Here is a 53,354-nt window from a genome sequence, read left to right as displayed (position 1 = left end):
CCACTATGCCATATAATAATGAAGTTTTGTTATCAAAGTTGTCATTACCAAAAAACACATCAAGATAATTTCAGATTCCAAGATGATCATTTGCTCAATCCAAAAACCCTTATTAAATAGCTCATTGAGGCTGGCGCTGTCCTAGGTACTACCCAGGGTACCTGAGTCAGGTGCAGGTTTGGCTCTTTTCCATTTGCTTAGTACAAGATCCTGAATAGAAGAGAAAATTTTAAAAGCCATAAATCCTTTCCCTTAAAGAACTTGCAACCTCATTGGGAAGTCAAGAACTAAAGACATTTAATCAAAGCCACAGTCACTGTGGAGCAGTGAGTGGGCCTGTCTGATGTGATAGGAAGACGTGAAGAGATGGAGGGACCAAGGGGGAGAGAAAAAATGAAGTCCAGTTGGGAATTGAGATCAGAGTAAGCCATGGAGTGCCTTTTACATTTCTTGAGCTAAGATGTGCTGGAAGAGTGTTAAGACCCATTATTCGGAAGATTCTGGGGTGCACGGGTCAGATGAGACCAACTGGACTCAAAGCAGTGTCCCAGGCATATCTGGTCCATCACACCTTAATGGAAGAATGACTACTCAAGTCTGGCCTCCAAAGCCTACGGTTCTCACTTTACTCAACAACATGAAGTTGTTGTTCATGAACATGAAGATTTGGTCCACTTTGGACCTTTTTAAGGTAAAATAATCATGAGTTTCCTATCACCCAGCACCCACATTTTATTCCTTTAAAAAAAAAAAAAAATCTGTATTCTCCCCCTGAGCCAGAGGCACACCCACAGTTTTAATTTGGCTCTAGAACCATGCAGTTGATCCCTTCATGCTTCTCTTCAGCATGGGAATTTCCTCTTGCCCAGTCCAACCGACATTCCTCATGTTGTCTGGGCCTGGCAGCTCAAGCAGGATGCCCTTCTTGGCTTTTTACCCTATATTCCATTTCCTGCCTCTAATCCTGGTTCCAAGAGACTTGAGGCTTGCTGATCTCATCATCCTTGCTGATCTCTTGCACCCAAGCTTGGTCCCCTTCTGCTGCTGCTCCATTCGCTAGACTTGTAGGAGAGGCCAGACCTCCCCAAGGCCCCTGTGAGAAAATGCAGACATGATGCCAACCCACTCTTTGAGGAGTCCCAGTGTCTTTCCCTATAAGTCCACCAGAAAGCCAAATATTGTCTCAACACCTTACGCAAAGTCTTTTGTTAAATTATATTCCTTCAGCCTTTATTTTACAAGAATCTCCATTTGAACAACATTCTGTCTTTTGCACAACTTTAACTGGAGATTTTGCCCAGGGCATTCATACCAGAGGCAGTATAGGAGGTGGTCAAGAATCAGATTCTACAGTTAGTCCAAAAGCTGCGATTTATTTAATTCCTCAAGACCCAAGTTTCCTCACCTGAAATATAAGGTTGATAATGCGCTCACATCATAGACGTGTTTGAGACTTAAAACAGCTAATTCCTTCAATGGGCATATTGTTTAGCCCTTGGCAAACAGTCAACAATGGGTAGCTATGAGGGGCTTCTGGCTGGCTCAGTCCTCGGGCCTCATGGGTTTAAGCCTCACATTGGGTGTAGAGATTGCGATAAAAAAAAATAAAGGATAACTATTGCATTATTAGGACATACACAATATATTATTTTTAGAGTCTAACTCTGGGGAAAAAATGTTTTGTCAGATAACGAGAGGTGTTGAACACAGCATCTGTCCCTTTTTGCCTTTGCAGCCACACTCAGGATTCAAAAGTTTTAATCAGCTCATAAAGTGGCTGGTAGTGTCTACTCCTTCATGTCCAATTCCACAGGTTCTGAACCTTGGCTGCACATTCAAATCACCTACGGCGCTCAGAAAATATAGACCCAAATCTCCCAAGTATCACTATTTTTCTTAAGTTCTCCATTGTTTGTAATGCATCCAATAGTGAAAACAATTGATTTAGGCTCTCTCTGTTCTTTTTTTAATCTTAATTATCCAGATTTACATTGCTCCACTGTATTAACTCTTTTAAATCTTTTCGAAAACAGGAAGGTTATGAAACTCACAAAAGATGGATAGATGGTCAGACGGAGACTGTGAGTACTATATGCACCAGGATTGTCCCAATAAGAACCGAGAGTACAAAATGGGTATGAATGGCATTTCAAAGACTTAAAAACAAATGACTACATTTGAATGAAGGACAGGAATAAATAAAAAACGACAGAAAATGTTCCAGTCTAGTGTGCCTAAGGGGATAGATTGACACGAGCAAGGAAATGGGGGAGGGGTGGTCTGTGCTTTCCAGTGACTCGCAGAGAAACTGACCCAAAAGGCACATCATTTCAGATATTTCAATACCTGGATGAACATGAGAAATCAACGTACAAGTGGAATATACATCCCTCCTCTGTCTCAAATCATTATTTCATTTCCTTTGCTATCTGTGACCCCCACCATACACCCAGGCGAGTATCATTTTACACCTGGATTAAGCTTATGACCGCTGTAATCAGAAGAAGAGATTAGAAAGAACAGGAAGAACTGAAAGGGAAGAAATTGTTCTCTGAAAGTAAACTCAGCTTCTATTTCTACTACTGAGCCAGAAGCCTGAATCTAGCAAAAGACCTTTGTTACAACAGCTTTCCTAACTTTTGTCTTCTTTATCTGGCATGTGGAGATGGTATCATATTGACTGGGTGGAAATAACACTATTTTATCATGGCTATTAAAAATAATGAAATAGGGACAGCTGGGTGGCTCAGTCAGTTAAACGTCTGACTCTTGGTTTCAGCTCAGGTCATGATGTCAGGGTCCTGGGATCGGGCCCTGCATTGGGCTCTCTGCTCAGTGGGGAGTCCGCTTGAGGATTCTCTCTCTCCCTCTGCTCCTTCCCACTGCTCGCTCTCTGCTCAGCGGGGAGCCTGCTTCCTCCTCTCTCTCACCTGCCTCTCTGCCTACTTGTGATCTCACTCTCTGCCAAATAAATAAATAAAATCTTAAAAATAAAATTAAAAAAAAGAAGCACTGATGTCAAGGCCAGAAGTCAGAGGTATTCTGGGAAGGATTTCTAGGTCAGTAAAAGGGCAGGATAAGAGGACAGATGTGGCCCATCCTCCTCAAAGAGTCTAGAATTATGTGATGAAGCAATCTAGAACCTGATAGACCAAGAGGAGAAGGAAAAACATACGGGCAATAATTTGCTTAGATTTGCCCTAAAAGTTTATTTAGCAGATGCCTCTTTCCTGCATTTAGTCTCTCTGTTTTGGACATCTGCTACTGCTTAGTTTGGAAAACTTATCCACCCCAAAACAACTTTATGCTCCATATACGGACGAGATAAATATGAATAAGTAAAAGCCCGAACATTTGGCAGGAAAATGTAGGACTAAGATTGAGGTTATTTATATTTAAATAGTCATTTAAATGGTGAAATTCCTTATTAATGTTTCTTTCACGTTCTTAGTATGTGTGTTTTCTTTTTTTTTTTTAATGAACCACTTTTTCAAGGTGATTTATTTTACTTTATTTATTTATTTATTTTTATAGAGAGGGAGAGAGAGAGAATCTCATGCAGGCTCTGCGCCCAACATAGAACCTGACATGGGGCTCAATCACATGACCCTGAGGTCATGACCTGAGCTGAAATCAAGAGTCAGACACTCAACCGACAGAGCCTCGCAGGTGCCCCAAGGTTTATCTATTTATTTGAGGTAGGGGAGGGGCAGAAGGAGAGGGAGAGAGGGAATCTCAAGCAGACTCCGTGCTGAGCGCAGAGCCTGACACCTCCATCCCACCATCCTGAGATCATGACCTGAGCCAAAATCAAGATTCAGATGCTCAATCAACTTAGACACCCAGGCACCCCGTGTTCTTTCTTTTTATTTATTTTATAGTACATAATCCTTTAGTGTTTTATGTGGGAACTTTAGAAAATACAGAATAATGTAAAGTAGAAAATAAAAGCTATTGTTGTAATCTCACTAGCCAAATGAAACTACTGTGAAAATTTTGGTTATAACTTTCTAGAAATGTTTTCTCCAAATGTCTGTAGGTGTGTATATTCCAAAAAGGGACTTATGCTATAAATGTAGTGTATAAAAATCATGACCATTTTTTATGTCCTTGGATTTGGTTTCCATAAATTCTTTCATAATTATAATAAATATATGAATGCCTTTTAAAGAATTTTTTATTTTTAAGTAATTTCTATGCCCAACACCAATCAATCTCTACTCACAACCCCAAAATCAGGAGTCACATGCCCACTGAGCATGTGAGTCACAACCCACTGAGCCAGCTATGCACCCCAAATATATGAATACCTTTTTTTTTGGTTTCTTTTTTGTTTTTTAAGAAGGCTCGACACCCAGCAAGGAGCCCATGTGGAGCTTGAATGCAGGACCCTGAGACCTGAGCTGAAATCAAGAGTAGGAGGCTTAACTGACTGAGCTGATATAGCTTCCTATTGATACATTTTAACTGTGATGCCTTTCCAAAACATTGAAGTGGCCAAGAGAATTTGTAAGCATGATATTTGTTGTTGTTTTTACTGTCCTGCCCTTTGACTCATAGTACAAAAGGTCCATGAAATAGGTGGGGAGCCATCTGTCAGTAGCTGACCCAGAAGGAGGACCAACGGTCTTTACTTCTAGAATACGTGTTTCTATACTTGAGAGGAGATTCAGCTTCAATCTTAGTCCAGTGAGTGAGGATTTTTTGTGAAATTCCAGCCTTCGTAGGAAGCAAGTTTCTTTTCACTAGTAAAATGAGAAGTGGAATGTATGAGGGCAAGGGGCCGCGCTCCTTTTCCCAGGTTACCTTTCCTCCTTTACAGGGAACTGCTGCCCCCCAGAGGATAAATGCTTAGGGGAAGGTCTCTCTGGGAAACTCAAGGCCACCGGGAGAAAATTCTCTCCTCCTCCTCCTCCTCCTCCTTCTTCTTTTTAAGATTTGTTTATTTGTGAGAGAGAGAGAGAGAGAGAGCACATGCATGTGCTTGCACGAGTGGGGAGAGGGACAGAGGGAGAGACTCTTCAAGTAGACTCCCTGCGGAGCACAGAGCCCCAAGGCAGGGCTGGATCTCAGGACCCATGAGATCCCCACACATGAGATCACCACCCAAGAGATTACGACCCATGAGATCACAACATGAGTGGAAAGCAAGAGCCTGTTGTCCAACCAACTGAGCTACCCAAGTGTCCCACTTTCTTTTCCTAATGAATACATTCCCATCCTTTCTTTTCCTTGCTCTTATGGAGTTGCTGTACAATTTCCATTTGCCTGAGAGATTACTAATTCTCTTTTTTATCTGGCTGTGGGTTTTTTTTTCCCATATGAAAGTTCTTATGTACCCAGGAGGATGTGGGACTCACAAACTTTCTGAAGCTTTGGCAGGGAAAGCTTTCTGTTCCTGAGGAAACTAGTGTGGATCTGCCACAAACACCAGAGAACAAGAACCTCCCAGGGCAGAAGACTTTGAATTATATAGGATAACTTAGCCATGGAGGAAATTAAAAAATAAAGTCCAGTAAAATACCTCAAGTTTAGTGGGGCTCCTAGAGTTGGTTTCAAAAGACCACCAAAGGGATGCTTGGGAGGTTCAGTTGATTAACCATCTGCCTTGGGCTTAGGTCATGATCCCAGGGTTCTGGGTTCAAGTCCTATATCAGGTTCCCTGTTCGGCTGGGATCCTGCTTCTCCCTCTGCCTCTGCCTCTCTCTCTGTCTCTCATGAATAAATAAATAAAATCTTTAATTAAAAAAAAAAAGACCACTAGACTTTATATGAATCTAAAAGAAAGAATCATAAAGTTTCTCCAGAAAAGTGATACAGTAGGCCTGAAGAAAAAAAATCCTCCAGGCTGGGAGGAAAGGCAAATAAATGCTCTGTTGTCACCATGTCTGGGGGCCCAGCAGAAAAATTATAGCATGCAGCTTGTAGAAATGCATCAAGTATACTGAAGTTAGTCTATGGAAGAGAGCAACTTAAAAGGGACTTTTCAGGGCACCTGGGTGGCTCAGTGGGTTAAAACCTCTACCTTCCGTTCAGGTCATGATCCCAGGGTCCTGGGATGGAGCCCCACATCGGGCTCTCTGCTCTGGAGTGAGCCTGCTTCCTCCTCTCTCTCTCTCTCTCTCTCTCTTTCTCTCTCTGCCTGCCTCTCTGCCTACTTGTGATCTCTGTCTGTCAAATAAATAAAAACAAACAAACAAAACAAACAAACAAAAAAACTTTAAAAAAAAAGGGACTTTTTCCTCCTAGGAACTTCCAAGAGGAAAAGTTTAGATTTATATGAGAATTAATACTATGATTAAAATAAAGTTAAAATATACCATTATGATATTAAGATAACTAAAGTATTAATAAAAATTTAAACAGTGTAGCTAGTGTTTCTCTTATAAACATTCTCAAAAATGTTTTTAGATGAGGAAAAGGAAAATTTAGCTCTCATTGAATGTCCTTTCAATTCTAAAATAAAAAATAGAGATAGGCAAATTGACATCTCACCCATAATTTATAGTTATAAAAAGGGAATGAAAAGACAAATGAAGGAGAGCCCTTTCATTTGTTAAATGATTAATTATAAAGAAAGAGTTTCCTATTGAAAAGACTCTAAGAAATTCTTTTAGAGGGCACGTGGATGGCTCAGTGTGTTAAGCCACTGCCTTCACCTCAGGTCATGATCTCAGGGTCCTGGGATCAAGTCCTGCATCAGGCTTTCTGCTCAGCAGGGAGCCTGCTCTCTCTCTCTCTCTGCCTGCCTCTGCCCACTTGTGATCTCTCTCTGTCAAATAAATAAATAAAATCTTAAAAAAAAAAAAAAGAAATTATTTTAGAGGCACCTGTGTGGCACAGTAGGTTAAGCATCAAACTCTTGGTTTCAGCTCAGATTGTCATCTCAGGGTCCTGAGATGGAGCCCCTACTGGGCTCTGTGCTCAGGTGCTCAGAGGGGAGTCTGCTTAAGATTCTTTCTTCCTGGGCGCCTGGGTGGCTCAGTGGGTTAGGCCGCTGCCTTCGGCTCAGGTCATGATCTCAGGGTCCTGGGATCGAGTCCCGCATCGGGCTCTCTGCTCAGCAGGGAGCCTGCTTCCTCCTCTCTCTCTCTGCCCGCCTCTCTGCCTACTTGTAATCTCTGTCTGTCAAATAAATAAATAAAATCTTAAAAAAAAAAAAAAATTCTCTCTTCCTCCCCCTCTAAAATAAATAAATAGATCTTAAAAAAAAAAAAAAAAAGAAATCCTTTAACCATGATTTATAGAGTTTTCATATTACATTTAAAATGTATGAATAAAAAGTAAATATAAGCCAAGTTTATGTGATACTGCTCAAATACTTTGATAAATTATTTTATAGATTCTGGCTATGAAAGATAGCTATATATTTTGTCCCAGTTTTGTCACTCAAGAAATGAAAATTCAAAAACATAACATGTAATTTCATGGGATAAGTTTAGTATTTTACAAAATGTTAAATTAAATGCAAGTTTCAAGATTCTAAACACTTGACATGTAAAGTATTATTGATTTACACTGATGTTTTAAAATCTATAAACATGAATATGGGCATACAACTGGATTTAGTTTTTACTTGAATAACAAGTGTCATTGGAAACTAGTCTCATAAACCTTGGATAACACTGTAACTTAGGAGAACCTGCAGAGTTCTTCCATTTGCCCCACTGAGTAAACTTAGAAAAGTAAAAATTTTTTTAAAAGATTTTATTTGTTTATTTGACAGACAGAGATCACAAGTAGGCAGAGAAGCAGGCAGAGAGAGAGAGGAGGAAGCAGTCTCCCTGCTGAGTGCATAGCCAGATTCGGGGCTCGATCCCAGGACCCTGGGATCATGACCTGAGCCGAAGGCAGAGGCTTTAACCCACTGAGCCACCCAGGTGCCCCTATATTGAACTTTAATACCAACTTAATATTTTTTAATCCACAGTTGTCTTTGGAACCTTGAACTAATAGATTAGTAACTAATACTTAGTTAATAATCAACGTTTACCTAGGGACTTTTAGAACTATTGAAGTTCAGAGTGCCAAGAATAATCTAATACATTACTCTCGTCTCAAGCTAACAAGTTAGCCTCCCACAGTTTCATGATCCTGGCAGAAGACACCTGAGTCCAAGACAACATTGCATATCGCAATCCCAGCGTTTCATGGGGTGACCCAAGGGAGGGGTTCTGCCGAGACCTGCACTACACACATGGTGGATTGCATAGCAGGAGAGGAACCCCGAGTTTTAAGAAGACAGATATTTTATAATGAGCAGTAAGCCTGCCTGACCTTTGGGCTGGAAGGAGACATTATCTTTAGTATAAGGGACAGTAAATAAAATTGTCCTTTACTCAGAAAGGAGACACAATCTCTACTCCCAGGGCTGTTCATTGTACAAACATCCTTGAAAGATAGTGCAGAACAAAGTTAGCCATTGCCTCTGCTCTTAATATGTGCAGAATTGGGGCACCTGCATGGCTGAATGTGTTAAACCCTCTGCCTTTGGCTCAGGTCATGATCCCAGGGTCCTGGGATCGAGCCCTGCATCGGGCTCTCTGCTCAGCAGGGAGTCTGCTTACCTTCCTCTCTCTCTCTGCCTGCCTCTCTGCCTACTTGTTATCTTTGTCTGTCAAATAACTAAGTGGAATCTTAAAAAAAAAAAAAAAGATGTGCAGAATTATGAGAAACCCATGGAGGCTTGTCTCCCAACACAAAGAGAAATAAAAAAATAAAATGTACAGTTCCTACATAGCACTGAAGCTTGTTTTCAGAATGTGTTCTTATTTATGCATGAATACTTTTTCCCTTCAGAATACTCAATTAAGGCAAAATAAATATAAACATCAAATTATGGTAGACTTGGTAAAGCTATATTTTTTTAAAGATTTTATTTATTCATTTGACACAGAGAGATCACAAGTAGGCAGAGAGGCAGGCAGAGAGAGAGGAGGAAGCAGGCTCCCCGCGGAGCAGAGAACCCGATGCGGGACTCGATCCCAGGACCCTGAGATCATGACCTGAGCCGAAGGCAGCGGCTTAACCCACTGAGCCACCCAGGTGCCCTTGGTAAAGCTATTTTAAAACCTAGAGTTTTAAAGCCTTAAGTATTGTCATTTAAATTTAGCTAACTACATAAGTATATATGTATGCATGTGTACATATCAGAGCTAGAGCAAAGTTAACGAATTTTTAAAATTATGTTTAACAAAGGAGAGATGACTTGCAGTTTGGGAAAAGAAAATTGGTCTCTGGATATGTAGTCTGCTGTCAGTGTGAGCAGGTAAAAGTTCTTTGCCTAAACTATGTTCCGACATGGCGGCAAAAATTGTCATGGCTCTGGATGTATACTCTCACTTTTCACAAGTGTGCCAATATTTATCCTGATCCTTGTGATGTTTTTGAGTACTTCATAATTGATCACAAGCATAAAACAGCACGTTTCTTCACTGCTTAAAGGAATTTTTTTCCACTGTTAACCTCTGTATGGCTATTATAAAATACTCTTTTAAAATTTTTGGTCACCTTTTCTATTATTTTTACCAACTGTGCAGTCTCTTCAGGCTACTTTTTCATATATTATCCATTTCTACAATTTGACACCAAATTCAGAAGCTTTGGGCCCCTATAGGCTGTCCCACTCACTGGCCAAGGATCTTGGAAAAACTGGACTCAAGTGGCCAGAAATACTGTTCATAGCAAGGAAGCAAGTAGCAGTGGTTATCTATGGGGAGAGCAGCCAGAGGGGAAAAGGGTATGAGAAAGACTTCCTTTTAACCACTTACCCTTTTCTTTTGCATTTGGTACAGTATGTCATTGCTTATCCAAAAGTGCATATTACAAAATAACCCTCTTCTAAATTACAATTTCACATACCCAATCCTTGAATTGCACTTCTTACGGTTATATCCGCACATGTGCAAATGACCATGGTACAAAGCTGTTCATGGCAATGCTATGTGTAATAGCGAAAGATGGGAAATGTCTAAATGTCTATTAATGGGATCAGTGAAAGGAGCTGTGTAACTGTACAGTAGAATGCAAGGCAGACCTAAGGAAGGATCAAGATTATGTACTCATATGGAAATGGTATCTCAAAATATATTAAGAGGAAAAAAAAGAGAGAGAGAGATTCAGAAAAATAAAGTATCCCTCATTTCTGTAAATTAGACATGATTTCCTTGCTTATGCATTAATATATATATTTAAAGGACACAGAAGGAATTAATATTATTGGTTGATGTTTCAAAACCTCTATTCAAAAAGCAAGCCATAAGTAGGAATCTGAACATACTGTTTCTTTCTTTTCTTTCTTTCTTTTAAGATTTTATTTATTTATTTATTTATTTGTCAGAGAGAGAGAGAGAGAGCACAAGCAGGCAGAGTGGCAGGCAGAGGCAGAGAGAGAAGCAGGCTCCCCACTGAGCAGAGCCTGATGCGGGACTCCATTCCAGGACCCTTGGATCATGACCTGAGCCGAAGGCAGTCGCTTAACCCACTGAGTCACCCACGAGTCCCCATACTGTTTCTTTCTGTTCACAGCAAAACTTTGGTCTTTTTTTCTTTTATCTTTCTTTCCTTTGTTTGTTTGTTTGTTTGTCTTCAGGTCTTAACTTTTTGTCACATGTATTTTTGCAAATGTTCAAAATAGCTAGGTTGTATTCTGAAATTTTTAAAATTTTCATATGTGTGTATGAGAAGGTACATTTGCATTTGTAATGTAAAAAGCGGCATGCTAGAGAATTAAGGGTTTGTCTTAAGGGACTTCCTAAATTATGGCCTGAGGGAGCTATTCATCTGTTTCATCACTTGATCACAACATTTTACTAGTCAAATATTTTGTTCATTATCCAATTTATGAACAAAAATTCAATTCCACTCCCGAGTCTACTACCAAAAGCAGTGGTTCTCAAAGTGTGGTCCTCAGACCAGCAAGTCAGCATTATCTAGGAACCTGCTGGAAATGGAAATATCCAGCAATCTGTGTTTGAGCAAGCCCTGGATAATGCTGAAGGGGAAACATTAAGAATCTGATTAAAAGAATTGTTTTGATGACTAAAGGGAGAGGAGAGAAGGAAAGATAGAACTAAGAGAGAAATTCCCAAGGGGCATTTCAGCCTGTTTGTTAACAGAAAGGTCTTTCTTCAGACTTGTTTCTCGGGAATTCGATCGTATGTACTTTGTTTCTTTTTTTAAACCCAAACTTTATTCTATTTTTTTTTTTTAAGTACTCTCAATGCCCAGTGGGAACTCAAGCTCATAACCCCGAGACCAAGAGTCCCATGTTCTACAGACTGAGCCAGCCAGGCGCCCTTGTACTGTCTCTCGTAAGTACTGACTCACCTTCCCATGCACCAAGGTTGGACCTTAGCCACCTTTTGACCTGAGTGAACTGATTCCAAAGACGACAAAGTAATTAACATAGAACTTCTCTGTTGATAACTTCTTCTTCCAGAAACCACTTCGATCATTTTCTGGACCCGAAATGAGTACGGGCAATCCTTACTTGGCACGGTTCTGATATCTACAAATTTTGGATCTGTTTTCTACAAATTTAGTTAAATGAAGACCAGTACCACAACAATGCAGTGCAAATTTCAGTTACCACAAAGTGCAAATTTCGCAGTCCTGGAAACACTAGGGAAATAACAGATGTACATCCTGATGAGTGGCCAATCAGATCTCTTCCATCAGAGTCATCTTGATGAGTGGCCAATCACATATCTTCCTTCAGAGTCTATTGCTAAGTTGTCAGCCTGTGTCTGTTACGCAGTTCACGCAATCTGCCAGGCATGTAGTTGCTGTAGAGGCTCTTTTTAGCCAACTAACTTGAACAAAGGAAACCTGACAAAGATAGAAGTGTCCACAGTGACCCCCAGCTCCCTGGCAGAATACAAACAGGCCTGTTAGGTGATCCACTGTGAAATATCCATAAATCCTAGCTAACCAATGGGTTACTTCACCTGACCAAAAAAGAATTCCACACATTCCCATACCTCCTCACCCTCCCCGCTTAACTATATCACCCCCATGCCCCCCATGCCTGCCTTATTGCACACGGTCTCTCCTTTGTTCCCAACCCTCCACCATGGCCTTGGATGAATCCTTTCACCACCCCGCTGCTGGCTTCCACCTGATGGTGTCACCCCATATTTGGTGGCCCCCATCGGATCTGGACACATCACAGTGGACATTCCCAGGAATAAACCCACAGAACATTTTACAAAAATGGGTGATGGAAAGAGAATTGTCCCACAAAGATGAAAGTGCAGCAACAAAAGGAAAAGTGATATCATTAGAAAATAAGTTGGATGTCATCAGAAGTTACCGACGGGGAATGTTGATAAAGCTGCTGGACTCTAGACTCCAGGTATATATGCAGCCAGAGGAATTTGTGACAGTGAACTCACTGACATAAACACAGACCTCAATGGGACACAAAGGATGGAGTTGTCCCAGTGGAAGTGACACTTGCAAGCCCTTCACATCAGAGCACCCTCAGAGGTGTTTCAGAACACTGAAAGCAGGAAGGATGGAATCTTAAGCAAACGGAAGTTGTCAAATTATATATCCCCTGAGAGCTGGGATCTGTATGGAGGCCTTGGCATTGACTCTTGGAGAATTAGGGGCTGAACAAATGTTTAGTGAGTTGGAACTACAGTAGTTCAGAGAGACACTATTGCCATGTCTAGTGTAAGTTACTTTTAGCCTCTAGTTTAATTTCTCACTGGCTGTCATTCTTAGCAAGTTATCAGTCTGATAACAATATCTAAATGATTGTCTCTTTTTTTCTGAAAGATATATAAATACCTGTGAATTTTCTTTATTAAGCTAGGAAAGGGTTTGGGGCTCTCCTGCTGTGTTTATGATGGTTAAAAGAAAGAAGTAGAGGAGGGGGTGAGAAGGGGAGACAAAGAGCCAAGACCAGAGGAAGAAGGAGAAGCTCTGTTCTCCCGCCCCCCAGCCCCCTCTGAATTGCTTTCCCTCCAACGATTCTCATTCTTTTCTTAGGGTTCAGGTCTTGTAGATCTTAGTCATTTTAAATGTTCTTATTTAAGGTTCTCATTCAGACAGCCTTTCCGTCATCTGGCGTTCATGGCCACGGAATCCCACGGCTTATTCTAAGGACTGACTCTCATGCAGGATGCCTTGTTTCCATGTGTGTTCATGTTTCGACTATGAACTCATCTGTAGCTGTGCTTGCTTTTTGCTTCGAGAACCCATTGTGCCCCAGGCAAAAAAGAGTTCGGGCAGATCCATTCTTGTTGACTCTGTCAGGAGTCTCGAGATGTCACTGCACTGGGACACATTCTTAGGTCAGGTTCTCACTCTGGAGTTTGGGAGACTTGAATGGTAAAAGAAAACCAAACTCCAAACCTCTCTGAGGAGCCAGACTCTAAGATGTTAACAATGAGAAGAAAGGGGTACATATAGGAACTCTGGGTACTATCTTTGCAACTTCTTTGCAAACCCCAAATTATCCAAAATAAAGAGGTAATGTTTTAAAAATGAAGCCCCCCAGTTCCTAAACCAGTTAGGTAAGCTGTGGAGTCAGCTTGTATGCTTACTGGTCCCATTTTCACCTCCTTCTTCATTGTGGGTCTCTGCTATATCCCTTCTTCCTTGCAAGTTCAGCTATGAATTTAAAAAAGTCTTTGTTATATCTTATCTAACATTTCTGGGAGTTATTGTAGGGAGATTTTGAGATCCTATCAGCTCACTGTGTGTGGAATCTTAACTCCCCATCACTCTTTAATCCACATAAATCAAGCTTCTATCCCCACCACCAAAACTGTTCTGGTCAACCTTACCGTAACACTCACCTTGCTAACCAGTCGTTGATTCTTAATCATGGACTCGATCTTCCATTAACATTTGAACCATTGCACATGGCTTCCTTGAAACCCTATATTCCTTTGATTTGTCACTTAATTCACTGCCTTTCCTCAGACTTCTTTGTGGACTTCGGCTCCTTGGCTGACCCTTCAATGTTGAGGGCCTTTGGACTCAGTCTGTTACCCAGTGTCTTATAATTTGACACCAGTCTCTCACTGATTCTATTCAGTCTAGGGATTTTAAATGTCATATACATGCTAATGACTCTCAACTTGAGATCTTATGACTTGATTTCTTCCATGCCCACCCCAGGGTCCCCAGACTCATGGATGCTATATTACTGCCTAGTCAACATTCTTACTTGAATATCAAACTTATTATTACCCAAACTGAAATCTGGATTAGGTTCTAATGGTAACAGAATAGATTGTCCCCCATATACCTGTGGTAGGCCTGGGCCAGGTCTGTTGATGTGGCAGCAAAGAGAACAGAGCAAAAAAGCCCTGCGGCATAACAAAACCCTCTCTGTGGAGTAGCAGTAGACTTTTCAGTGTGAACTTGGTCCTTTCCCATGTCTAACAGTACGCAAGAGTAAAACCACAGTTCTCTGCATTAAACACCAAATTTCTAGGGTATCTTCATGAGGGCCCTCAATCCAGAAACCTAGTATTTTTGGAGAATCAACCTCTAGCCTAGCCAGCATGGAGGGAAAGTTGCCTAACTCTATGGGAGTAAGGAAGGAATTCCCGAAGAAGTCTTCTTTCTTGTGTCTTCATTTAATGTCACATTTATTCTCATTGCATTGGATGGGAAAGGAAAGAGTCATGAGTATAGAGAATTGTTCTATGCCATTATCTTTCAGACAGCAGTGGGATCCTGGTTCTAATTTTCTTTGAGTTCAGGATCTGAATCTGAGTCAGAGGAGGCTGACACCTGTTGGGAGCTGGGGCCGGCTAGCAGACAGGCAGGAAACCAGAATGTACTTGACTTTGGAGGTTGCATGTGTCAGGGCTTGAATTCAGGTACCCGAAGACCCTCCAGGTAGATCACATGGGAAATAAAAATGGTGCAAGCCTAGGGCTGGGCTCAGGAGGTGGGAGGTCAGCCCCATGTGCATAAGAAGGACCTGAGAAGCCACTGTCCTCTCATCTGTACCCCAGGATCCTGGGAAGGGCCTCTGCATAAGGACAGGACCAGGTTTTCTCCTCTGGTTGGCCTCATGAATAGCAGAGAGTAAATCCTACAAATTGATGAGCATCTGGAGACATTGTTGCCATTTTCCTTCAGGCCCTTGTGCTTGAGACCCTAGCCAGTGGCTGTTGACCATACATGATTCTCCATCCTCACTCCTTCACATGCAAGGGGTTCCCGTTCTTGTAGGAAACTCTGGATTTCCTAGTCCATCTAAGGTTTCATTAAAAGGCCCATGGGCTTTTCTGATTCCTGGGTTTCTTTTTCCTTCTTTACTTCCTGGAGGTTTCTATTAATTTCAGCCTGATGGGTCACTTTGTCCATTTCTACTCCTGAGTTTTCTCTGCACCCCAGGGTTCTAATAGGGTGGGGGCAGGGGGCATGTGCCGAGCGCTGGTCCATGCTGGGCCCTGCTGCAGCTCGGCGATCTGGAGGTGCCCCAGCACAGAAATGTGCTTGTTCCTCTCTGTGCTGGTGCTTTCCAACAGCTTTTGCAAAGGATTTTCAACCCGTGTTGATGGTTTAGTCTCACATCCATGTCCAAAGGAACCTGATGCTTCTAGTTCCTGAGGCTTTCGGCTGTTCTGCACCATAACTGGGTTGCTCTCGGCTTCCTCCACTCCCCGTTTAGGACTAAGCTTTCTCCCATCTGTTAATTTTGTCATCATTTCCCCTTTTGCTTTCCAATTTAAGAAGCTTTGTGGGCTGTTGTCTCTTTTCCAATTTTCTTGAGTGTTTAAGTCTTTTTAACCAGACTTTTTACCCTTATTTTAGTTAACTCTTAGCATCTTCCAACTTGAAACAAAAGTCAAGACTGTAATATACAGAGACAAAATCCCTTCTTGAAGGCAGAGGTAAAGGTGGAGCAAAGGTGGGGCTGTTAATGCCTCTAGGGGTCTAAAGCATCTATCTGGATTCACAAACTGAATTATTCAGAGTTCCCTGGGAAGCTTTGAGACCTCAGTTCATACTTGGTAACCTGGGGGGGATTGCCGAGGGAACTCTCATCTCCTTCCACGCAAGCAAAACATTCTTTTTTTTTTTTTTTTTTTTTAGATTTTTCAAAGATTTTATTTACTTATTTGACAGACAGATCACAAATAGGCAGAGAGGCAGACAGAGAGAGAGGAGGAAGCAGGCTCCCTGCTTAGTTCGGGGCTCGATCCCAGGACCCTGGGATCATGACCTGAGCTGAAGGCAGAGACTTAACCCACTGAGCCACCCAGGTGCCCCCTGAGCAAAACATTCCTGTGTAAGCATTTCAAAATGAATCATTTAATCTCTGTACCATCCAATCTCCTCCATGGATTTTACCTCTAGGAATCAGGGTCCCTGCAAAGAAGGAAGGCCCCCAAAGTTGGAAAATGGGCTCCCCCCCCAAAAAATTTAGTCATTTGCTTCAATCAGTACCCCACTGAGAGTCTATCCCTCAGTGATTCTTACTGTCCCACAAACATACCTCTGTCTTATCAGATGACCTTTGATCTGATTCATCTAAACTCATATAGAAATGTACTCCCAGGGAGCCTGGGTGGCTCATTTGGTTATGCTTCCGCCTTTGGCTCAGGTCAGGATCCCAGGGTTCTGGGATTGAGCCCCACATGGGGCTCCCTGCTCAGCGGGAAGCCTGCTTTTCCCTCTCCCACCCTCCCCCTGCTTGTGTTCCCTCTCTTGCTATGTCTCTCTCTGTGTCAAATAAATAAATAAAAATCTTAAAAAAGAAAAAAAAAACTAAGATAGAAAGAAAATAAATGCACTCCCTGCCTCTACTTTTTAACCTGTAAACCTCATTTAGTTCATCTGATAAATGTTCCGTTCATTTTCTACTTCGGTGAGTCTGACAGATTCAGCAACTAACCCCAAATGAGAGCCAGGCAGGGAAGACAGGAAGACTCCTGAGGAAGACCCCAGAGGATCAGCAGGCTGCCTTTTACTTCCTTTGGTTTGTCAGGGGTCCATCCAGAACATCTCCTTTGCTTCTTTTATTTATTTATTTATTTGATAGAGATCGCAGGTAGGCCGAGAGGCAGGCCGAGAGAGAGGAGGATGGGGGGCTTGATTCCAGGACCCTGGGATCACGACCTGAGCCGAAGGCAGAGGCTTAACCCACTGAGCCACCCAAGTGCCCCTCTCCTTTGCTTCTGAAGGCAGTTTTGCCAGCTGAAGTTACCACAGCCTCCTCTGGTCCAGGGTCCGGGTGTGTTTGGGGTATGTTTAGATGTACATTTATTAGAATTCCTATTTTCTTTTACTTACACAGCCAACAAGAAGACACCTAGACACAGAGTCTCAGGTTTCCTAATCAAGTAACAGAAGAGACTTTAGGTTATGTAGAAAGATCAATCATGTTAAATCAAGACTATCAAAGTTCAACAGCAAGGTAAGTAAATAAATCCCATTTCCTACTGCAAACATATTCTATAGATTAAAGAAACACTGCAAAGTTATATTTGCTTTGCAATGGATAGGAGATCAAATGATCAATCAAGTGAAGGAAACACATGTGGGCAGCATTGGGCATCCAGGAAAATTTCTGGTATTTCTTATTGACCTTAAGAGATAGAGCCTTATACATTACAATTAAATGAGTCCTTTTCTCCACCCATCTGGTCGCCTTATTTCTGAGATTACTGGATTGCTGGATTGTACATATATACACATATGTACAATCTGGATACATATATATGTAATTATATACATAATTATATATTATATATAATATAAAATTTTATATATGTATATATAAAAAAAATTTTAAGGAGGGGAGGTGCAGAGGCAGAGGGAGAGAAAGAATCTTAAGCAAGCTCCGTGTTCAGTATGGAATCCAACGTGGGTCTCAGTCTCACAACCCTGAGACCATGACCTGAGCCAAAATCAAGAGTTGGACACTTAACTGACTGAACCACGCATGTGCCCTTGGTTTGTACATATTCTCGATCCCTGATTTCTTAAGTTATTGTGGAAGACAATGACCAGCCTAGTACTTGGAAAATTTCATGTACTTGACATAATAGGTCAAGGTCATAACAGATCATAATAGGTTCCTTGCACCAGAACTGCTGCTGCTGCTGCTATTTCTTCTTCTTCTTCTTACTATTATTATTATTATTATCATCATCATCATTTTAAAAGGGTTTTTAAAAATTTATTTGAGTAATCTCTACACCCCATGTTGGGCTGGAACTCACAATTCCAAGATCAAAAGTCACATGCATGGGATGCCTAGGGGTCTTAGTCTGTTAAGCGTCTGCCTTTGGCTCTGGTCATGATCCCAGGGACCTGGGATCAAGTCCTGCATCTGATGCCCTGCTCAGTGAGAGGTGGCTTGCTTCTCCCTTTCCTTCCCCCTCTCATGCTCTCTCTTGTTATCTCTGTCCCTCTTTCTCAGATAAATAAATAAAATTTTTTTAAAAAGAGTCCTATGCTTATCCAACTGAGCCAGCCAGCTGCCCTTCCTCAGAGCTTATTAAATGACATTATACCTTCTGTAATTTTTAAAATTGAGATAAAGTATAAGTGTAAACTTGTAAAATTACTTTTCTAAAAAAAATGTTAAAGGAGAATAAAAGTAAAAGCCTCCAGCAAGGGGGCACTACCCCTTGACTGTCTTCTCTCTTCAGGGAAGACTAGAAGATCTTCCCAAGGGGCACCTGGCTGGCTCAGTTGGTGGAGTGTGCAACTCTTGGTCTTGGCGTTGTGGGTTTGACCCCACATTGGGTGCAGAGATTACTTAAAAAAAAAAAAAAAAGGGCGCCTGGGTGGCTCAGTGGGTTAAGCCACTGCCTTCGGCTCAGGTCATGATCTCAGGGTCCTGGGATCGAGTCCCGCATCGGGCTCTCTGCTCAGCAGGGAGCCTGCTTCCTCCTCTCTCTCTCTGCCTGCCTCTCTGCCTACTTGTAATCTCTCTCTGTCAAATAAATAAATAAATCTTTAAAAAAAAAAAAAAAGGCCTTCTCAAACAGAGACTGTCTCAAAAAGCACCAGCTAGTTATGTTTTGCCTCAGTCTTTCTATAGGAGTCAGGAAGATCGCAGAATGGCAGTTCTAGAAAGTTTTTGTTTTGTTTTGTTTGCCAAAGTTCTGTTGATACAATAAAAAATAATTTTCACCAAAAACAACTGACAATATTTATCTGGCTAGTCACAGACTTCAGCAGGCTTCTCATTCAGAATTCAACACTGGAAACCCAAGATCAAATTGGCTTCTGCCATAGTCTGGCTAAGGACTACAGATTTCAGTAAGCCTCCAATCTCGCAGAACTAGTATATCCCCAGTCAGAAATCTTCAGATGGAGTGTACTGACATGCATTTATTTTGATAGTTACATAATTATTTTAACTAGTATTAGGAAAATGCAACAAATTAAACCTATGGTTTCACTCCGATAAAGTAAATGCAAATCAACTTATAAAAATATGGGTAAATAATGGTACTCAGATGGTACACAAGTATGGCAAAAATCACAAAGCCTGAGTAATCCCAGAGGCAGATGTAAGAACTGGATCTGAGGACCACTACCGCCCCCCTCCCCTAGGGCCTGCTACAGACCCAGCCTCTACTTGGGGCAGACTCCCCTTACAAATAAGACTGGTAGAAGTGACCAGACCAGGGCAGTTAACAGAACAGGGAGTAAGAGGAAATGTTCAGCTGCAGTAAACTTTGTTCCCTAATGTAGTAGGGTGAGGAGAAATTTTACTTTTTTAAATGTTCTCCCTGGCTTTTAAAGTGTTAGTTGTAGCATAAAAGAGTAAGATTACTAAATTGCAAGTAGAACTGCAATTTATTTTACAGTCTAGACAGTTTAAAACAGCTCTTTGTTGAAAACCTGTATTTAAATTTATTTACATAAATTTACTTGTATGTAAATTTACTTGTATGTAAATTATCACCATTTCAACAAGTAAATGAAGGCCTAGGGGGTAAAAATTTGGTGTAGAAACTAGAAGGAACATCAGGACCTGTCCTTTTTGAATGTAGCTAGTACTCCATATAAGAAGTAATTTACTCTGAAAGAAATCAGGCACAGTTTCAACATAAATCACTGCAGGAAATAGATAATAATCCTCCATCTTTGAGTTCTACTATTCATTCCTCTAGTTATTCACTCATTCATCAAAAAATTGCTGAGTGCTTACTATATGTATAAGGAATTACTGCCAGCAATGAAAAATTCTTCTAGGGACGCCTGGGTGGCTCAGTGGGTTAAGCCTCTGCCTTTGGCTCAGGTCATGATCTCAAGGTCCTGGGATCCAGTCCCACATGGGGCTCTCTGCTCAGCAGGGAGCCTGCTTCCCTTCCTCTCTCTGCCTGCCTCTCTGCCTACTTGATTTCTGTCAAATAAATAAATAAAATCTTTTTTAAAAATTTCTTCTTATCACTTTGTTTGACCTATGAATCAAGGAAGCAAAAAAAAAAAATCATTTTGCCATTTTTGAATCAAAATTCACAACTTCTTAGAAGCTTTTATGGGTCACCTCTATTCCATTCTAATAATTTGTTTAGTATCTCCCCTCAGGACTTATTTTATACACTATTCCACAAATTGATTGACTGTTGTAGCTGGCAAAAGAATGCCCCAAGCCCCCCAGAGATGTCTATACCCTAATCCCCAAACCAGACCGATGTGGCCAGGAACCAAGGAAGGTGGGAGCCTCTAGAGGCTGGAAAACACAAGGAACAGATTCTCTCCAGGGCCTCCCTGAGGAGCACAGCTCTCCTGACCCCTTGAATTTAGCCTTTAAGACACATTTCAGTTTCCTGAGCTCTAGAAGTAAAAGAGAACACATTTTTAGTTGGTTTAAGCCATGAAGTTCCTTGTTTTGAGCTACAGGAGCAATGGAAACGAAAGCAAACATCAAAGCATTGGGCTTCCTGTTGTGAGAGACAAAAAGATGAGTAAAACACATTCACTCTCTCAGGACACTTACTGACTGGTCAGAGGAGAAGAGACACACACTAGTGTGTGTGGCATATTACAGCCAGGAAAAGGATGATTGTCCTAAGGGAGGCACCACCCAATGGCTATGGAGTCCAAAGAAGGAAATCACTTCATTTTGAGGGCAATTAGGAAGAGAAGGCTTTTGAGCCCACCCAAAGAAGTTAAGTAAATTTTAAGAGATAAAAGGCATGGAGAAATTTGTGTAAATGTGCACATGGCCTTCCGTCTGTGCAAGCAAAGACAACAGTTCTTTCTGAAGAGAGCCCCCCCTTATGACCTCATTTAACTGTAATTACCTCTTTTTTTTTTTTTTGCATTTTTTAAAAATTTCTTTTTAGTGCAACAGTATTCATTGTTTTTGTACCACACCCAGTGCTCCATGCAATACGTGTCCTCCCTAATACCCGCCACCCGTAATTACCTCTTTAAAGGCCCTAACTCCTAATCTAGTCACACTGCGGGTTAGAGCTTCAACATATGAACTTGGGGGAACCAGTCAGTCCATATCATATTGTAATTATGGTTTTAAAAATTATAGCCGTAATATATGCCAATGGCACAAAAAAATAAACTGAACAACTGCATGTCAAGTAAAAAATTAAAATTTTCTTTTCTCTCATTTATGCACTTCCTTTAGAGGGAATTGGTTTCCTTCTGGAAAAGTCTGATTGAAATAATTATAGTTAAGATGCCAGAGAGATTGCTTCCTCTCGCTTTCTCTGCCCAAATGTACCTAGGGAAGGTCATGTGAGGACCCAGTGAGAAAGCTGCCATCTGCTACCCAAGGAGAGAGCTCTCATTAGGCACGGACCCTGCTGGCACCTCGATCTTGGACTTCTAGTCTCCAGAACTATGAGAAATAAATTTCTGTTGTCTGAACCCCCCAGGCTATGGTTCTTTGTTATGGCAGCCCAAACAGACTAAGATAGCATGGTTCTCTGCATAAAACTATGCATATATCTATCCATTTTTAACACAAATAAGATCTTGCTAAATATACTGTTCCTCAATGAGCCTTTTCCACTTACGGTACATCTTGAACATCTTTCCAAACTGGTACACACAGATCTAGTGACCTCATTTTGTTCTTTTCCACTGTCATTGTATCCTATCAGTGTCCACCCCAGAATACCAGAATCCATTTGACAATTATTCTCTTTGTTTTTTTAATTAAACTTTCAATTTTATTTTGAGATCACTGTAGGTTCACACGGAGTTGTACGAAATAACACATGCATTCTTCCCCCAGTTTCTCCCCACGGTAAGGACCATCTCGGAAAACTACAGAACGGTTTCACAACCAGGATGCTGACAGCGGTGCATTCAGTATATGAATACTTCTGTCACTCCAAGGATCTCTTCTGTGGCCCTTTCATAGCCACACCCACTTCTCTCCCACCTGCTCTTTCTTTACCACCCCCCCCACAACTACTAACCTGTTTTCCATTTCTGTAATTTTCTCTATTCAAGAATGTGATCTGTATAGAATCACACAGTAGGTAACCTTTTGACATTGGGTTTTTTCATTCAGTCCAATAGTCCAGAAATTCCTCCAGGTTGTGTGTGTATGGATGAATAGATCCTTTCTACAGCTGAATAGTATTCCATGGCTAGATGTAGTGCACCTCGACTTGTTCCCCAATTGAAAGACATGTGAATTGTTTCCAGCTTTTGACTATTGTAAATAAAGCTGCTATGATCATTCACGCACAAGACTTTGTGTGAACATTAGTCTTCATTTCTCTCTGGTACATGTCTAGGAGTAACAGTTGCTACATCATATGATAGTTGCACATTTAGTTTTGTAAGAAACTGCCAAACTCTTTTTCAGAGGAGCTGTACCATTTTACATTCCCACCAGCAATGTAGAAGAGGTACAGTTTCTCTGCATCCTTGCCAGAATTTGGTGTTGTCACTGTTTTTATTTTAGCCAGTTCTATTAGATGTGTGCGATAGCTCATGGTGGTTTTGCTTCTTCCTTTTTGGAGGGAGGCAGGGAAAAGGGTTCTACACCTAGCATGGAGCTGAACATGTGGTTCAATCTCATGAACCCTGAGATCATGACTTGAGCTGAAACTAACAGTTGGATGCTTAACCAACTGAGCCACCCAAGCTCCACTCACTGTGGTATCTAGTCACATTTCTGAAATGGCTAATGATCTATAACCTCTTTGCACTTGCTTATTTGCCCTCTATCCATCCTCTTCAGTGAAATGTCTGTCAGTTCTCTCTCACGTTTTAGTAGGATTGTTTGGTTTTTTACTATTGAGTTTTTGAGTTTTAATATATCTAGATACTAGTACAGTTGACATTTGAACAATGCAGGAGTTGGGGCACTGATCCCCCATGCAGTCAAAAATTCCTACATAGGGATGCCTGGGTGGCTCAGTTGGTTAAGCAGCTGCCTTCGGCTCAGGTCATGATCCCAGCGTCCTGGGATCGAGTCCCACATCGGGCTCCTTGCTCAGCAGGGAGCCTGCTTCTCCCTCTGCCTCTGCCTGCCATTCTGTCTGCCTGTGCTCGCTCTCTCCCCCTCTCTCTCTCTGATAAATAAATAAAATCTTTAAAAAAAAAATTCCTACATAACTTTTGACTCCCCCCAAACCTTAACTATTAATAACCTCTGTGGACCAGAAGCTTTACCGATAACATAAATAGTTCATTAACAGGGTGTCTAGCTGGCTCAGTGGGAAGAGCATATGATTCTTGATCTCAGGGTCATAAGTGTGAGGCCCACACTGGGTGTAGAGATTACTAAAAAATAAATAATAATAAACTTTAAGAAATAGTCAACTTTTAAAACTGTAAAAAAATAATAAACTTTAAAAAATAGTCAAAATAAAAAAATAGTCAAAATAGTCAATTTTGTATGTTACATGTATTATATACTGTTTTCTTATAAAGTAAGCCAGAGAAAAAATGTTATTAAGGAAGTCATAAGGAGGGGCGCCTGGGTGGCTCCCTCCATTAAGTATCTGACTTAGGCTCAGGTCAAGATCTTAAGGTCCTTGGATCAAGCCCTGTGATAGGCTCTGCTCTCAGCAGGGAGTCTGCCCCTCCCTCTTCTTCTCCCTCTGTTCCTCCCCCTACTCGTGCTCTCTCCCTCCCATCAACAAATAAACTCTTAAAAAAAAGAAAGTCCTAGGGAAGTGAAAATGCATTTTACTGCACTGTATTTATTGAAAAAAAAATCTGCAAGTGGGCCCGTACAATTCAAACCTGTGTTGTTCAAAGGATAACTGTACTTTATCAGATAGATGGTTTGCAAATATTTTCGCCCATTCTGTAGCTTGTCTTTTCATCCCTTTAACAGAGTATTTCAGAGAGCAAAGATTTTTCCTTGCGTGGGATTGATCCTTGACTGCTTGAGGGCTGTCCATAGCGCCCTGAGGGTCCGCAGTCCAGAGGCTAGACTTCCACCCGGGCCAGGAACCATCTTCCCTGAACGGCTGCCTCGCTGCAGCCGCATCCCAAGTCTGGCATCTAGCCCCATGGCCACATCCTGAAGTGCCCCCAAGCTCTCCACCACCATGGTCAAAGGGCTGCCTTACCCTGTAGTGGGGGAGGACATGGCACAAGGTCGAAGAGGTGGACAGGATGATAGGACAGAAGATGAGGGAAGGGCAGGAGGAAAGGAAGGAAAAGGAGCTGGAGGAGAGAATGTCACCAGAGGAAACCAAGGAACAGTTTCAAATGTTGCCAGAGAAGTGTTTGGGCTGATGTGAAGAGAAGCACCAGCTTTTTTTTTTTTTTTTTTTTGCAGCTCGAGGGAAAAGAATTTTTCCATGAGGAAGAAAAACAGAGACAAGAGGAGCAGAGTGCCCTGACCCCTGTGATGTCAACTTTTTACCTGCAGAGCTTGACTGGTGCATCAAAACTCATCTCCTTGGCCCGGGAAGATGTAGTGACCCCAGCATCCTCTAGGACCCCAGTGGGCCTGGTCTGGTGGCTGCTTTTGTAGAGGGACCCCAGAGCATGGGCAATTCCAGGGTCCAGGCGGTGCCGAGGGGACTGCTCAGTGCCCACCTGACTCAGGGCCCATGCAGCCTACCTCAGTCCTGTGGGCAGCTCAGAGCACAGGCGCATTTCCTTCAGCATGGTCCTGGTCTCAGCCATAGCCACAGCCTGACGCCACGCACGGCCATGTTCAGACGACCCAGACAAGGCTGTCAGAGCTTTTTGTGGCCTGTGTCTATTAGCTTTCCTGGGTTGCTGACTTCTTCAGTTCCATTCTGGGACCAATGAGGCAAGACCAAAACCCAAGGAACTCACGTGTCGGTCAAGGTTTCTAGCCAGCCTGCCTTCCCTTCTCCATTTCTGTCTTCTTCTGTCTGCTTTACACATAATATCCAGGGGTTTTAGTTGTACTTTGCAGGAGAAATAGGGCAAAGTGTGTCTATGCCATCTTCCGAGAAATGAAAGTCATTGTTTTTGATGGCTAAATAATGTGCATGGCATATAGTTCATTAACCGGTCTCTCTCTGATAGCATTGAGGTTGTTTCAAGGGTGTTTTTTTGTTGTTGTTTTTTGTTGTTTTGGGGGGGGGCTATTAAAATAATGACAAAAGAAAGAGAGCTCTTTTTTTTTTTTTTTTTTTTTAAGAGTTTATTTATCTGAGAGCGTGAGCCAGAGATCACAAGCAGGGGGAGCTGCAGAGGCAGAGGGAGAAGTAGGCTCCCCATTAAGCAGGGAGTGGAAACGTGGGGCTTTATCCCAGGACCCTGGGATCATGAACTGAGCGGAAGGCAGATGCTTAACTGACTGAGCCACCCAGGTGCCAAGGAATAGATGTTCTTGTTCTTTGAGGGTTTAGGGATGGAAAATGGGAAGAGAGGCAGAAGACAGTGTAGGAGAGAGTTCTGGGTTCTTGTGTTAATATATGCATAGGATAAAATTCCTAACTGGAATTGCTGGGTCAAAGAACGTGTGCATTTTAATTCATCATATTGTCAAAATATATTCAAAAAGGTTATACTAATTTAAACTCCCACCAGCAAAAGAATATGTGTTTTTCCTGAGTATTGTCAAATTTTCTGATCTTTGATCACCTGATTGAGAAGTCTTCTCTTTTTTATGTGCTTCTTTTCCTTTCTCTATCGGATCAAAAGTGGGACTTGTGCCTTTTTCATTTTCTTGATGTCTTCAAGGACCCAGCACCATGCTACATACCATAATAGTTATCTGTTGATTATTGATAGTTTTAGCACTTCCAATAAAGGATTAGAGCTGGTCATAGAGAATTCTGGCAAAGTTTCATGACTTCAAATAAAACACACAACTTCACAAGGTTTTACAAGTAAGCGTTCTTCAGAATGTTGTCTGTAGATTAACCTGAATCAGAATCACACAGGAGTAAAGGAAAGTCTAACACCATGTGCCTCCTGATATGATGTCTTGAAGAGGATCCTTCATGCCCTAAATGTAATATTCTTGCCAAAAATGTTGACATTGAACCTAATAATGAGGGAACAATCAGACAAATTAAAAGTGTGGGACATACTAAAACAAAGAAATGAAACCAAACTGCTCAGGAATCTTCACAAATGTGAATGTCCTAGAAGACAGAAAAAAACAAGCAAAGCAGATAACGAGATCGCAGGAAATGCAAGCACACAGCACATACACATATACACATTATACATATGCATGTAATAGTCTTTCTAATGAGAAAATTCCTTCTCCAAGGGGGTGTTCTGTTCTAGATTAAAAGAGGCTACAGGGACAGGCTCACTAAATATAATGTGTAACCCTTGCTTGGGGCCTATATTTTATTTATTTTATTTAAGGCTATAAAGTACATTATTGGGACACTTGAGAAGTGTTGACTGTAGATAGTTTTGAAGATATTATTTTAATAGTAAACTTGGGGGGATATAATGATATTCCTGTGATTCCACGGAAGGAGAATGTCTTTATTTTCTGATGTAGTGTCAAGTATTAGGAGTCAAGTATCACTACTATGTCGGTGATTTGCAGAAAGCTAAAAAAAAAAAGTCATAAAACTGAGAGAGAGAAAATGTAGTAAATGGTTAACAATTGATAAGTGTGACAAAGATTTGGTGTTCATTTCTTTACTCTTGCAACTCTTCCTTAGGTTTTGAGTTTTTCAAAACAAAAAGCGGGCCCCACTTCAGATCCAATCCCCTGAATCTGGGTAGAACTGAATCTGGGCAGAACTCACTTCTACAGGCATTCCAAGTAGACCTTCCCATTGATATTTATTCATGCTACAGTTTTGGATGCACCAATTTGAAGTATAATACTGTATTTTTATTTTAGTCTTTATGAAGGTAGAGCTAAAAAAAACAAAACAAAAACAAAACCCTCCATATCTTGGCTACACAATAGAATTTAAGAACATTGGGTTAACAGATTTAAATCCAGTCCTTATATACAGCTTCTACAGTCCTTTCTGTGGTCCTCCTCAATTTTCACTATTTCCTTCAACTCTCTGAATCTTTACTTACCTCTATGCAAATGGTTTTCAGAGTTATTGTGAAGGATGTGTCAGTGAGTGCTGCCCCTCACATTGCATCCTACATTCCAGCAGAAGCTAGCCTCTTGTTTCCTCCAGCACCTGAACAATAGAGGTGAGTAGCTATCCAGCTATCCTATCCTATCCAGCTCAAGGCAATTCTTAAACACTTAAATGACAGATGTAGGGACAAGCATGTATTATATTGTGTTTACTAAACAATAAATGACATTAATAAATAATAAATGAGTTAAAGATCCAAACACATACCTTAACGAATGTTTGCATCTCTGTAGCTTATCAAGACGCTGCTTTAAACGCCTGTCACTTAAGATCAACTGATGGACTTGAAATAATGTAAGAACCTCGAAGGAATACATGGTACTTTCCAGAAGAAGCCATTACTATCAGCATAAAGCCTATTGTTTCTAAAATTTTGTTTTTGAACTGACAAACTCATAGTAATTCCTTCATTAGTGAATGATGGATTACAATTGGTAGCTGGGTTTAAAGTTGTCAGTTGTGGCTATTTAAGAGTAGAAATGGCCTCACATGATCCAGCTTAGCTAAGAAGTAGTTGCAGTGGACTTTAAAAAGGCTCTAATTTTAGATCTAAGGCAAGTAGAAAGTTTATCTAGCCACAAAAAAATATGCTCTCTGTTGATAGCAAACTTTGTTAATATGTGCATTTTGGATCTTTAACTCATCTATTACCTAATGGTGTTTCGTAAGCGGATACAGATGTGGTAAACAAAGCATTCGTTGGAAATACCTTGTAGGGTTGCAGGTGCAGTGGTTTGGATTTTGACTAGATTTTTGATTAGGAAGCTTTTTTTTTTTTTTAAGATTTTATTTATGTATTTGAGAGAGACAGAGTGAGAGAGCATGAGAGCAGAGGTCAGAGAGAGAAGACTCCCCATGGAGCTGGGAGCCTGATGCGAGACTTGATCCAAGACTCCGGGATCAGGACCTGAGCGGAAGGCAGTCTAACCAACTGAGCCACCCAGGCGCCCCAGGAAGCTTTTTTTAAACCTTGAAACCCCTTTAGCAACTGTGACCTAAACAAGAATTTAGCCCTTGTTTATTTCCTTTTTAAGAGAGTCTGGAAATCCTCCACAGCATGTAGCAGTAGTACTAAAGCTAAAGAAAACAGTCAACAATAGGTGTTAATTGTTGATTGATTTCACCCTGTGATTGATTGGTTTCACCCTAAAGACTCCAGTGAGACTAAATGGTTGGTCATTTTTCTGATTTAGTATTTCGTTTGGTTTCTCAGACCCCAGGAGGGTTTTAGTAGGTTTTAGATGTGACAATAAGGATCTTTGACCTTCATTCTCAGAAAATATCTGATGTTACATCTGAATTTGAACATTATTATAGGGAGATGGATAAGGAGCAGTATCCCTAAACTGAGACCCATGTCTACTTTGTCATCTTGGTGTCAGTTTATGTCAGAGTTCCTGGCACAATAATAATTTTTTGAAAAAGCATGTATTTAGAAATCAACTATCATATACAGATACAGAAAATTATATAAACTTTTCCAGTTAGCAGCCCTTAGGTGGCCATCTGAATTAATGAGAAAATGCTTCCCTGGTAATATATTGCAGTGTGGGTAGTGTTTTCAAGTTAAGTGACTAAATGCATTGGGCCTAACCCAGGCCTGGGTCAGGGCTACAGTTGAAAACCTCTGGGTCTTAACAAATCGTTTAGTTTTATTTAAGCAGCAAGGGTTGTATTGCTCTCAATTTCCATTAAACCAACATGCATTAGGTATTAAGCAATTAAAGTTCAAAGCCTTTTGGAAAATAATGAGCAGTATAGATCAGAATCACAATCTATCTAGTCCCAAAGGGGCATGGAGCTATCTGCCGGAAGCGTCCATTTAAATTCCTGCGTTACAAGGAAAATCACTCCTTAGCTGTTAACCCTTTGCAAAAGTTCACAATGATTTTATCGGGCATTCCGCACACGCAAAAATTATTAGTTTTATTTTAAAAACAGAACGAGGAAAGACCAGAGGCAGCATAGGGAGAACAGAGTTGATTACTCCAGAGACAATTTGCAAAGGACACTGCACGGTTTTTCCTCGCTGGGCACAATGTACTACGGTACGCCGGATTTTCTGGGACGTGCTGGGTGGCCGACATTTTCCCTAGCAGGGAGTTTCACACTTTTAAGATGAGAAGAGATGTTGAACGCTCAGCTAAAGGGCAAGCAGCCCTTTACCGTCGAATTAAACAGCGGTGGGAGCCGGCGGAACAACCCCATTTCCTCTCCCCAGTGCAGAGCGCGGCCGGGTCTCCGTCGCGGCCCCGAGAGCCGGAGGCGGACGGCAAGCTCGGCCCCACGGGCTCGCGGGGAAACGCCGGCCGCCCAGCACGCAGCCGCCCCAGGCTTCCGCCTCCCGGACCCGCTCGGTTCCCCCGGCCGCCTCTGCTTCGGGGACGCGGAAACCCCGTAGGAGCGGGGCGGGCGGGGAGCGCGGTTTGGCCACCACTTGCTGCAATATTCTTCCGCCGCAAGGCAAAGAGTCCCAACCTTCCCCCAAGACCCTGGGATTTCCAGCGGCCCTGTAAGATCAAGAAGTCACCAAATTTGGATTTTCCCACCGACTCGTTTAGGATATTTTCTGAGGTAAGGACCCCAGGATCACAATTTGGGGGATGGCCGAAGAGCGACGAGAAAATTCCTCCGCGGAAAACGGGTTCCGGCCGCGAGCCTATAAAAAACGGGTGGCGCGGTACCGCTGTCTTTCCAGTCGGGCGCTGAGTGGTTCTTCGGATCATGTCTGGTGGCTCCGCGGATTATAACAGGTATGGCGCCTTCTCGGCGGTGCTTATTTGTGGTGGAGGTCATCTGACAGCAGCGGAGATGGTAGTGGACGGCGTGGAGGCAGGGAGCGCTGGGTTCATAGGCGTTTCCTTGGGGTTTAGCACCCCTGTGCCCTTCGAGAAGCTTCCATGATGGGTAGGGCCTGGATTGCGGGGAGGCTAGGGTAGAAAACGGGGTGGTTGGAGGGTGTCTTTTTTTTTTTTTTTTTTCTCCCGAAGACGCTTTGAAATCCTGGCCGTTTCCCCTGCCCGTACGGAGCCCGTTTAGTTAAAGCGGTGGCGCAGTCCGCAGTCGACAGTGTAACGGGGCCCGGAGCTTTATTGGCGGCCGAAGGCGCGAGTTTCAGTGCTCGACTTTAGGTGGGGTAAGGGGGGAGGGTGTCAGCGACGCCCGCTCGCCAAGGCCCCAAGGCGGAAGGGACCGCGCCGGCAACGGGATCCCCGCGAACCGTTGGCATAGCTCTCGCCAGGCCTCGGCCCGCGTCAATCACCCCGGCTTGCGCAGTGTAGGGGGCGGAGCTCAGCGCGTGGAGCTCTCGCGAGACGGTCTGCCGCTGAGACGGGAGCGCCTGGCGCTCGGGCCTGGGGTGGGGGAGGGCCGGCGTCCGTGGGGCCTTTCCTGGGCGTCCCCTGTTGCCGGCCTTCCGGGCGGGCGCGCAGGGAACATTATGTGTCCTGCGCCGCCAGCTTCCTTTACTGCCTTGGGGTGTGCACGTGCAGGGGAGGGTGGCCAGATGAGACCGGCTGTATAATAGGGCTCTCCTCTCGTGTAGTTAAGAGGGCTGGGGAAAGGGATGTTCTCTAACTACGGTATTCTTGTCAGCAGAGAACATGGAGGCCCAGAGGGAATGGACCCCGATGGTGTCATCGAGGTAAGAATGTGTGTTGATTTTGAAACGTTGGAAAGGTGAGCTCGTTCATCCCATTTATTCAGTCTTTTTTATATGTAATTTGCAGAGCAACTGGAATGAGATTGTTGATAACTTTGACGATATGAATTTAAAGGAGTCTCTTCTTCGGGGCATCTATGCTTATGGTTTTGAGAAGCCTTCAGCTATTCAACAGAGAGCTATTATTCCTTGTATTAAAGGTAAAAGAACTAGTCAGTACTTGTTAAAAATGAATTAACTGTTCTACATAGACCTGGACCATAAAAGGGAAAATAACTTCTGGGGGACTAGCACCTGTTTGTATTCCTTAAAGTGAAATGATGGCAATCATCTTTCGGGACTGACCTGAAATGAAGAGAATACTCATTGCTGATCACTTGATTATTTGGGCATAATTAATGTTCCATACGGAATACATGGTGTGAACTAGAAGTGGCGGTTTGATGTGGGATCGGTAAATATGTATCCTACTTTTTTTAGGGTATGATGTGATTGCTCAAGCTCAGTCAGGTACTGGCAAGACAGCCACATTTGCTATTTCCATCCTGCAACAGTTGGAGATTGAGTTCAAGGAGACCCAAGCACTAGTATTGGCCCCCACCAGAGAACTGGCTCAACAGGTATTGATAGTGTAGTTCAAAAAAACTGCTTGCGTGTTGCATAGGTTTCAGGTTTCACAACTGTGAAGAATTTAAAACTTAGTATAAATTGGTCCTGTCAGTAGGAGCCCTCCTTTTAAATGTCCATGCATGCAGGGAGTTTTTGTTGAAAGTTAAAAATAGGAACTGGGTGTACAGGTACGGTTTGCAGGGTTGTGTTACAGATTTGAGAAACCAAAGCTTTTCAGGGTGGACTAGATCTGTTCCCATTTTTAAGTTTGAATGCAGTTGTGCAACATGAAAACTGCAGTGACATGTTATCATTTGACTGTCTCAGTAGTTTGTGATGCATCTGTTGCATGCTATGTTTTCAAAGCTCACTGCTATATTGGCTTTGAAGTAAAACCTTGCTAATAAAACTAGGTTTTAAGGTCAAGAGGACATCAGGTCCAGTACTTTGGGAAAAACTAAAGTATCAGTAAGTTGTCTTAGATGTAATTGCAGAGTTCCACTACTTACACCTACCTTCCTACACAATGAAAAGCAGTGGAGGAAATGATTTAACTAAAATCAATTAACCTAGCTGGTATCTGGGGCAACAGGATCTCAAGTCTGACAAGGCACAAGGAAGAGACACGATAAAGGGAATTTTATTATGAAGCAGTTAGATCAGTCTGTATTTTAAGCTTGGAAGCAGTTAAATGTCATGCATGCATAGAAGCTATTTGCAGACCAGATATTTGCCATTATGCTTTGTAAGTTTAGTCACAGCCTGTAATTCTCCTGGATAATAATTAAGGGTTTTGGCTTTTAGATCCAAAAGGTAATTTTGGCCCTTGGCGACTATATGGGAGCAACTTGTCATGCCTGCATTGGTGGAACCAATGTTCGGAACGAAATGCAAAAACTGCAGGCTGAAGCACCACACATTGTTGTTGGTACACCAGGGAGAGTATTTGATATGTTAAACAGAAGATACCTTTGTAAGTATTGTTCATTGAGAGTATAATTTGTTTGTATTACTAGAAATTGAAAATTTAGTGTCCCTGCGCATCTAGAGCTGATAGTATGTATGACTTTCTTTGTCAGCTCCAAAATGGATCAAAATGTTTGTTTTGGATGAAGCAGATGAAATGTTGAGCCGAGGGTTTAAGGATCAAATCTATGAGATTTTCCAAAAATTAAATACAAGTATTCAGGTGAGCTTTAATTTTACTCTGGTCCTATAAGTAGGTTGGGGCTTAGGTTTAATGAAGGTTACATACAGTACACCTGATGTATTTTTCCTACCCCTGCTTAAAGCAGTTGGTACATAATAACTACCTGATTTCATAGCAAGGCAAAAACACTGGGTCTCAAACTGTGAGTATTTTTAAAGTTGTGCTCTTCGTGTGACAATATAATCCTTGCTTTTTTTAAGGTTGTGTTGCTTTCTGCCACAATGCCAACTGATGTATTGGAAGTGACCAAAAAATTTATGAGAGATCCAATTCGAATTCTGGTGAAAAAGGAAGAATTGACCCTTGAAGGAATCAAACAGTTCTACATTAATGTTGAAAGAGAGGTAATTTATCTAATTACTAAACATTAACATGTAGTTTATTTTTTAACCTTCTTGTATAAGCACTGTGCTAAAATTGCAGAAACTAGGATTGCCTTAGTTTTTGTAATAATGCTAGCAGAGTACACACAAGAAGAAAAGTAACTGCACTAGATTGTGAAGACTGGGGTGGACCTCTTTCTTAATGTCCAGTGTCCTTAGTCTTAAGATTTGGTGCAATATGTCTTGGGATAGGCCTTAACAGAATGAATTTCTAATTTACATGGGTTGGAAGCTAGATTTTAATAACTGTTAACTTTGAAAAATTGTAGGAATGGAAGTTGGATACTCTTTGTGACTTGTACGAGACACTGACGATTACTCAGGCTGTTATTTTTCTCAATACAAGGCGCAAGGTGGACTGGCTCACTGAGAAAATGCATGCCAGGGACTTCACAGTTTCTGCTCTGGTAAGAGGTGTTCTGGTAGTGATAATTGTATTTTCATTAAAGCAGGATTTAGACTACAATATAGCTGTTAAGTGCTGTGTTGTCGTTCCCCCTGCTCAAAATAAAGTTGTTTCTTTACTATACCTGTCTGCTATACCCCTGTAGCAGCCAGGGACGCTTGGTCTCATACATGTCAGTAAAAATCAAAATAGTTGATTTGGCTGGTGATTCTTGATTTAAGGTTTGTTCATTTGCAGCATGGTGACATGGACCAGAAGGAAAGAGATGTTATCATGAGGGAATTCAGATCAGGATCAAGCCGTGTTTTGATCACTACTGACTTGTTGGTAAGTGTCTTACTATTCTTTTCAGCCTACCAAAAGTTTGTTTTTGGGGGAAGGTTTTTTGATAACCTTTACCAGCTTGGGCTCTTTGGGAGAGTAAAGACAAGACCACACTCCACAGTGGGCTATACCACTAAATATATAGTTCACTACTATTTTGTGGCCTACATTACATAGCTCTTTAGTTTAAATTAGAATTTGAACACCATACCATTGTGTTTCAGGCTCGTGGGATTGATGTGCAACAAGTGTCATTGGTTATAAACTATGATCTACCTACCAATCGTGAAAACTATATTCACAGGTGAGTAGGTGGCATTTTGGCTGTTACTATATTGGTAAAATGAATTCGTGTGTGGTTTTTCTGTGGACTGATTTGTTTGAAAGGTAACTTCGTATCAGGGAAGCAAAAAGACTTACTAACTAGGTAAGGTAGAACTAAAATGGTATTTGGGAAGATTGGTCATCTGCAGTGGGAAAACACTCGTAAATGTTGCCCAAATTGTGGACTTAACTACATACAGATCAGGTTGTTTAGATCTGTTGGTCTTAGCTTACTTTTGAGTTTTTAGTGAAGTTCTTGTGTCCATGTGCTTTCTTGGTGATTTCCTCTGTAGTTGGGATTTTCTTGGTGTTGTCTGGTAGCAATTTGAGCAGTCCCTGGTTTAGTTATAGTGGCTTTATCCCTAAGTAAATTGAACTGTACTTTGTTATATGATGTAAAAAAAGACTTTTTAAAAAATACAGGAGTCGATAGCAGCAGTTGATGACGAGATGGCGCTCAGAAACGGCGTTGACGTAATTTAGGACGTGGAATCATAAGCGAAACAGCACACTGTTTGAATAAAGAGCGAGTCGGTATTTATATTTGTTTTTCTTTTGTCCTGATTATTTGATATTTTTAAGTTGCTCCAGCCAAGGCATTTTTGTATGTATGTTAGGTGGTTTGTGTTGTCTGGTTTCTATCAGGAAGGTAGAAGGCTGTTTTGGAGGTAAACACGTTTTGAGTAATTTTGAGTTACAACGTGTGAAACTGAGCAAAAAAGCAGTGATAAGTTTGGGTTACCATACCAAATACTTGTTTTCCCACTGGAAAAAGTAAGTTTTAGACAATAGTTAACCTTGCAGCATTTGTATTTACAGTTTACAGTTCCAGAGGTGCGTCGAAATGGATTACATAACTGTTCTTTTTGTTTTATCCCTGGTGTTTACATCTGTCCCAGGCTGACATCTGCTCTTGGCTGGCCCACTTTGGTATGGGCTTTAATTTCACTACCCCAAACACAATACTGTCATCTGCTTTAAAAGTAATGCTCAAGACCCCTGATAAAAATCTCATTTTGCAGCCAGACAAGCCTTGAATCCTTTTGGCACTAACTGCAAAGGAAGATTTTTTTCTCTAGATATTGATTAGCAGCTAGTGCGCTCCAATTAGAAGCACGAACTATAACCCTTACTAAGTAAACCGCAGCTGATGGTTAACAAGTGGATCATCATGTTCAATAGTTCATCCATATGTGAGAAGTAACATTCTAACTGCTCTGATTTCTTTTTCTCACACAGAATTGGCAGAGGGGGTCGATTTGGGAGGAAAGGTGTGGCTATAAACTTTGTTACTGAAGAAGACAAGAGGATTCTTCGTGACATTGAGACTTTCTACAATACTACAGTGGAGGAAATGCCAATGAATGTGGCTGACCTTATTTAATTCCTGGGATGAGATAGTTTTGAATGCAGTGCTCGCTGTTGCTGAATAGGCGATCACAACGTGCATTGTGCTTCTTTCTTTGGGAATATTTGAATCTTGTCTCAATGCTCATAACGGATCAGAAATACAGATTTTGATAGCAAAGCGACGTTAGTCGTGAGCTCTTGTGAGGAGAGGCATTGGCTTTATCCTCTTTAGAGTTAGACTGTTGGGGTTGGGTATAAAAGATGGGGTCTGTAAAATCTTTCTTTCTTAGAAATTTATTTCCTAGTTCTGTAGAAATGGTTGTATTAGATGTTCTCTATCATTTAATAATATACTTGTGGACTAAAAGATATAAGTGCTGTATAAAATCAGCCAATTATGTTAAACTAGCATATCTGCCTTTATTGTGTTTTGTCATTAGCCTGAATAGGAAGGCCTTTAAAATTGATTTTTTTTTTAGAAAGCATTTGAATGCATTTTGTTTGGTATTGTATTTATTCAATAAAGTATTTAATTAGTGCTTAAGTGTGAACTGGACCCTGTTGCTAAGCCCCAGCAAGCAATCATATCCTAGGTAGGGTTAAACCCCCAGTAAAATTGCCATATTGCACATGTCTTAATGAAGTTTGAATGTTAAATAAATTGTATATTCACTTTAAAGGTGCTTTGGTCATTTTTATTTTTATCAGATCATACTTAAAAAACTGAAATCTTACAAAAATGATCACTTCAGCAATTCTGAGTTAACTGCTGCATCACTGTCGCACAGAGGCTGATCAATTGTAGATGTTCATCAGCACCATCTGCTAAGCATTTGTCTACTTCCTGTAAGAAAATTAAAGTTAGGAAAATTTCCCTTTGGGTTGTATTTAACACATTTTGCTGAGATGTGCAGAAGTCTCTACTTACGGCAAGTTTTTCTGTGATAATGGATTTCTGTTTATCAGAAAGGTTATCATTTTCTACCACCACATCATGAAATTGATTTACAAGCTGAGTTGCTGCATGACCCTCATCAATTAAGTCCTGCAAGAGAGTTGAATTTGGTATGCTCATTTACTCTTTTTCCCTTCCCCAAAGTTATTAACCAGTAAAGTGACTTACTTTTACCACAGCTTCTAGTTTGTCAAATGAGCCACTCTGACACGCAGCAAATATTCCATCAATTGTCTCCGCTGGTATTACCTAGTTTTGGGAAGGCAAAGGATGAAAACTTTGGAATAGCTTCATGCTCCTGTCCTGAGCTCCAGGCAGCTATTGAAATAAGCTCTCCAGGTAGCTGTACCTTTTTAATCCTGATTCAGACCATCTTTCGTCACTATGATGGAATAGTGAGGCATTTTGGTTTTAAGAAATTAATGTCTCTGTGATGTATACAGCATTTTCTTTAGCTAATCTAGTCCGTGGTTGAGCAGCTAAAAATTGTGGCCGATGGTTCGCACCCAAGTGGTTCTAACTTCCTTAGCAATGGCTAACCTCTTGTTTACTAGCTTAAAAAGGGAATTAAGGGAAGTGCCCCTTTCCTAGTAAAGATGGCACTAACGAGATTGCTTTTAGAAAGCCCATAATACCCAAAAGGTAAAGGGAACTAATGCTATCAATTTCATGATGGTATGAAAAATATCTTAGGAACTAAGTCTTGAAAAAAAAAGTAGGGATTCTACTAGTAGTAGAGCTGAACCCTGACATAAGCGATTTCTCTATATGGAATACTGCCCCTTCATATATGATCTTTGGTCTGATTGTAAGAACAGGAGTATCCATTAAATCTCAACTGTCATATTCCTGAAGTGTTGCAATGCTTCCAGGTTATTTCCTTATTACACTGTTTGTAGCATAGTACTTGGCACATGCTATAAACTAAATGCCCTCAAGATTCATGTTAAAAATCCCTACTGAGAACTTTGGGAAGTTGGTTGGATAGGGAGAACAGAACCCCCATGAATGGGATTAGTGCCCTTTAAAGGTCGCAGTTGAGTCTGAACTAGGAGTCTATGTACTAAGAAGTTACTCCTCACCAGATACTCCATACAGGTATCTTGATCTTGGACTGCCCAGCCTCCAGAACTGGGATACTTGTTTATAAGCCACTCAGCCTATGGTATTTTGTTAAAGTTGCCTGAATGCACATCAGCATTCTGAATACATTTTGTTAGTTGAAAATTTTCCGAGTCCCAAGCCCAACCAAAAATTTTAGAGGATCTTGTGCTCTTACCCCAGCAATGTCTGTAATCACCTTCTCTGTGATCTCCTTTCCACCCGTTAATCGGGTAGCGCTTTGAAGAAATGTAATGGCTTTTCTTAAATCTCCTTCTGACACTTTAACAAGATAAGCTATTCCCTGAAAAGAAAAGTTTTTTTTTAACCTACAATGGATGGTCAAGTTAGACTTTTTGACTTTAATAAAAGTGGAAAAACACAGCTTTAGCCTAGAGCTAGTGGGAGAATTATTTTCAGTTTTAAGGGAATGTTAATCAGTCCTATGATGGCAGAATTCACGGAGACACCATCAGTCCAGTGAAAGGCTAGAGATCTCTTGCCTTCAAAAGAAATTTGCAAAGACAAATGTTCCATATTTCTAATCCTATTTTCTGGAATACAAAAAGCAAAGACGATTCAAATTATGGTAAAATTCTGTTAAAATGAGTAAGGCCTACATATCCTCTTTCTGTACCAAAATTTCATCACCAAATTCACTCCTTAAGGAACAGCTAGGACACTAAAATCTCACCACTGTGCAGAGATTTGTTATTGGAGAATTTGCATTATGTATATGAAGTATGCCCTAGTTCTGGCTCTCTGAAATACTGATAATAAGGCTTAACCTATAATTCCTAGACATTCCAAATGTTGCCCTTTTAGCTTAACTTTGCCTGAAGACATCAAAAATTAAATTATCACATGTGATACTTTCAGGACCTATTATGAATTCATCAAAGGAATTCGTAATTACAATATCTGTAGTAATTAGTAATTACCTCATTGCTAATTTTGACATGTTCTTTATCAGCAATGTCTAGTAATCGCTGCTGTTGAATTTTATCTGACAGTGGTTTGAATCGGAATTTAGAACATCTAGACGTCAGAGGTTCAATTATTCTGTAAGATATTAAGGAAAAAAAAGTCAGTGTCTAAAGATTTTCCCCATTTTTATCAATGAACTCATTTTTATCAACAAATCAAGATTCGATGGAGGAGAAATTACTAGTCTGGAAACATTATTTCCATTTCTTCCTCTCCCTAATTAAGGTTATCAAAACAAGGCTGCCCAGCATCTATCTTTAGGGCAATATACATACCGACTGACATAGTTACAGATGAGACAGAATCTCGTAGTTTTAGACTCCTTCTCCATGGTACGTCGTAAAGCTGCCTGAGCAGCTGAGGTCATAGAATCTGCCTCATCCAGAATCACAATCTTAAAAGGAGGACATGGCTTCCCACTGATTCAGAGAAACAAGAGTTATAATTCATAGATCATCACCAAAATCTAATTTTAGAACACTCTCATTCCCAAAAAGAAACCCCATGCCCATCACGCCTTCCAATTCTCCCAGCTGTAGGCAATCATGGATCTCTACATTCTGTTTCCACAGATCTGCCTGTTCTGCACACTGCATATAAATGGATTAATAAGTTGTCTTTTGTGATTGGCTTCTTTCACTTAGCATGCTTTCAAGGTTCATCTGTGTGGTAGTATATCATTACTTCATTCCTTTTCATTGCTAAATAATATGGCAAAGGGGTATACCACATTTTATTCATTCATTCATAGTTTGATGGATAGTTGGGTGGTTTACATGTTTTGACTACTATGTCTAACACTGCAATGAACATTTTTTAACATGTTTTGAGTAGACCTATCGTTTCATTTCTTGTGGGTATACACCTAGGCTATGTTTAACTTTTAGAGGACCTGCCAAACTATTTTCAAAATGTCTGTACCATTTTACATTCCAACCAGCGAAGTAGAAGGGTTCCAATTTCTCGACATTCTTGCCAGGATGTTCTCTTTTTGCTAAGAGCCATCCTAGTATGCATAAAGTTGTATCTCATCATGGTTTTGATATGCATTACTCCATGGCTAATGGAGCTTTATGAGCCTTTTGTATAGAACACATTCCACAGGAAATGTGTTCCAAGACCCCAGCAGATGCCTGAAGCCCTGGATGGTATCAAACAGTATATAAATATATATGCCATGTTTTCCTTATACACACATACCTATGAAAAAGTTCAGTTTATAAATCAGGCACAGTAAGAGATTAACAACAGTAATAATGAAACAACAATTTTAACAATATAGTATAATAAAAGTTATGCAACTGTGGTCTCTTAGAATATCTTATTGGACTGTACTCCCCACTTCTTGTGATGTGAGATGGTAAAATGCCTTTGTGATGAGACAAAGTGAGGTATGACATAGGCACCGTGATGTTAGTCTACTATTAATGACCTGATGATTATGTCAGAAGGTGAATCATTTGCTCTGGCCTTCATCTGAGTGTAGGCAACTGAAACCATGGAAACTGACTAAAATCATAGCTAAAGGGGGACCACTGTATCTTCTTTGGTATAATGTCTACTTAATTACTTTGCCTTTTAAATTGGATTTTCTCTTGATTATTAAAATGGATGAGTTCTATATACTCTTGATGGAAGTTCCTTATCAAATATAGGATATATATGCATTGTCAATCCAAGGTAGATAATGAAAAATCAGTCATTTACCTTCTACAAATTCTAAAGTGTGCTCCAATAAGAATTTAAATATAGCCAGGTTCCACAAGGATTTTAAGTAGCCAACTGAACATCCCTGTTTAACTCAGGGCAGTCCTATTTAAATTATTAATAATACTTCCTCTTTTAATCTAAAATTGTCCCAGTTAGTTCACTAACTTACATGGTCACCTTAATTAGGAAGTATATACTGAAGCTTAAGATATCTAACAGAACTTTTTTTTAATAACACACTAACAAAAATCAGGATTTTTTGCTAGCAGCATACCACCAAACTACCAAATTTGATTAATAAATACTCCTTAGACAAAAACGTAAGTTCAAAACCCTTGACACCTAAACAATTTAAAATTAGGTATTATAATGGAAAGGTCATTTCTGAGTTTTAATAATTTAGATAAAGGGTGCCTGGCTGGCTCAGTAGAGCATGAAATTCTTAATCTTGGGGTTGTAAGTTTGAGTCCCATGTTGCTTGTACAGATTACTAAAAAAATAGAATAAAAAACCCATATGCTCCAAGATAAAAAAGGAGCTGGACAGGGGTGCCTGGGTGGCTCAGTGGGTTAAGGCCTCTGCCTTCGGCTCAGGTCATGATCCCAGGGTCCTGGGATTGAGCCCCACATCGAGCTCTATGCTCTGTGGCGAGCCTGCTTCCCTCCTCTCTCTGTCTGCTTCTCTACCTACTTGTGATCTCTGTCAAATAAATAAATATAATTTAAAAAAAAACACAAAGGAGTTGGACATTTGGTAGAAGCATGTATTTTAAACAAATGCAATGACATGGTATGAAGAAGGAAAAGTGAGCTTTACTTACTCTGAACGACTTCCTGACACAGTTAATTGAGCAAAATTCTTCACTTTTTCTCTAACTACTTGTATTCCACGTTCATCAGATGCATTTAACTCAAGAACTCTTAATCGAAAAAGTTCAGGCCTATGTCAAAATGAAACAAATATGAAAAATAATAGAGCAAATGAATAACTGAGATTTGAAACCACATTTTAACAATTGCATTCTTAGTAATTTAAAACTACCTAGTAAACACTAGACGGAAAGCATGCAATCACTTGTATTTTTTATTTTGTAGAGACATGCAGGGTTTTTTTCCATTAAGTTTAAAAAACAGGTAGATGGTATCACGAATTCATAAAAGTTTAAATCAATTTTCCACTTAAGATTATATCATGAACATCTTGCCACATTATCAGACCCACTGCAGTTACCATTTTAGTAACAATATGACATTCTATCCTATGACTGTACCATCATTTTCTTAATTTAACACTCTATTGTTAGATATTTTAAATAGTTTTAAATATGGTACAATTTTAAATAATGCTGTAATAGAGCTTATTTTCAATTGTTTCCATTAGGTAGCTTGCTATAAGGACTATTACTGGATTAAAACATAAACAGGTTTTTTTTTTAAGTGAGTTTTTAAAAAACAATTATTAAAAGTAGCTCACCATAAGGCTATCTGAGAAATCAAAATTAAAATAACCGGCACACCTTCTCAAGTCTTCATTTTTAAAACTTCCCTCTACTTTATTATACACAGATTTATTTTTTAGTTAAAAAAACAAGAGTTGGGACTTAGTTTTGTCTTTAGTTTTCCTAAACACCATGCTATCCTCCTAAGCATTTTTTTATGGGCACAATCATAAAGCTCTGTGCATATATTCTCCATTTTAAAAACCACATATACTATGAAATGTGGAATTCACAATTTAGTTCTATAAGGACAAACATTATTTTTAAAAGGGTATTTTAATAATCATCTAATTTGGACCGACCTTCTCTCAAAGCACTATTAACAAACTACTTGGGTTTTATTATGACTACATTACTAAAACGGATTCGGGTTGTTTCTGAGTTGTGGAATAATCAAAAAAGCTCTTTTATAATTTCCCTCAAAAATAAAAATTGCTCTCAAAAAAATAAAGCATTAGGTTCACAGCACTTTCCTTTTTTTCTTTGTTTACATTTCAATAGAACTAATTATCTGCAAATATTTGGTGGTTTCAGAGGCATCTGATTATTTTCACATGTAGGATTTCAGATGTATCCTTTGACCATATGCCCAATACCAAAGTTCTGGATAAATTCAAGATAGTCTTTGGTACACTTGATCTTAGTCAAAAGGCCAAGAAGTGATCAAGATAGACTTTGCTATTGGTGCATGTTTTAGAGATATAATACCTGGGCTGATACATATCTGGACCGATATATATCATATAAATACACACACACACACACACACACATAAAAACACACATACATACATACATACATACATACATACATATATATGTGAAAGTCTCCTCTACATTGGTAAGGCAAGACAGTCAATCCTGGAAAAAGAATCTAAGAAAGTGGCTCACAGAGTACCTGGAATTCTGCATCAACCACTACATACTCTGCTAACACTCAAGATACTTGAGGGCAAGGAGCTGGCCTAGCCACTTGAGGCAGGGCCTGGAAAGGCCAGAGCAAGAAAGAACTCTAGAAGGAGTGGTGTGGGGTCATTAGCATGGGGCACAGCAGATCCTATCACACAAAGATACAAATGTGAACACAGCCATTCAGGGAGTGATGAAAGTACTGGCATGACTAAAGACCAGGTCTTTGGGGTCCGAAATCAAACTGAAAAAGTTAAAGTGATGAAAAAAATCATGAGGCTTCCTATGTTGTAGTACATTCAAACATTTCAATAAGGTCTAGAATGAAGATTACAAAAGATGTAAGCAAGCTTATTTACTGGAGGGGAGGAACTGGAAATGGGCCCACTGAATTAATAAAAAATACAGAAATAATCACCTTACAGAGAAACCAAATACAAACTTTTAAAGAAGTTTAGTCAAAGAAGTTAAAGAAGCAGAGATTTTTGGTGTCAAGTCTTTTAAAAAAAGAGAGATTTCAACTTACCCAAAAAGCTCCCTAGCTGCTGCCAAAATAGTGGATGTTTTTCCAGTTCCAGGTGGCCCATAAAACAAGAGATTAGGGAGCTGCAGAAGTTAAGTTTTACTTTTTAAAAATTGTATCCTGGTACAAACAGATGAAAGTGATGACTGAAAATCTCTATGGAACAGTGCAACAACTCCTCTAATAGGGCACATATCTGATTACAAATATTTCTTAATATAACCAGTATCGCACTATTAGCAGTTGTGAATCCTGCTTTTTCACATAATACTATACTTTCCCCCCAAAAATGTCTGTCTAACATCTTAAGCTGAAGCAATATTTATGACTGTTCTATACCCAATATACCTAAGTGAAGTTTTCAGTACAAATTAGAAACCTGTCTTTCTTCTTTTTTAAAGATTTCATTTTTAAGTAATCTCTACACCCATCGTGGGGCTTGAACTCACAACCCTGAGATCATGAGTGCAAAGCTCCATCGACTAAGCCAGCCAGGCACCTTGAAACCCCTTTTTTTCTGAAGGGAATCTCACGCTTCTATCTGTTCCCTATCCCACCCCTCTGCTCAGGATTGGGCAAGATTTTCTATTTTATAAAGATGTCCATTGCTTCAAGGGGGAAACAGACCAAAGGAGAACTTCAGCTTGGCTAATACAGAGGGAAAAGGAATGAAACAGACTTCTCAGGGCTCTGGATGAGCTGATGTTCCAAGAGTGGGGGCGGGGGGGGGGGGGAGAGTTTACTAAGTGCCTGGCAGGACTCTATTCCATGATTATATACCCTGTAGGGAAGCCCATATATATCAGGGAGAATTAATTACAGGAAGAAAGGGTAAGAGTAAATCACTAATTATCTTCTTTTATACCTCAAATCTCACTAGCTTGGCTCCTATCAAGCAGGCAACTAATCTGTGGTACGGACTGATGAATGTACTAAATTCTACTGAGCTCTGTCATAAAACTGTACTCTTCAGTATGTCCTTTCACATAAATCAATCACTGCACATAGGAAACGAGGCAACAGTTTATTTGCTTCCATTCTTGCCTAACCCCCGAGCTTCCCATCCACTCCTTACCTTAAATTAGATGCCACCCTGCTTGCTACTTAAGACTATTCACTGGTTTCACACTCCACCCAGAAAAACCAAACCAGACAAACAAAAAACAACCTGTCCTTATGGACATCCATGACCTGCTCACCTTTCCAGGCTCCAAATGCAATGAACTCCAGCTAAGCACTTTGCAGTCCCCCAGGAGCTAGGGTCTGACTGGTTTTTTTCTGCTTCCCCAGCTTCTACTGCATTACAAGTCAGAAGCCTTCCCTGACCACCCAGTCTGAAGTGGAACTTCTCTGTTACTCTCTTGTCAATCTTTTTTGCACTTAAAAACTTGCAATTATGTATTTATATACATTAATTTGCAATTATTGTTCTTTATTTAGTGTTTTGGTTTAGTTACAAAATACCTGTCTACTTCACTAGATGATAAGCTTAAGGTCAAGAACCTTATTTGTTCTATTCGCAATTGTATTCTCAGCATCTTGTGTAGTACTCAACATGTGCCCAATAAATAAACCAATGCACAGATAAATATATTAATTGAAGACTATTATATTATGCTACTATATAGCATACAGCTTAAGATATAGGCTATGAGTTTCACTACTTAAAAACAAACACCAAAGAACCTCCTAAGTTTTTTGACTGGTTTTGGTATTGGGGTAATGTCGGCCTTATGGAACAAATATGGAAGTTTTCCTTCCTCTTCTATTTTTTGGAATAGCTTTAGAAGAATAAGTATTAACTCTTCTTTAAATATTCAGTTGAGTTCACCTGTGAAGCCGCCTGGTCCTTGGCTTTTGGCTGCTCGGAGTTTTTGATTATCGATTCAATTTTATTACTAATAATCCCTCTATTCAAATTTTCTATTTCTTTCTGATTCAGTTTTGGAAGATAGTATGTTTCTAGAAATTTATCCATTTCTTCTAGGTTGTCCAGTTTGTTGGTATATACTTTTCCATAATATTCTCTTATAATTCTTTGTATTTCTGTGGTGTCATTTGCTATTTCTCTTCCTTCATTTCTGATTTTGAGTCCTTTCTTTATCTTGATGAATCTGGTTAAAGGTCTATCAATTTTGTTTATCTTTGCAAAGAACCATCTAGGTTTTAAGATTTTATTTATTTGAGAGAGAGAGAGAGAAAGAGAGCGAGAGAGAGGATGAGCAGGGAGGTGGGGAGAAGGAGAAGCAGGCTCCCTGCTGAGCCAGGCGTCTGATGTGGGGCTTGATCCTAGGATCATGATCTGAACTGAAGGCAGACGCTTAACAGACTGAGCCACCCAGGAGCCTCAAAGAAGCAGCTCTTGGTTTTACTGATCTTTTCTATTGTTTCTTCTTAGTCTCTATTTCGCTTATTTCCATTCTAATCTTTATTATTTCCTTCCTTCTGGTAGCTTTGGGCTAGTCAGTTTGGGTATGCCAATTATATTAAAAAAAATTCCTAGGCTTCTTCGTCTTTAACTATTATTTTGATTCATGCATACCTCAATATTTGTAATAATTCATCCATATAACTATCACATATGATAACTTAAATTCTTTAAAACATGGTAAAATTATTAAAGCTCACATTATATAACAGTGATATATATGGTACACTCAAGAACTGTATGTGAATACTAGTTCTTAAAATTATCTATTCTAATTCTACCTTAAAATCTTTTAATGTAAATGAAAGAGTGCTCACTTTAGCAGCACATACACTAAAGGAAATGAGAGAATAAATTATTTTTCTGTACTCTGTAGAGTTTAAAAAATTAGTTCACCTTTAAGTTTTACAAAACTAGGCCTGAAAAGAAACATAAAATATTAAAAAAGTGTTTTAAAAGAGAAAGTTCTTAATTCAGCCTTGTAAGACAGATGGTATGCATAGTCAAGAACAGGGTCATAATACCACTACATTTGCCTCAAGGGTTCAGAATACTACCAATTAAAATACATCTTGTCCTGCAATCTGTGTAATTATTATTATACAATTAAATCGTATATTATAAAATTAAAACGTAAAGATATTTGGATCAAATCAAAACAAAAATTGGTGAAGAAAAAGATTTTATTAACTTATTTTTTTAAAAAGATTTATTTATTTATTTGACAGAGAGAGAGAGATCACAAGTAGGCAGAGAGGCAGGCAGAAGGAGAGGGAGAAGCAGGCTCTCTGCTGAGGAGGGAGCCCAATTCGGGGCTCGATCCCAGGACCCTTGGATCATGACTTGAGCTGAAGGCAGCTGCCTAACTGACCAAGCCACCCCGGCGGCCCCCAAAAGAGATTTTTTTTTTTTTAAGATTTTATTTATTTATTTGACAGAGAGAAAGAGAGAGAGCGCGCGCACACAAGTAGGCAGAGTGGCAGGAAGAGAGAGGGAGAAGCAGGCTCTCCACTGAGCAGGGAGCCCGAAGCAGGGCTCAATCCCAGGACCCTAGGATCATGACCCGAGCTGAAGGCAGCCATTTAACGGACTGAGCTGCCCAGGCACCCCCAAAAAGGATTTTAAATAGTTTAATAAATATAACTTCTTTCAAAATATGTACTATTATAGTGTAATTCCGAAGTGAATAATGGCAGCAAAAGCCCAAAGAACCTCTAATTCAAAGTAGCCAGGTTGAAAGGAAGGAAGCAAATCTTCCTTGGGAATAAAGCAAAAACCACACCTTACTTTTATCTGCAACTTTTCCCCTTCTTTCATTGAGCTCTTAAAGCAATTCATCATATACAATTTTAAGTTCCTAATTCTTCTATTAGGGTTATCTTGTCTCTAACTCTTCTACAATGCAAGTCATTCAAGAGTTTTTTTTATGCCACATTTGGACAGTAGAAGACACAATGCTATAAGCAGAATTAAATACTCATTTTTTTGTATTGTAGTTCAAATGAAATTTAACATTAGGTGAGCAATTATACTTTCAAAGAATCTGACTCTTCTTTATAACACATATTATTATCTATTATTTTCTTATTTATTGGGCTTCCACATGTATTCTGCTTCTCCCCGCCAAAAATCAAAGTTCACGAGAAAAGAAACCCTGTATGTATTGTTCAATGGTCTCTACTTAAGTACTACATAACAATGCCCTAAGTAAATAATTCTTCAGTAAATAATTGTTGAACTCATTATTGTTGTACAAATAGTTATCAAAGGCCTACCGTATATACAGCTAGTATTTAAGGGGGAGGCAGGCATTTGATTATCAAAGGAAGGAAAAGAATGAGTAAATTAAAACTTAAATCTCCCAATGACATGAAACATCATCTGCTACTCACATCAGCTCCTTCTAAAGACTTTTTCAGCACTGCAACCACTTCTTCCTGGAAAGCAACTTCATCCACACATTTTGGGCGACTGGAAAAAAGCCCAGAGATTATTTAGCATATTATAGTAGCCACAGAAATGTTTTAAGTGTTCCTTTTACCAAAACATCAAGATAATTCTCATATATTGGTAATAAATTAAGAAACTTTCATAACTGGAAGCAGGTGGAAACACCATTTATATTTACCTTAAGGTAATACTGAAGTAGTGAAGTCATTTTTCCCTTTACAAATGCAATTTGCATCTATAATACTTACAAAAATTAAGCCAAAAGATTTTATTGCACCACAGATGTCAACTGGTGAAAAATTTAAAGTGAACACTTGCCTAGAAAGTACTGTATTTTGACAAGATCATGCACTTAAGCTGAAAAGGAAGAGCCATTTAATAACTTCAGGATAGGCAACTATTTTGGTTAATACAGTTAATTGATTAATACCAATTTCATCCATCACCTAACTGCACAAAAAATGCCTACCTACTGACTTGACTGAGGGCTAAGTAACAAGTTTAACCAAGATGAAGAATAATAACATACAATTTTCATCTTACAACATTAAACCGGTGATTATAAGAGAAGCTGGAACAAAGTTACACGCCTAATCCTAAGATTAGGTATTGTGCTTACTTAGCTAGTCGGAAGCTCTTCTTTGATTTATACATTTCTAATCAATCAAATCAATGCCAGGTAGGAATTTTAGGTCAGATAATGTTTTCTAGGGAAACCAGCATAAGTTATAAAGTAGGGTTTCAGATTCAAATACCTGCAGGGGCCAGGGAGAAAACAAGAGTAAAAGAAGGCAGAGTATAAGGCAAGAGAAAACAGAAGGAACTATGGTAAACTGAGGAACACACGACCTTTCCAGAATGAGAAGCAGTACTCAGATCCATTTAACTGTTTAACCTGCACTAGTTCTGCCTAATCTCTTGAGAAGCTGAAAAAGCTAGACTTTTCCCCCTTTGTATTATTTTTTTAATTAAAAATCTAGATTTTTATGTGAAATTTCATATTTAAAAAATCATTTTTTGTGCCAAACAAAACACATGAGGTCTTATTTGACCTGTACGTAAGCCACAAACTTCTGATAATAATTGAGGCAACACCAGGGGTTACAACTACTTGTCATATTATCACTTAGCAGACTGAAATTTAATTAGCCACTTCAAGTGTTTTTGCCAGAAATGTATAAACAAAACTCATCAACTTCCACTCATCTGTAATGAAAGAGGTAACAGATTATTTGGATTTATGTTGAACTCCTGACCAAGAGCTTATGGCCACATTCTAAATTCTGTTTTCTCTTGCTATATCTTAATCCGTAAAGCCATAGACCTGAGTTATAGGAAAGACCTTTGTTCATCTTTAAAATAATTAAGCTAGATCATTTGATGGTACTTTTAGTTACAAGGTTTTAGGACTTAACATTTTCGGGTGATTTCCAAGGACATCTAAACAAAGTAAATCATCCTCCTCTTAAGTAACAGCAACAAAAAAAGTGACTAAAACTGGTTAGAGAAGTAATTTACTAACTATGTCAAGAAAAATACAAGCATTCTTACTATTTTTCCACCCATGGGACAGGTTTGGTTTTCTTGTTCTCTCCACTGCTTCCAGCTGTGGCAGCTACTCCTCGATCCTTCAGTGGTGGTTTAGTACTAACAGATGTGCCTTTTAGAAAAGCCTGCATGATTACTTCACCCTGACCAGAATCAAGACAGAAAAGGAAAAGTTCTTTTGAAATTATTACGAGAAAGTATAGCAAGAAAGCACATCTAGCACATTTAACCTTGTGCAAAATATTCCAACAATTACTTACCAAATAAAGGTCATCACCTCATGACCTAGCATCCTCTAAATGTTTTGTACTGAGAGCTAAATGGACAATTAAAGAGGCCAAAGTGCTTAAGGAACTTAGAATCTATTTATTGTAAGAGTTACAGATCAAAGATAAATCTTATGACTGAAAATTTTTTAAGAGTTCTACACTTTTTGACAAATACGATGTCATTAGTGACCAAACTGTTCGTGGGCTTCTACAGTCTCTTCCATTCCAGTCATGGACCTAGCTCCAGCTCAGACCCTGGAATGGACTAAGCAATGAGGAGTGCTGAGACCACAGATGAGAACTTCCATTTCTTTTTCTGGACCAAGAGCTCCACTCAAGGGCCTGTTTTACTAATAGAGCCAATGACTGCCTTCCGAACCTGTTGGGAGGGGGGGGTTGGGCTGGGGATTGTTCTGTTAAAATGAAAACAGCTCTTTTGTTAGTAACATGCTCATCAGAAGAATTCAAAACAAAGAGAAAAAGTATGAGTTGTTTTAAAAAGGCATACAAAATCTCACCCAAAAGATAATACTATTAACACTCAAGCAGGGCCGTCTCGGTGGCTCAGTCCTTAAGCATCTGCCTTAGCTCAGGACATGATCCCAGGGTTCCAGGATCTAAGCCCTGCATCTGGCTCCCTGCTCAGAGTAGCCTGCTTCTGCCTGTCCCACTCCCACTGCTTGTGTTCCCTCTCTAGCTGTCTCCCTCTCGGCCAAATAAATTAAAAAAAAAAAAAATCTAAAAACAAAACAAAAAAAACACTCATGTAAACTTTCTTCCAGGCAGCAGAAGGCTGTTTTAGGAACAGAAAAGTATCATTAGCTTGCCTGAAAATCCCCAGCATCTGTGGCAATTCTACTTTTTTCACTGCCTTTCCCCAGTGGCAAGAGCAGGAACTGGTACACAATAGATGTTACATATCATCTGGTGACTGAATTACCATTTATAAGACTCAACTTCCCGCGCTGTAAAAGGAGGTAAAGGCCCATTCAGTAAGGCATCTAATAAAAGATTAAATCAATCAATAAAAGCTAAATAAAAGAATTGTGAAAGCCCTCATGCACTGTTGGTTGGAATGTAAAAAGGTGCAGACACTATGATAAACAATTTCCTCAATATGGAGTTTCCTCAAAATACTAAAAAGAGTTACCATATGATCCAGCAGTTCCACTACTGGCTATCTATCCAGAAAAAAGAACAAAACCAAACCTAAAATCATTAATTCAAAAAGACATATGCACCCCTATGTTCAATGCAACACTACAAAAGGCAAGTTATGGAAACAATCTAAGTGTTCATCAATGGATGAATGGATAACGATGTGATACACACATGTAAAGCCATAAAAAAAAAAAAAAAGAAATCTTGCCATTTGTGGCAACATGCATGGACCTTGCAGGTATTATACTAATGAAATAGACAAGTCAGAAAGACAAACACCGCATGATTTCACTTACACGTGTAATCTAAAAAACAAAGCAGACAAAAACCCAGACTCATAGATACATAGAACAAACTGGTGCCTGTCAGAAGAGACGGGGCAAAAAGGAGGAAGGGAGTTAAGAAGTACAAACTTCCAGTTATAAATAAATAAGTCACAGAATATAATGTACAGCATAGGGTATACACGAAATAATTTCGCAAGCGTCTAATAACTGTTGTACACCTGAAGCTTATTTGTATGTCAATTAGACTCCACTTTATTTAAAATACACACACACACACACACACACACACACACACACAGAAGCAGCATACCCCTGGGCACACACACTTTCGTGCTTGGATTTGGATACTCAATAAATGAATGGCTAACAGCTGTAAACAGCCAAGCTTTTTAACGTTGTTGGATCCCTCATCCCTGCCACAGGATGCAGTGATTACTTGAAGAGTGCTACCGCCCAAAACAGGGCTCTGAAGGATGCTGCACGGAGCTACCATTTTCGCGAACGAGTGCGGAGTGGGGAGACACCGCAGGGGTATCGAGGGCGCAGGAGCTGAGGAGAGCGAAGGCTACCCTCACAAGTCCTCCGGCTGATCACCCGTTATGCCCAGCTCCCCGTCCTCCCGGGCACTGCCTGGGCCTTTCAGCCTCTCGTCTCCCGAGACTGGACGCCGCCGGCTCGTTCGCAGAGCTTCGGGGACAGAGAAAGGGTGGGGTGGTCGCCAAGTCTTAGCTCCGTTCCCAAGTGTGAGACTCTCAGGCCTAGGAAGCCCCGAGCCGCCACACCGGGTGACACTTACATTCGCCGCAGTGAGCACGGTCTCCCCGGTTCCCGCCACCGAGAAGCGGGCGAAGGGCAGGGCGGGAAGACGCGGGCACCGAGCGCGTCACTTCCGGCCCGTCGCGCGCGCTCCCGGGGCGCGGAGCCGCGGGCGCGAGCGCCGTGTTCTCTGCACGGGTGAGGCGGGCTTTAGGGACACCTAGACTGGAGCGAGAAGGACTTAGGAGGGGTAAATAAAGTTCCAGCTGTTCTCGCGCATCCCTCCGACTGGAGTTCGCGGGACAAGGGAGCTCTGAACGTGACCGATGCGGAGGAGCCGCCGGGACGCCGGACCCGGCGTGCTCAGCGAACGTGGGCGGGGAAGGGCCTGCGGCTGTCTCCCTCTGTCCGGGGCGGGAGAGGCGTGCTCCTCTTGCGGTCCCGCTGTCCCCGGAGGGCGAACTTCATTGGTAGCCCTGGGGCGTCTTCCAGATTTTCTTAGGCGACACAGTTAGGCTAACAACCTCCTTCACCCCAAAGAAAGACTGGGAATGGGGAGGGTGGAGTGGGTCCCTCGCCAGGAGAGGGCAACCCTGATAATCCTGTCCTCTGCCTCCGGGGTCCTCGTCGCGTGGCAAACTGTGCTTTAAAGGGAGAGACGTCTGATGGCGCCGTCTTTGCCCTTTTGAACGCATTTGGCTTATACCTGTATTACTGATGGGCCATTGGTGAGAGGGAGCACCGGGCATACAGCTAATGGTCTTTTTCTAATCCCAGAACTCTGCCCAGAAATCTGGTGCAGACGCTCAATAAAAATGAAAAGATTGATAATAATGTTTAACCTCACCATGATACATGCCCTGTGGGCTCCAGGCAAATTTGAAGACTCCCTTTTTATCTTTATCTATGTCTTACATCAATTCTGAATTTTTCTTAAATCTTACTGAAATCTGACCTTTTTAAAATGTTATCTCTGCTGCAGACCTTTTCCCTAGCCCATAAGGGTGATCTGGGTCTTCTCCAAATGAGTGACTATAAATTTTGTTTGGTATAAGCTCAACATGGTATTGTTAATTTTACATGTTTATTCATTTCTCTTTTAACAAAGCTTGTGACACCAAGGTCAAAGTCATTGGAAAAAGCTGAGACTTGAAATAGGGTCATCTGGGTTGATGCATTTGAAAATCTTAAATTTCCATATTTCTTTAAGTAGCCCATTCTTTCCTGTTAAAGGCTGATGCTTTTCTCTTGTGGATATATGTATAAGCTTGATGATGCGGAAGTTTCTGCCTTGTAACACAACACGTATCTCCCCTTACTGCTCAGCAGTCTACCCTACTCTTCACTACCAACCACCAGAGCTATATTGAGGTCAAAGAAACGCAGGGCCAGCTAGTGGTGGGAAAGGTCTGTACGCTGAAGGAGCTGCGGAACTGGGTAACACAAACTGATTGACCAAGCGGAAGAGCATATATGGTACTGCACTGGATGGAAAAGAGCGAAAAGCCTGTGATGTGG

At 40.5% G+C, this 53,354-nt stretch overlaps 2 protein-coding genes, 1 long non-coding RNA gene and 4 other non-coding genes across 11 annotated transcripts; 6 read left to right on the top strand and 1 right to left on the bottom strand.

Annotated features, from left to right (window-relative positions):
• Nucleotides 1-4,450: 4,450 nt before the first annotated feature.
• On the top strand, nucleotides 4,451-25,480 carry LOC116587579. The gene is made up of 4 exons (XR_004284525.1): nucleotides 4,451-4,509; nucleotides 11,214-11,312; nucleotides 17,273-17,392; nucleotides 24,713-25,480. It is a non-coding gene; the product is annotated as an uncharacterized LOC116587579 (long non-coding RNA).
• A 4,629-nt stretch (nucleotides 25,481-30,109) lies between these two features.
• EIF4A2 (eukaryotic translation initiation factor 4A2) lies at nucleotides 30,110-36,299 on the top strand. 3 transcript variants are annotated; one of them, XM_032338149.1, is made up of 11 exons: nucleotides 30,110-30,241; nucleotides 31,086-31,131; nucleotides 31,217-31,349; nucleotides 31,630-31,769; nucleotides 32,563-32,731; nucleotides 32,838-32,947; nucleotides 33,169-33,312; nucleotides 33,621-33,758; nucleotides 33,995-34,084; nucleotides 34,306-34,385; nucleotides 35,645-36,299. In XM_032338149.1, the coding sequence occupies exons 1-11, from the start codon at nucleotides 30,213-30,215 to the stop codon at nucleotides 35,787-35,789; spliced, it is 1,224 nt and encodes a 407-aa protein (XP_032194040.1). In that variant the 5' UTR covers nucleotides 30,110-30,212; the 3' UTR covers nucleotides 35,790-36,299. The 3 variants fall into 3 exon arrangements, with proteins under 3 accessions (XP_032194040.1, XP_032194043.1, XP_032194036.1); XM_032338152.1 differs by lacking the exon at nucleotides 35,645-36,299 and adding an exon at nucleotides 34,829-34,904 and having other exon boundaries at nucleotides 30,130-30,241; nucleotides 31,083-31,131; XM_032338145.1 differs by having other exon boundaries at nucleotides 30,131-30,241; nucleotides 31,083-31,131.
• Nucleotides 31,460-31,528, top strand: LOC116581900. The gene has a single exon (XR_004282295.1). It is a non-coding gene; the product is annotated as a small nucleolar RNA SNORD2 (small nucleolar RNA).
• Nucleotides 33,358-33,533, top strand: LOC116581882. The gene has a single exon (XR_004282283.1). It is a non-coding gene; the product is annotated as a small nucleolar RNA SNORA81 (small nucleolar RNA).
• LOC116581713 lies at nucleotides 33,798-33,929 on the top strand. Its single transcript, XR_004282184.1, has one exon. It is a non-coding gene; the product is annotated as a small nucleolar RNA SNORA63 (small nucleolar RNA).
• On the top strand, nucleotides 34,111-34,252 carry LOC116581773. The gene has a single exon (XR_004282218.1). It is a non-coding gene; the product is annotated as a small nucleolar RNA SNORA4 (small nucleolar RNA).
• A 129-nt stretch (nucleotides 36,300-36,428) lies between the features above and the next one.
• On the bottom strand, nucleotides 36,429-52,173 carry RFC4 (replication factor C subunit 4). 3 transcript variants are annotated; one of them, XM_032338165.1, is made up of 11 exons: nucleotides 51,877-52,170; nucleotides 49,367-49,506; nucleotides 47,758-47,836; nucleotides 43,441-43,520; nucleotides 41,329-41,448; nucleotides 39,074-39,217; nucleotides 38,753-38,873; nucleotides 37,990-38,115; nucleotides 36,879-36,959; nucleotides 36,684-36,800; nucleotides 36,429-36,599 (listed from the first exon to the last, which is right to left on the bottom strand). In XM_032338165.1, the coding sequence occupies exons 2-11, from the start codon at nucleotides 49,492-49,494 to the stop codon at nucleotides 36,504-36,506; spliced, it is 1,092 nt and encodes a 363-aa protein (XP_032194056.1). In that variant the 5' UTR covers nucleotides 49,495-49,506; nucleotides 51,877-52,170; the 3' UTR covers nucleotides 36,429-36,503. The 3 variants fall into 3 exon arrangements, with proteins under 3 accessions (XP_032194056.1, XP_032194046.1, XP_032194065.1); XM_032338155.1 differs by having other exon boundaries at nucleotides 36,429-36,800; nucleotides 51,877-52,173; XM_032338174.1 differs by lacking the exon at nucleotides 36,684-36,800 and having other exon boundaries at nucleotides 51,877-52,172.
• Between the last annotated feature and the right edge of the window lie 1,181 nt (nucleotides 52,174-53,354).

This window comes from Mustela erminea, chromosome 1 (assembly GCF_009829155.1).
Source record: "Mustela erminea isolate mMusErm1 chromosome 1, mMusErm1.Pri, whole genome shotgun sequence".
Taxonomy (NCBI): Eukaryota; Metazoa; Chordata; class Mammalia; order Carnivora; family Mustelidae; genus Mustela; species Mustela erminea.
Note: the sequence above shows the minus strand (reverse complement) of the source record. Positions and strands in the feature narration are given on the sequence as shown.

What these genes read in the sequence shown, in the direction of transcription:
- EIF4A2 (XM_032338145.1), top strand. Translation starts at nt 30,213, where the DNA reads ATGTCTGGTGGCTCCGCGGATTATAACAG. An exon ending in AATTAAATACAAGTATTCAG is followed by an intron (nt 32,948 to 33,168) that starts GTGAGCTTTAAT and finishes GCTTTTTTTAAG; the next exon opens with GTTGTGTTGCTTTCTGCCAC. An exon ending in ACTTCACAGTTTCTGCTCTG is followed by an intron (nt 33,759 to 33,994) that starts GTAAGAGGTGTT and finishes GTTCATTTGCAG; the next exon opens with CATGGTGACATGGACCAGAA.
- RFC4 (XM_032338155.1), bottom strand. Translation starts at nt 49,494, where the DNA reads ATGCAGGCTTTTCTAAAAGGCACATCTGTTAGTACTAAACCACCACTG. An exon ending in GCAGCTAGGGAGCTTTTTGG is followed by an intron (nt 41,449 to 43,440) that starts GTAAGTTGAAAT and finishes ATTTTGACATAG; the next exon opens with GCCTGAACTTTTTCGATTAA. An exon ending in GTGTCAGGAAGTCGTTCAGA is followed by an intron (nt 39,218 to 41,328) that starts GTAAGTAAAGCT and finishes TCTCTGAATCAG; the next exon opens with TGGGAAGCCATGTCCTCCTT.